The 72089-nt window shown below is 37.6% G+C and overlaps 2 protein-coding genes and 2 non-coding genes across 4 annotated transcripts; 2 read left to right on the top strand and 2 right to left on the bottom strand.

Moving 5' to 3' along the window:
• Positions 1–10172: 10172 nt before the first annotated feature.
• On the bottom strand, positions 10173–10279 carry LOC144999034 (small nucleolar RNA R71). Its single transcript, XR_013660561.1, has one exon. It is a non-coding gene; the product is annotated as a small nucleolar RNA R71 (small nucleolar RNA).
• A 21039-nt stretch (positions 10280–31318) lies between these two features.
• LOC144999178 (small nucleolar RNA R71) lies at positions 31319–31425 on the bottom strand. Its single transcript, XR_013660699.1, has one exon. It is a non-coding gene; the product is annotated as a small nucleolar RNA R71 (small nucleolar RNA).
• A 9676-nt stretch (positions 31426–41101) lies between these two features.
• Positions 41102–41554, top strand: LOC145045789 (uncharacterized). Its single transcript, XM_078994104.1, has one exon. It carries the CDS (start codon positions 41102–41104, stop codon positions 41552–41554), a length of 453 nt encoding a protein of 150 aa, XP_078850230.1.
• A 9166-nt stretch (positions 41555–50720) lies between these two features.
• LOC144997033 (large ribosomal subunit protein eL6-like) lies at positions 50721–52381 on the top strand. The gene is made up of 4 exons (XM_078956851.1): positions 50721–51083; positions 51181–51287; positions 51384–51565; positions 52062–52381. The coding sequence occupies exons 1-4, from the start codon at positions 50827–50829 to the stop codon at positions 52215–52217; spliced, it is 702 nt and encodes a 233-aa protein (XP_078812977.1). The 5' UTR covers positions 50721–50826; the 3' UTR covers positions 52218–52381.
• The last annotated feature ends 19708 nt before the right edge of the window (positions 52382–72089 follow it).

Here is a 72089-nt window from a genome sequence, read left to right as displayed (position 1 = left end):
TCCGAGGGTTGACTAGCATGTGCCTAAGTTTAAGTGTGTGGTTGCAACAATGCTAAAATCTTACCAACCCTACCACAATGAGAACAATAGAACATAACATAAAAATTTAAATAGTATAGGTGTATTTGGTGTTACTATAAGTACTTTATACTTGAGAATTAAAACGGGATCTTCATTACTAAGTTGATAGTTGCTAAGTGGATACACTAAGGCTACATGTAATTAGGATGTTATAGACTTAGAATCAGTGATAATTTTGCCTTACCCCTATTCTGTGTGAATTTGGAATTAAGGTCACTTATTCGAAGGTCTATCCTGTTTAGATTACACCTAGCTGGTATGCACTTCACAAATAGCGATGTAACTAATGAAGATTTTCTAAATAATTATCTAGATAGTTTGTCTAATAATTATTCTCTTACCTTAAATTCTCGCAAAGAAATCATAACTGGACTCCATCCCCTTGACAACCAGTATCTTCCGAATGAAGTCATAGCTGGTTGGTTTGGAGAATTACCAGAGAATGATCATCCTGTTCCCCTTGAATGATCACCATGACGAAGACCTTTCGTATGATGCTAACTCCGAACCAGAGTTTGAAAACCTACCCCGAGCAGCTCCCTTTCCCATTTCCTAACCCTCGTCCGGCTTTTCATGGCCCGACCCTGAGTGAGTGGAATGCTTGGAAACATGGAGCCAAGAACAAGATCAGGATATGCTATTTGATGGCGACTGAAGCTTTTACGACTTGAGCAATGAGGGCTTAACAGATATAGTCTTGCCAATCTTGGTCCGTAGAGAGGCCCGAAATGAGATTCAAGGCAGGACAGCCCTACATCAGATTTCAGAAATAGTCGCCTACGCTAGAATGCATACCCTCCACACCATTCATCTAGGAGATGCACACGAGAGATCAGAGAGAAGCCATGAAACCCTGCTACAAGCACTGGCCGAATCACGAGCCGAAGTCATAGAGCTCCGGGTACGCCATATGGTGAGCGAAAGACACCTACTTGACATGGAACGTCAATTGGTTGAACTACGAGTTCACCAGAGGGATGACCGTCGCCAGTAGTAGACGCTTTACTTTATTTCCTTTATACAAAGGAATCGTATTTTTCTGTCTATGCCGGATGTGGCATTTTCTATGAAATTATCTTGTACCGTAAGTACTTTAGTTAGGTCTTTATGCTGTCAAGACTATCTTCTCTGGATATGATGTAAGACCTTCATAAGGTCATTTTCCAGAATCTTTACATCGTGAATATCACAGATATTGACAGCCGGCTAACTTCTGTGTCATTCTTCATTCAAGTACTCTTGTCATTCATTCATAAGAGTCTATCTGAATCATGCTTTAGTCAAATCATTAGACTATAGCGATTTATCTCCGGAGACACTTCCAAGTCTCTTTCAGTGGTTGGATCTTGTTATTCACCAACTCACAATACCTCAGCTCGAACGACAAACATCTTGAGACCATTCTACGAACTTACTTCCACCCGTGACTAGGACTGCATCATGGGGATGTAGGTCCAACTTTCGAGAACATACTTCTACTCTTTACATGAACAATCTAAGTACATCAGGGTCAACCCAAGGTCGCTCACAAATCCTTATCTTTCGTATTACAGAATCATGTCGTCATCCGGAAACAACCAGCCAAGCAACGAGACCTCTACTTTTTCGATGGACGCCGCTACCTTTCAAACGACATTAACAGCTACTGTAGTGGCTGCCGTAACCGCGGTCATTGCGCACCGTAGCGCTAGCAGCACAGTCGATACTGCTGATGGGAATGAAGTTCCCAATCGTGATATCCATCCAGGAAGTCACCAAATAGTAACAGTCACAGGCTTGCAAAGCCAGAAAGCAGAGAACAAGAAACGAAAGCGTCAAGCCCGGAAGGAACGCAAGAGAGCCCAAAAGCTGGCTATACAACAGCAGCAAGTGGAAACCCCTTCCGTTCCCGTACCGAGCAGGCCATATGAGGGAAAACTCCCTAAGTGTGATAAATGTAGTTTCCATCATCATGGGACTTGCCATGAGATGCAATGTTGCAATTGCCTAAACATAGGGCATCATGCTCGTGACTGTGGAGCACCGAAACGACCCATCACTCAAGTCCCTTTGATATTGCCATATTTATACTTATTTTTAGGCAGTATTTAAGTACATTTTTATTAATAAATTGATAATATGTGCAGAATAGTGATATTTATGAGTTTAAATTGTTATTTTCAGTCAATACAAAGGATTTTCGAAGAGAGGGACCAGAGGTGACAAAATGGGGAACATGGGAGGCTTGGAAGACAAGAAAATAATAATTTCATAATAAGAGCTTAATTCACAATGTGGTGGTGCATCCCACGACGTGGCATGGGTGTTCTAGTAGATAAACATCGCGACGCGGAGGATTTCCTTGAAGGATACGTTTTACTTGAAGCCCACGACGTGGCGCATATAGCCACGACGTGGCGCAGGTTTTTGAGGATTATATAAGTTCTCCTATTATTACGAATAAAGGGACTTTTTGGAGAAGAAAAGGAGTTCCAGGAGACATTTCAGAAGAGAAGAAAGGTCCTGGAAGAGGGATTTCAACACCAAAAGAAGTAAAGTTTTATATTTAGTTGATTATAAACATGTTTTTCATTAGTTTTAGCTGTGCTAGTTTAATTACTATGATGAGCAGCTAAATCTAGCTACTTTTGCTTAGATAGATGAAGCTTTGAACTTATAAATAGTTATATGTTTATGGATTAATTTGAGTTGGTAAGAGTTGTTTGTGTTTGATTTGTATAACCTAGCATGTTATTATTTGCTTATCTAATTGCTAGATTGCATGTTCTGTGTAGCTTAGTGACTATGAAACTACATGAACTTGTTTACCTAATAATTTAGTGAACATTAAATTGTTAGAGCTAGGATTGACCAATCTTAGTTAGTAATTAGGCTAAATAAATCTTAGCTGTGCTAGAGAACGTAAATTGTGACCATAATTGCGTTTATACAACAAATCTTACATAGCATATTCACATTCATAATTAGTTCTGTGTTTAATTATGTGTCAACATACATGGTTTAACATGAATTAGTTACTTATTGGTAAGATAGAACTAAATTACTAATATAACTAAACCCAACTTAATAACCCATAATCATTAGCTAGCCATAAGGAAGAAGTGGATTCAACTAAGCAAGAGTGTGTTTTTTTTATTAATTTGATTAAGTTCATTTGATCTTGCAAAATCAGATAAAACCCCCTTATTAAATTTGTTAATAAATTAGGTTAATTTATTAGTAATTAGGTTAATTAGTAACACCGTTCCCTGTGATCGACACCCGACTTACCTAAGCTATACTGTAATCTGACTAGGTACACTGCCTATAAGTGCATAGTTAGTATAAGTTTGTTAGGTTATAAATATTAAAATTAGTGGGTACTTTCGTGCACATCACCTTTTCATCAAGACTGACCCTGCGCGCAAGACGAGTTATAGCGCAGAACGATTTAAGAAGCAATTTTCAAAGTGGAGTAACGAGGAGGGCACTCGTGTCCACATAACACTAGCTAAGCACCGTAATTCCGTCACCAAAGCTAGTACTAGCCAGACATGCCACCAGTGTGGTGAGACAGGGCACTTCAAGAAAGATTGCCCGATAATGCAGAATTCTGGTGCATATGGGAAGATTCTCAGGATCACAGCTACAGGAGAGCCTGCTCAGGAACCACGTTAATGTAATTAAGGCGTTTCGTTGTAACAGACTTAAAAACTATCTAGAACTAGTGCAACTAGAGTCTTACCTTTTGCGAGATCCTGTCTGTATAGGGACTCTCGTGCTGCGTATACTTGTCTTTTGTAGTATACCTTATTCGCAACAATAGTCTTGTGGTAAACCTAAAGTACTATAACTCTGTTCATGGTTGCACGGTTGTGTTTTGTCTGTAAACGTCTTATGTTCAAATCTAATGTCTTTAAGTTTCGGTATGATTTCGACATTATCATACGACTCGATTCAATTTGATCCTCACGAAAATAGCTTCATACGTACACCCCTTTCTTCTAGATCACTTTTCCAGCGAAACCGTCACATCAGAACGCCGAGGTACTCATGCCAGGAGTACCTATTAGTTATTTTCTTTCCGAAGAAATCCCCAAAGTACCACTCGTGCAGTACGTCAAGTTTAATCTAGGGATTCATGCGGTTGATCTATCACTGAAGAATGTATGCATAAGAGTGATATATAATCAAGGTTCTACAGGTTTAGAATTGATGATTCCACTTTAAATTCTTTTTCCCCGATGGGATGTGAACTTAAAGAAGAACCAGTTATTTGACTACCTTTTCAACCTTAATTATATATGACTCGTATACACGAAAGGGTGACTGTGAAACTAGGTATGAATTCTAATATGAACTTCAGGACGAAAAACTGCCTAAGTACGAGTAATCACATCGTCATGAGAACAAGCATAGAACCCAGTACGACTCCCGAAAACAGGTCGCCCTATAGTTTAAACACCCACGGAGATACAAGAACAGTTTGGACAACTTAGCGAACTACACATAAATAGAATTAGAAGACTAGGTTTCTCACCCTAGAGAACCTCGGTCATATTCTTCCAGAGATCGACGGATCGCATTGCATGTACCTCGGTTATTGAGGACTCCATCGAGATTTTTCATTAGAAATCGTTATCTCTGCCGCGCGTAGACAAAATGGTTGAGCAAATGCAAAGAAAGCAACTACTTCCAGGAATGGATCCGGGATCCGTATATCACCAGTTCGAGTGTTAGGGAAAGATGTCCGGAAGACTATCTCCTGAACTCGATACGGACACTTCAAGTCCGTAGTGATACCCTTCGGATTGGACCAATGCGCCCATAGCTTTTATGAGCTAAACGAGTAGGGTACGTCTTTCTTACCTGGATCAGTTTGTCATTTCTCCAGGTAATGACTTACTTGTCTACCCTTGTAGTAAAAAGGAACCCATGGGAGAACATCTCCTCCAGAGAAAGTTTTAACGATGTTCTCAAAGCACGAGTTTTGAAATTGAAGAGTCAAATTTCTAAGACCCACTATTAGTAGTGTGGGAAATTTTGAGTACTCTTTCGATTTGTCAAAACCGCTGAGCATGTATCGACATCAGAGACGCCGACATTCCTTCGCCAAACTCTAGGTCTTACTGACCTACCGCCTTAGTTCATTCAGAACTCCTCGCAAACTACAGAAACTCGTACGACTTTGACCTAGCAAGGGGTGGCCTTGACTGGGAAGTTACTCAAGAAAAGGAACCTTTGAGATTCCAAGTGAGTGACCAAGTTCTTTAGAATAACTCACTCTAGGAATGGCTTTATACGCTTCGTAAAGCGTGGAAAGCTAAATCCAAGTTAGACAGGACCTCCGAGATTCTTATTAGAATCGGTCATGTGCCTCGCACAAACTAGATCTACTCCGCGAACTCAGTACCATACTTTCTACTCTTCGCATCTCGATCGTGAAACTATACCTTTCAGTTAGGACTCTTGCAAGTCCACTCGTCGAGATCCTCGCCTTCGTATTAGAACCGTGGTGACCCTCGACCGAGAGGTCAAGCGGACAAAGCAACATCGTCGCCAGTTAGTGAAGGTTCGTTGGAATGCCAACCGAGAGCCCGATTTCACTTAAGTGCGCTAGAACCCATCAATTAGGAAGTTTTCTCCTCACGAGTCGATCATTCGTGCATACTTCCTTGCCTAAATTCTAATTTCGGGACGAAATTCCATTTAACAGGGGGATGATGTGACAACCTGAAATTTCCATTCTAAATCAAACCATTTCAATCCAATAGTAGTAGAGCAGTTACAGTGAAAATTCAAACTTTTGGAATAAGTTTGGCAGTTTTAGGGTTTTACACCAAAAAGGGGTATTAGGAGAGTGGTTGCACTAGGATTTTGTGCAACACTGTAAATTTCATTATCCTAGAATCATTAGAATCCATTCCGAGATTAGAAATATTTTCTACCAAAAATCTCAGGACTATAAATAGAATTCTGAACCAAATTGGTTCATTAGTTGAATTCCATTTAGAGAAAAGCCCATTTCTCTCTCACGGATCTTCGGGTTTTCATCCCAGATTGTGAGTCTACTTCCCTAGATGTGTTTTAATACTTGTTATATGCTTTATAACATTGTTACATGTCCAAAATCATCCAAGATCACAAGACTTTTGGAGTTTACGGCCAAGGGTTTCTTGGGCCGTAAACCCCATTTCCAAGGGATAAATGTGCCCTAACTCACCCCTTAAGCCTAAGGACTTTAACCCTCATATGCTTGTGACTATTTTAGACATCAAAACACTTCAAAATCATAAGTTTATAGGAGTTTACGGCCAAGAACATTTCTTGGGCCGTAAACCCCTTTTCCAAGGGCTAAAAGTGCCCTAATCACCCCCAAAGGCTTGGACTTCATGTTAGACAAATACCTTAAAGTGTTTAGGACCTAGAAAACTCATGAAAAGCTCAAGTGTTGAAGAGTTTACGGCCAAGAGTATTTCTTGGGCCGTAAACTCCCATAAAGGGGTCAAATGACACCCTAAACACTTCCTAAGGCCAAGGGACAGTTTTGACAAGTACCTAGATGAGTTATGGACTACCTAAAACATTTAGAACCCCATGTTTGAGGGAGTTTATGGCCCAAGATGTTCTATGGCCGTAAACTCCAAGAAATGGTACCAAATGGTGCCATAAATCCTCTTAAGGCCAAGTACAAAAGCTTAGAATTGTTCCTAGTTATTTGAGAGACTTGAAGGCACCATAATCACCCTCCCAAGGGAGTTTACAGCCGTAAACTCCAAGGGAAAAGGGTCTTTGGGCCGTAAACTCCCCAAAGGAGTCAATATGGTGCCCAAACACTTGTATATGCCTTGAAACAATTCCTACTAAGGTTGTAGTAATTGAAAGTACCATCCCAAGCCTTGGTTGGGAGTTTACGGCCAGGAACTTACTTCCTTGGGCCGTAAACTCTAATGAATATGGTCTTTTGACCTTAAAATCACATTAGGGGCATTGCACTCCTTTGTTGCAACCCTTTAGCCTCCTAGCACTTGACCAAAAGTGTTATCCTCGCGCTTAAATGTTATTACTTGTATAATTAGTGCTACAATCACTAATTATTTATATACATATGTTTTCATATGTAATTAGGATCATTGTGTGTGTCTAAGTCTCCACTTGACACCAAGCACTTGTCCGATCCTTCCATACGATAACAGTCCGTTCAATTCCAGTCACTTACCGCAGGTGAGTTCATACCCCTTAACTAATGCTTTAAACTCTTTTTAAATGTTTTATGGGGGGGGGGGGGGATACAAGTAGAATCATGCTACTTATTATGTCAATCACATGTGATTAGTAAGTAGGATTATATTACTTATTACATCAATCACATGTGATTAATATACAGCATTCAAATGATTTGGCTACTCATTAGCCGTTTTACCAAACAATTTCCTTCAAATGACTTTTTATAAACATTTTAAATGTTTTAAACCCCTTTTTACACTGTACAGCTTACTCCGTACATTTCCTTTCAAACTTATTTACGACTGTGTTTCAAACAAATGTTTCCTTATACTTAAACTGTTTTATTAAACTTATGCCTTCAAATTGTTTTATAGATTGACACCAAGTCGATCTTTTCTTAAAATAATACTTATATTTCAAATGTCTTACAAATCTTGTTTATGCTTTTATATTATAAATTGCATGCCTCTATATGTATACTTATATAAGAAATGTTTAAAAGACTTAGGAAGGCTATCCACCCTATTTCCTTTTCGCGCCTTGAGATGTGGTCTGGTGGGATTTTGGGTATTCGTCCAAAGGTCGTTTAAATATTAGTTATATATCATGTACACATATATAGTCATAAAAGGTCCTTCCAGTTCATCCTATGCCCTTGGGTAGCAAGGGTATACATCCATGTCCATACGTACACTTAGATTACTAGAAAGCTACCATACCGGTAGTTCAGGAAGATACTAGAACCATTACTAGAACGCGATATCATACAATGAGTCAGTTCATTCATGAGTCAATACTTTCTAGAACATTTCAATACAGTACATATACGACTATACTAGGATGAGAACATATACAACTATACTAGAACGATTACATTACAATACTTGCTAGATAGAGAGAACACACATTACAGCTAGCACACGTAGAACATTACAGTACACTACTGTACTATTACATGATCGCTCTTACTTGAGTACAATTACACGATCACACTTACATATACATAGAACAGACGTCATTAGGTGCTATAGCACGGAACCAGTTCAGGATCTAACTATACTGATGAATCACACCACAATTGTGATAGTTATATCGAGTATACATGATCATACGGTAATGTGGATGCTCACGGCTTGCGTTGGGTTGTGGGTAGGTCCCAAAATCCCTTTGATAGGGGAGCGTATAGTCTGGGATCTAGACATCACATTATACCTTATCCCTCAAATAAGGCAGTTGATTACCGATGTAGTTATTTTTATTAAATACTACAGTACTTGGAAGTATTACCCTAGATTTAAGGTAATAAGTACGGTTGTAGTTGGACACTACACCATAGTTCTACATTGATTTTCCATTACATATTTTTAGTGATACCCTCACTTAAACATTATTGTACAAACTATATTTTTGAATAATGATAGTTATACTTTGGAAAATACATCCTCTTACAAGAGACACATACATTCAGAACAGTTAGGTCTTGGTAGAAGACTCCTTTTGTTATTAATAGGAATCATAGGGATTCTAGGGTTTTTCAAACACTTACAGTTCATATACACTTTCAATACTTTTAAGTACATATACTTACATTTTCTCACATACAAATTAAGACACTAAATACTTATGATCTCACTAGCTTTAAAGCTTATACTCGCTTTCAAAATTACTTGTATCCTCAGGTCATCATAGATAGGTACCGATGCAAGGAGAAAGGAAGATGGAGCTTGTTCAAGGCTTATCTTTCATTTTGATTTATGCTTTAGTGTTTATCAAAATTTGACAGAACACATTTGTATAATAATTATATTATTAATGCAATGGATGATGTTGTTGCTTGTTTACTACTTTACATTGTTGTTGATATTATACATGACGTCCTCCACCCCAGAACGTTTCCGCCATTCCTGGTTTTGGGGTGTGACATATATAATATTCTAATATAGTAATATGGAAACTAAAAAGTGTCAAAGTGTCATTGCAACTCAAGTCGTTCGTGGTTTTAAGTACAAAAAGAGACGAGAAAGAGTATTTGTCATTTGTTGTTTTGTAGTTTGTAATTAATTAGATTTATTATCTGGACTTATTAAAACAAAAGTGTAGTGGACAAATTAAAAAAATACAGATTTAATATTGAAATACTCCACAATTGGTTTTTTTTCTTTGTAAAAGTAGCCCAATATGTGTGAAATTGAAAAAGCGGGTGTAGCGTCGCTATAGCGCTGATGAGATTCACGGTAAATAGCGGTAAATCGCGCCGATAATAGCATCACCGCTATTCGTAAATGCTATTTCAAAATAGAGGTTCAGTAATACCGCAAAACGCTATAGCACTGCTATAGCGCGCTATTGATAGCATAGCGTAGGAGAACCAAGCAGCATTCTGAAAAACAAAAGCACATTTGAAATCTTTGAGCAACCTCCTAACATAAATGAGGTTGTTTACAAGCCCAAAACAGAAATAGAAAAAAGTAGCGAACCCGAAAAGCGAGCCCAAAAGCAACATGATGGACATTGTTGACATGATGATGGAGGCATACAAGAAAAGAATACGAGAGGACATCGGTCCAAGACTTGTGCAACCCGCGATTACCGCTATTGTTACCTTCGAGCTTAAGGGACACATCTTTTCTGCGCTAAAGGATATCCCTTTTTCCGGAAAAGATCATGAAGACGCATACAAGCACATTGATGAAGTCAATGACATTGCTGACGATTTCAATATTCCAAATGTACCACGAGAGACTGTCTTGTTAAGAATGCTTCTGGTTACCGTCAAGGGAGTAGCAAAAGATTAGCTGAAGGCACTTCCCGCAAGAACAATCACCACTTGGGCACAGATGTGTGAAGAATTCCTCCAACAATTTTTCCCACCATCCAAGGTTGCTAAACTTAAAAAGGCTATAACTAATTTTGAGCAACAAGTGGGGGAGTCTTTATATGAGGCATGGGAGCGATATAAAGGGTTAATAAGAAATTGTCCCCAAAATGATCTAAACGAGCAAAAAGAAGTCCCGATCTTCTATGATGAGGTGAACGTAACGACAAAGCAACTCCTTGATTCTCAAGGACCTTTGACAAAGAAGAATCCTGCTGAAATTAAGGAACTAATTGAAGATTTTAAAAGCATCATGGTAATATCACAACCCTCGTAATGATGGAGCTAAGGGGATCGGAAATGGTGTTTTGGAAGACATGGCGGTGGTATTGGCAATGTTAAGTATCATGGATAGAAGAATGACGAAGATGGACCAATCCATACACGCAATACGTATGGGTTGTGAAAATTATAATGGGTGACATTTGACAAAAGATTGGCATTTGGACGAAAATGGGAATAGGAAAGCTCAGATATACTACTATAGTGGAGACCTCTATAATGAATATTGGAGAAAGAAGAAGAAATAGTGGTTGCCATAAGAGGGATACAAAAAGCAAAAAGAAGAGAAATGTAGGCAAACCGGTTGGGGCTTTTACCAAACAGAACAACCACAACCCGAGAAAAAAAATGGACTTAGAGTCAATGCTTCATAGATTCATGGAAGCTTCTGAAAAAAGTCACGATGCAACTAATGCTATCATGAGAAATCATCATGAAACATCCCAAAAATTCGGTCCAACAATTTCATTTTGATTATTTATAAAAACCATAAATATCATTTGTCATCTCATAAAAACATAAGTAATGTATCTCAAATCATCATAAAAAAATACTATATCAAAATCATGTGCCAAATATCAGAGTCTAAACATCCCAGGCTGAATCAATGGTGTGTGCACTGCAATCATCTCAAGCTCTTCCCCTTCTACCGGAAGTACCATAAACCAAAACTGAAAACTATAAGCACGAAGCTTAGTGAGTCTCCCCATACTACCCCATACCATACACATAACACATAACATGCAACTAAGGGATACGAGCCTCGCCCACACTCAAGGAGATACGGTCCTCCGCCCACACTCGGCTAATTATGAGATACGAGCCTCGCCCACACTCAGCTATCTCAGAGATATGGGCCTCGCCCACACTCTGCTAACTAAGAGATACTGGACTCGTCTACACTCTGCTGGTTAAGAGGTACAGGCTCGCCCACGCTCCACTATCCGGGAGATACGAGCCCCCGCCCACACCCCACTAACTAAACACACATACAAGTATCACACAGATAATAAGTATAACTATAATCTACCTATTCAATAACATACTCATATAATACTAAGATACGGGCCCAGCCTACACTTAGCTACTAATCATAAAAAGTCTAAGATACGGGCCAAGCCCACACTTAGCTACTAAACATAATCATTCTAAGATACGGGCTCAGTCCATACTTAGCTACTTTACACGAGTTGGTATTGGTGCCTTAGACCCGTTCCTACAGAAGGAAACTCACCTCGCAAAGCTGACTGTTGAAATCTCGAGTGAGGCATCTCGGATGGCTGCTCCAACGACTCCCCGACTATTAATATCACAATAACACTTAGTCAAAACCTAATAATCCTCCTTAGGGTAAAATGACAATTTTACCCCGTGGTCAAAGTCAACGCTTTGATCAAAGACAACATTTTGGGTTGACCAACTTGCCGAGTCGACCCATCGACTTGCCGAGTTCTTTAACTCAACTATCATGAAATCGCGACCCAACTCACCAAGTCGTCCCCCCGAATCATCGAGTTCTATCGGGATGCTCATGGTCGTGATTTAGCGAATAAACTCGTCAAGTCCTTTCACAGACTCGTCGAGTGTTATCTTAAGCTGAAACGGGACAACATGACTCAATTCATCAAGTTCCCTTATGGACTCGATGAGTTCCTCTATTTGTTTGGTCATCTTAACAAATTAAGCCTCTACTCTCAGATCCAAAGCCCAAACTTCATCTATACGCTGGAAATGACCCTTTTAGGGGTAAAGTTTCCAACTTTACCCGCTAATAACCCATCTTAATGGGTTTAGCTAACACTCGATTTCCTTAGGATATAGATCTTTGTCCAACATCCTTGTTACTCCAAACCAATGCATGAAAACCCAGATCTAGGTCCTAGATACCAGAAGAACACGTAAAGCCTCAGACTTTCCTTCCATGCATGGACTTTTGGGGCACAAAAGATCATAACAACACCTTAGAGCTTGCATGGGGGCTTCAATAGCATAAAGTTTGCACCTTTATGCCTTAATAACCCTTAATGATCCCAAATCTGAAAGGATCCTTTCTTGGGACGTCCAAACCCCAAGGGTCAGGCTTCTTGAACCAAAGCCCTTAAAAAGTGGAAATAAGTTGATCTAATGAATAAATGATCAAGTTAGAGACTTGATTACCAGAAAGTGAAGGGAATGAGATGTTACTTCTGGATTTACAATCTTCTCTTAGAGTCCTCAAGCTTCTTCTTCTTCTTCTACAAGATGCAAAACACACAAGAATATTCAAAATTGGCTCACACGCTCACACAATGCTCTAGGGTTTCGTAGATTAGGGTTTGGGACTTGGAGGCTAGAAATGAGGCCAAAAGGTGGGGATTAAGATGCTTAAATAGGGTGCAAAACCATGAAATTAGGGTTTCACTCTAGCACACCTACTCATCGAGTCGAGGATCTCGACTCGTCGAGTAGATAACTTAAAACTCGCGTCCAAGACTCATTTCTACCCGACAAGTCTGAGGCTTCCAAATCATCGAGTAGCTCTATCAAAATGAATAATTTATAAATAAATGCATACCAGAAACCAGGCATTACACATCAAGCATCCATTAAAATTATTAAAGCTCAACTGAGGCAATTAACTACATTAGTTAACGAGCGGTTACCTCCTAAAAATCTTGATAATAAACCACAACCACATGTCATGGCCATAACTACTGAAGAAGACACTATTTCTGAGTGCTTGGAGGCCTTAGAAGAAGAAACAAAGAAGCTCGAAGCACAACCAAAGCGGACGAAAATCATTGAAAAAATTATTGCTTAAACATCGTCATCATAACGTGAGGATTCAATCCCCACGACATGGTCTCATTCTGGGCTGAAAAATCTTTCTGGTGCTCAAGCTTATCAACCTCATTTACCGTTTCCTTCTAGAGTCAAAGTTCATCTATTAGAACAAGAACATAAGAAGTTTATGCAGCAAGTCCAGGGTATTCCTATCAATACTCCTTTTATTGAATCCTTAGCCAAGGTTCCCGGATATGCCAAATTTCTTCAAGATTTACTCGACACTCGCTAACAACTAGAGAAGACCTCCAAGGTAGTTCTTAGTAAGAAAAGTTCCATGGTTATTATAGAGGGGATACCAAGGAAAATGGGAGATCCTGGACGCCTTACACTTCCATGTGAATTCAGAAATAACATGAAGACATATGATTTAGCCGATTATGGAGCAAATATAAATTTGATGCCATATTCGTTCTACCAAAAGTTCCACCTTCCAGAATTGAAGGCTAATAGGATGACAATTTATATGGCTAATCGTTATGTGACTCATCCTCGAGGCATAATTGAGGATATATTGGTAAAAATTGGAAAATTTATTTTTTCAATCGACTTTCTGGTGCTAGATATGAAGGAGGATAAAGATGTCCTGATAATACTTAGACACCCTTTACTTAATATCGTGCGAGCCTTGGTGGATACTTGTGAGGCAAAGCTTACATTGTGAGTGGGAAATGAGGAGATGCCTTTTGGATTTGAAGATGGATTCAAGAAGGATATTGCTAAAATGAACTATTCTTTATGAACGAGGAAAATGAGCTTGAGGAGTTAGAAAAATTGATGGAAGAAGAAATTCAAACAAGAGAACAAGTCAAGCTTACCAAGCCAAGAGCTTTAACTCCAATAGTCTTTGAGGTTTTCGCCTTTAAAACTTCAAAGTCTCTATTGAGTGAAGAAAGTTTGGTATCAAGTGATGAAGAAGAAGAAATTACACAAGACTTGAGAAAACCATCTTTGGATAAGGAGGATGTTGAAGCTCGGGACCTACAAAAAGAAAAAGGAGAACATGGACTTGTTGCGAAGAATAAAGGGGTGAACTGGAAAATTGAGGAAGGAGATGCTAAAACAAAGAAGAAGAATTCTAAAAAAGCCTATTTAAGAAATGTGCAAGTATACAAGAAAAGGTGGAGGGAACAGAAGGTGCAAATGGAGATAACATTCCCAAATAATACCACATAGGGCGGCACGGAGACCGGCTCATGTCTCCATCAAAAGAAGTGCTTCTCAGGAGGCAACACGAGCTCGATTTGCATTTCCGTTTCTCATTTTCTTTTATGTCTTTATTTTGCATTTTAGGATAAATTCCTTTTTAATTCTCCAATTTTTTTAAATCAAGTGTGGAATCATAATCGCAAGTAAAAAAAACTATTTTTGGAAAAAATATATATTTTTAATATTGAATCTACCAAATAACTTAAAAGAAAAATATATAAATTTGGATTTGAGGACCAACAGCCCAACAACACAGCGGCCCATCATGGGCAACCCAATTGTCATGAGCCCAATACGATACCACAACGTCAGCAGTTAAGTCACAGACATAAGTCAGAACACAAATCACTTTTGTTTAAACTCTATCACTTACATTGCATCGTGCTTTTGCTTCTCGTCCCCACACCTGATTTTACACCAAATTTCTTCAAGTTTTTCCAATTACGATGGTGTTTGGCTTGTCTTTTGAAAGGGCAAAAGTCCTTTTTGGAAAAGGTAAATGGCAAAAGATGTTTGGTAAATATATTTTAAAAATGACTTTTGGATTTGAGATAGAAGGAAAAATGACTTTTTGGAAAAGTTAGGAAAACCTGACTTTTTGTAACTTTTCCAAAAGTTCTTTTGCCTCTCAAAAAGACAAGCCAAACACCCCCTACATGTATCACTTCGTTTTAGGTAACAATCTCGTGCTTCAAGCTTGTTAATTTTACTACTTGTGTGAATTTTAAAGTTAGGGTTTGTTCTTGAAGTACAATTGCCGAAATTGGGCTCGATTTCTATGAAATTATGATGCATGTATGTTTCATAGTCTTAAAATAACAGCCGAAACAAACCCCTATCATTTATTTGAGTTCGATTTGACCACAAATGGACCGATGGCAGTGTGCAGTTCGCATCGTTTTCACGACATGGTCTTCAAAACCATGACGTGAAAACTGGGCTTCCAGTTTATCTGTTTCTTTTAACTGCTTAGTGGTGGTGTTGGTTTTGCTTGTTGTTAATGTTCCAGGTACCATGGGACCGAGACGTGCATTTCCTGCAGAGCAAGAACATCTTGTTGTTCCTAGTTTACATCCACTATATCAATTCCCACAAAACATTTTGTAGTCAATGTTGAATAACTATTCAAATAAACTAGGTTGGTTATATAATCGGGAATTCGCTTTAGCACCTATGATTGATTGGTCTTGGATTAGTAGGGTTGGAATGGCGACGAAATTGGAGTGATATTGAAGAAAGTTATATGTAGGAGACGGGTTCACTTTTATATGTTTTGGGTGGCAAAATCTATTTTCGATTCAAGAGCCGGTTTATGTACAATTTTCCGTAGAGTTCTTTGCTACAATAAATTTTGAAAAACAGAAGACTGACCCAACATTCACCCGGGCTTTTACATTTAGATTGGGAGGTGTTTATCGAGAATGTAGCCTACGTGAGTTTTCTTAACGAATGGGGTTGTACACAGAAGTGGAGACACAATCACCACATTTCATCTTATTTTTACAGGGTTGTGTTCGAGACTTCATTACGGGGTTGCTTGATATACAATTTTGGAGATCCATTGCCAATCATGAGTATAGTTTGCGGAATTCTTGCGAAGGGAATATTCAGTCACCCATCCATTGGTTCTTGCATCGCTTGATCACCTTCACCATAAATCACAAACATCACGGTGACAAGGTGTCATCCCATAATCTTTTCTATCTTTGGAGAATCATCATGTCGGGAGTCTTTTGTGATCTTCCTTATATGCTAGCGAGATTTTTGGGAATGAAGGAGGTAAATTCTCGAGCCCGTAGTCCTATTACGGGTGGTCATTTGGTTACATAACTCGCTCATTCATATGGAATTTTGAGTCCAATTTTTGTTTGGAATTTGACGTATTTCAAGGACTATGATTTGATGACTCAATTTTTGGGTCTTACGCGAGTTGTGGTAAATGTAGGTGGGGGATATGTCATACCCTCCAGAAAACAAAGAAGAACCAGTAGAGCATCCCGAGGAGCAGCCTCGACCGCAAGGGAGGAGGAACGTAAGAGCACGTGGAGATATGGGTATGCCACAACAACCACCTCAACAATTTGAGGGTAGGGTACCAACTGGCCCATTTCAAAGTCGAATTAGTACTTATTTGGATAATCTTCGCAGTGGGGTTAACTATCATAACGAAGATATGTATGTCTTATTTTATCACGTTCGTATCGAGAGGCCACCCACCATTAGGGGTGTTGATTGGGTAAAATTTCCGGGTTTCGGGTAGAACGGATCGGGTAGTTCGGGTATATCCTTAAATAATAATACCCGATACCTGACCTATATTGTAATTCGGGTTCTCAGGTTTCGGGTATTCGGGTTTTAGGTTGGGTCGGGTATTTTCGGGTATACCCGAAAATTACTTAAGTGTCACTTATTGATTTTTTTTAAAATCTTTATTGTATTTCTGTTGTTTTAATAAAAAATTGGGTAACAAAATATTTCATATAATTAACAAGTACACATACGATAACAATACAAGTCATTATAATATTTTATGTGATTTTTGCATTTCATTTCAAATTTTGATTTAAAAAACAGTTTATGGAGTACATGATCAATGTTTGATCAAATTTGGATTAACCAAACATGTTACATGATTTAATGCAAAAGGTGAGTACATAAAAGTTATAAATAAATTTTTTTAGCATGTTATCTAAATTGCAATGACTAATTATATAGCTATATTTCAATTCACAAAGAAGAAACGACAAAAAAGAAACATGTGAATAGTTGAAAAAAAACATATCCGTAGTGCACAAAGAAAATGAAGGGGAATTTAACATCTTATTCATTTTCATTATATTTGTTGTAACATTCTGTTCAAACTTGATTTTATTTTCAACAATTTCTTTTGTATTTATTATATACCGTTCAAATAACAAAGTCATATAACATTTGGTTTAAACTATAAGGAACAATAATTATATAAAATAATGAAGCAACTTTAATAGTTATTATAACTAGTGTATTAATTAGTTTCTTTTTATAAATCGGGTATTCGGGTATACCCGAATTTTTTTAAACCTACCTAATACCTGACCTATTTAATTTAAATAGAGAGTTACCCGATTACCCGAATTTTCAAACCTGAAACCCGATTTACCCGATCCGATCTACTCGAATTCAAAACGGGTCGGGTCGGATAATTGGGTATTTTGTATTTTCAACAGGCCTACCCACCATGCCTCCTCAACATCCTTATATTCCAACTTGGGAGGAGCTATGGTCGCGACAGGGAGATGGCGTAGGGCTGAGTGGAGCTAGAAACGATGGAGATGATGATTATTGATTTTTATCATTTTTATTTTTATTTTTAGTTATTTTGTTTCCTTCGTTTATTTTGGTGTGTTTTTAATCTGGCGTGATTTAAGGAGATGTAACGAATGTTTGATGATTGTTTTTTATTTTCCATGAGTGGTTTGTTTTGTTGCAGATTTATTAGAGTATCAAGAGAGAAAAAAAATGAGAGACAAGAGAAAGCGATAGAAGCCACGTGTTTTTGAGAAAAGAATTGAAGCTCGTGATTTTTGATAAGTGTGCGGTGAATTTCGTATGCGAAGAGAGATTAGAGAAAGAGAAGGTTCTAGAAACATAAGGGTCTTAGAAGAGTCTTAATTCATTAAGAATTTCAACTGCATCTCGCTTGAATAGATGAATTGGTGCAAAGTTGCATTCTGTTGCACCCAGTTTTCACGACGTGACATCACGTCGTGAGGTCGTTGTCATCACGTTTTCTAGAATCGATCTGAACCACACTCACATCGTGAACTTCTCTAATCACGTCGTGAGTAGTAAAATATCACATTTTACTCTACTCTTTCAATCTTACAATGTGGCGTATATTTTCCCACATGCAGATGCTTTGTTTTGAAATTTTTATGCACCACACTTTTTAAAGATGTAAGTTTCTAATTCACATCTTGCTGGAATATTCACGTCTATCAATGAAGTCCAAGTTCCAATCACATACTCAAGATGTTAAGGTTTTCCACGCTTTCAAAATTTGATATCGCCACTACTACCCTGGGGGAGTATGTTCATTTTTCTCTCTTTTATTGCTTAAATTGTTTTATGCATACAATGAGGCTGTCAAATAAAATAAGTTTCGGGTAAGGGGTCGAAAAAGGATATTTGCTATAAATTTTAATTTTTTTATACAACTTTGAAATAATAATCTAAAAATTAAATCTAGTAAAAAAAACTTAAGCTGCTAGTGTTGTGTGGGATGATCCAATGTGAGATCAAATGTTTAATTCGACCAATATATGTTATAGTATATTTGTGGATTCCCAAGTTTTAGTAAAAATTCGTGAGACAGGAAAGATAATCTGGTAGTTTATATGGCAAAATAATTTTTGTAGCGTGTACCTAAAATCTATCCAAGAGAGCTTATGTAGTCATTGCACTTAGACTAATACTTGTAACAAATAAAGGTTGAAGTTAAGCTCCCTTGTGTAAGCATATAGGATTTGAGTGGAAAATGTGAGATATAAAACAAGAGAGAAAGTTACAAAAAAGTTGTAACAATTTTGGAGCTATCAAACTATGAAGATCAAAAGATCAAAAATTCTAAAGAATCAAAATTTGAAGATACCAAAAATCAAATAAAAAGGTGTTGAATTCAAAGAAATCAAAGAGCACATATCAAAGAAGAAATGAGTTCAAAGAGCTCCATTGTGGTATCAAAGTTGTAATTCTTTCTAGATCATATGTATGCTTGGGTAACCTAACTAAAAATATGTTAAGGTTAAGAAAGATTTCTGAGGATGGATTCGGAGGGTTGCAAAAATGAGTGTCGTGTAAAATAAGGGGTGAAGGTTCATAAAGATTGTGATTATTTAGGATTAGGAACTTTTTAGGAATCTCATACACAAATATGCGCATTGAGGTCTTGGAATAATAGTTGAGTTCAAAATGGATTGTCTTATGTGATATTGGTGATGAAAGTTTAACTTAAAATTAATTAGTTTTGCTTGGGGGCAAGCAAAAGATAAGTGTAGGGTATTTTGATATTGTTATATTTATACACATTTTAGGCAATATTTTACTACATTTTGAGTAATATTTTGTTTAATTTTAAAGATATGTGATACTTATTGGATTAATTTACATTTTACAGCCAATAAAGACACTCTTGAAGAATAGAGATTAGAATTGACAAGCATTTGAACTTTGGATGATTGGAGCTTAAAAGAAGAAGATTTCGGCTAAAAACCAAGATCATAACGTGAGATGTAAAGATCACGACGTGGGGATCTAGTTTCTAGAAGATCAGTATGCAGAAAGTCATAATCCATGTATAATATGTATATATACTGAGCTCATGATGTCAGACCCCTATCTCACGACGTGAGCCACATATTTTGGAAAATTACAAATACTCATTTGCAATCGATTTAAAAAGCTCTTGAGAGAGAGGATATTCTGAGATATTCCAATTGGGAGATTAGAAACCTGCAAAAAACATACATTAGAAGGAGAGTTTGCTTGAAGATTAAGAATGTGACGATACAATCATCACATTCAGTTTGATTTACTTAAATCATGTCAATTGCTTATGATTTTGTGTGTTTAGTTTCAGTTATGAATAGATAAACTCCTTTACTTTCGTTTAGCTAGATGAAACCTTGAATCTATGGGTTAGTTTATTAATTTATAGATTTTTTAAGTTGGTTTTGCGCTTGTGTTTGTTTATCATTACCTAACATGTTAAAGTTTGTGACTTTGTAACGGTCGAAATTATGGTATTTACTCTTTTCCCCTGGAATTAAATTTTGTTGCATAAAGGGTCCATACATACGCTAGGCGTACGTATGTGTACGCTTAGCGTACTAGGGAGTGTTGATCGCGGGTGTGTACCACATACACGAGGAGTACCGAGAGGTACGCTATTTGGACCTTACCCTAGCCAGCCTCCATTACTTTTAAACATTCTTGAAATCCTAAATCCTTTGTGAGTAATTCTTGAGCTTGAAAGTGCCTTAAATACCTTTTTTTTGGTGAGCTAGAAAAAAGAATGAAGTGGAAGCAAGCCTTGAATGTGGGAAAAGCTTTTGGATATTGCATTTGAAGCATCTTGGGAAGCTTGTGCAGGTAAAAAGCTCATACCTTTCTCTTGGTTACGATTAGTTGAGTGCGGGTTTGATTTTGAGTCCTTTCTTGAACCATGAATCTTCTCTTGTGATTTTGGACAACTCCAGAGGTTAAGGGTGTTAGATCTAGGTTCCCTTATTTGGTTTGAAGCATAAAAAAGATAGCTTGATGGTTGTGGTGACTTCTTGAATGAGCTTAGAGCTTAAAACGAGACTTAATGGATTAAATGAGGTATTAGGTTCTCTCATGACATGCAAGGGCATAAAGTTTCCAACTTTATGCCCTAGGACCTTAGAAACGACCTAGATCTAGATTTGGAACGTGGAGTCTTTATGTATTAAGCACTTAATGGTTATTATGCATTACCCGCTTGTACGTTGCGCGTACTGACTTGTACGTTGCGCGTACAACCGAAGAACCCAGTACACTAGGCATACTTCTGAGGTACGTTGGGCGTACGCTCTCCTATAGGTGTTGGGCTTTCAGTGGACTTTTAGGCCAATTGAACTCAACTTAGCCTTGGGTCTAGACCGATTAGGGTAGATGGGCCTTGAAAATTAATTTTGGGCTATTGATGTCATTATTGGGCCTTATTGGGCCATATGGTCTGATATTGCCATATTTTACACATTTTATGCAATATTTTAATACATTTTGTTTAATATTTTTTTTATTTGCAAATATATATGGTACTTATGAGATTGAATTATATTTTGTAGCCAAAAGGAACATTCTTGACGATAAATGACCAAAAGCGACAAGAATTGGAACTTTGGAGGTTTGGAGCTTAAAAGGAGAAGATTCTAGCTGAAAAGTCAAGCTCACGACGTGAGGAATCAGTGCTCACGATGTGAGACTGAATTTTCTAGAAGATAGACATTTGGAGGACAGAGTCCTTGTTCGATACGGATTACAACTAAGCTCACAACATGAGATGCCTTATCTCACGACGTGAGTAGAGCTTTTCTGAAAACTATATATAGACCTTGGCACTTACGATTTTAAAAGAGTTTTTTTTTGGAGACTTGAGGGTTTAGAGAACGATTTTTGGATGAAATTTAATCCAGAAAACCAAGTCCAAGCATTGAAGGAAGGAGAATTGACTAATGGTTTAGAGATTGAAGATTATAACCATCACTTTAGTTTGGTACATTTAATTATGTTCTTATTCATTGAATTTGAGTGAGTGATTTTAGCCATGAGTAGTTGAATCTAGATGCTTTTGTTTAGCTTGATGAAGCTTCAAACTTATGGATTAGTTTAATTAATTATGGATTTTTAGTGGTTGTTTATATGTTTGTGTTCGATTGTTAATACCTAGCATGTTAATATTTGATACTTAAATTGCTTTAATTCATGTTCTGTGTAGCTTAATGACTATTAAATTTCATGAACTTGACACCTAGTAATTTAGTGACCATTGAATTGCTAGAGCTAGGATCGACCCAATCTTAGATAAGTAATTGAAGTAATTAGATTTGGATGTCCTGGAGAACATAAATTATGACCATAATTGTGTTTATTTAATAAATCTTACATAGCTATTCATAATCTACACATGATTCGGTGTTTGATTGAGTGTGACCATGCATAGTTTTACATGAATTAGTGAAACATTAGTAAATTTGGACTCAAATTGTAACATCCTGTTTCAGGTTGTCCGTGATTAGTGTTGGTGGGCCACGAGTCGGGCGCGAGAAGGTTTCGGGTTGAGGCAAGTTGCTTGAAACGTAAGGGATCTCATTACCTTTCGATATGTATGAGGATTGTGGATTCAAAGTTTTATCTTTGAAGCTATGAAAGTTTGGAGGGTTGACAAGTTAAGTCCTTAAAGTCAAGAAGTTGGCAGTGAAGTACGTTGGGCGTACATATGCATACGCTTAGCGTACAGATGTGCGTGTTTCTTAAGCAAGAGCCACCTAGTACGTTGGGCGTACCAGGGGGTACGTTGGGCGTACTAGGTACAGAAGAAAACCCTAATTAAGTGAAGTGTCCCTGTAAAAAGAAAGAGATGGTCTCATTTCTGGCCACCTTCCTCAGTTATTAAACCCTCTCAAACCCTAATATTCGTTCTTGAAGTTTGTAGTGGCCATGATGAGCTTGTTTCTATTCTTGTGGACTTTTAAGAGTTGAGAAGGAGCATGGAAGGGAGTGACGTCGAAGAGCAAGTTATGGATCTGAGTTTCCTTGGGGCTAGAGCACCATTTGAAGGTATAAAGCTCCAAGCTTTCCCTCTCTTTTTGTTTTGTGCATTTTAGGGTCCATTTTAGGGTTTTTGGTCCCAAGCTTGAGACTTTATGAGTTGATGCACTCCAAAGCTTAATAACCTGTCCTTTTAAGTGTATCTAGTGATGAAGAACCATAAAAATGAGATCTTGATCGTGTGAATCTACCCATGCATGAGTTATGAGCATTTTGGGTTAAGAAAGTAAGAGTTTTTATGTGTTGTGACCTCATCAGCCATGCAAAGGCTTAAAATCAATAACTTTATGGAGTAAGAGATGTTAGGAAGTCCAAATCCAAGAGATAAGTCAAGGTCTTAACGGGTTAAGACCCATAAATTTATTTAAGCAAAACTGAGAGTACGCCCAGCGTAATCCTAGTACGCCCCACGTACTGGGCTGAGGTCCCCGATCAGACTTGTGCATGCTTGAGTACGCTAAGCGTACCAAGAGAGGTACGCCCCGCGTAACCCCTCTGTGGGTTTTTGGGCTAGGTGATCTTTTGGGCTTTAAGTGTTGGGCTGGAATCCTTGGGCCTGCTTAGTGGAGCCTGTGATCAGAGAATTAAATTGATGTCTTGGGCCTCATGTTGGGCTTGTCTTGTAGGATGAGGTTGGGCCTTGGGGAAAACTCAATTATTATTGGGCCTTGGTGGGCCTAATGGGTTAGGACCGTAATGGACTGGTAGATGGTCTATCTTTAGACCTGGTAATTGAGAAATTGGACTTAGTTCCTGATTGGGTTAATTTTGGGATTTGACACAGAGTTAGTGGTCGGTGTTTGGCAAGCAGCATGATTGGAGGTTGATTCTTAGTGCCAGGTGAGTTTTCTCACTATACTGTACCCGGAAGGGTTTTTTTGTGTGACCGGAAGGTCGGATATGTTATGAGTTGTATGCATTGTATATGATAAGTTACCGTTGTATGTGCTATGTATGTTATGTTTGATATGGGCCGGAAGGCATTATGTTATGGGCCGGAAGGCATATATGTTATTGGTCGGAAGGCGTTGTGATGTGGACCGTAAGGTTGACGCGGGTAGGACCGGAAGGTTTACCGGGTCGGGACGGAAGTCCCCTGAGACACATGGACCGGAAGGTCAGGGCCTGTAAAGGCGTATGTGCGTAAGTAGTATCTTGGGGAACTTACTAAGCATTTATGCTTACAATGTTATGTGTTATGTGTTTCAGGTACCAGTGATGAGCGCGGGAAGGTGCCGGCTTGATCAGTACACACACAGGATTTTTATGCTATGAGATCTTGGGATTGATATATGTTATGAATTGAGTTTCAAACAATGATGTTTTATGAATAATAAATGAATTATGTTCTTTATAAAATCTGAAAATTATTTTGAAAATTTACGGTGTTACAAGTTGGTATCAGAGCCTTGGTTTGAGGGATTCGGATGCACCTTCGGGCATATTTGAACTTAAACCGAGGATTTGAGAAATTTTCAAATAAAACTAAACTTTTATAAAAAGAAAAAGAGGTTTTGGAAGCAAACAGAGTGGAAGGTGTGTACGGTCAGCCAGCGCCCGAACAGTGAATCCCCAAAATACTCTTACATTATGTGTTATGAGTTATGATATGATATAAAATGCATGTTAGAGTAGGCTAGGTAATCATATTAGGACTAGAGTGGCCTGATTTGTGATGCCTTAGCTTAGGAGATTTCTGCTGCTATGAGATACTTGAGAGTGAGAAGGTAGCAGTGAGGAGCTTACGTGAGGTCTGCGGGAGATTAGACTATGCATAGGGAGATCAGAGTGCTTGTGATCTGGGATCCTAGGAGGACTTGGGGTGAATACTGATGCGTTGTGAGCGTTAGTATAGGGCCCGTACTACCGAAGACACCGGATCAGTGAGCAATCCAAGTAAGAATCCTTAGGGTACTAGGGAAACAAATGGGGATGAGAGCTCAAGGAGTAGTGTCATGGTTTGAATACCATGCGTCGTAGCAGATTGAGAATAGATGTCATGGTCTGGGTACCATGGTTCGTAGTGAATGATGCTTGTGGTTCTCCGGTTATTTGGTCATGGTTGAGTATGCGGAGATTGGGCACGATGAGGTTTTAGGCCTGAGGGCCATGGTTGAGTCAGAAGAGGCATCCCTTGAGAGGGAGGTCGAGAGCATTTCAAATATTTTTGGTAAGATGTCAGATGTAGTCGCAAGACTCAAGGATGAGTAGATATGGTTTTTATGGAGGATTACGGCTTGAGAGGAGAAATCAACCGAGAGAAAGGGGACACTTTATGTGACCTGAGTGGTGCTATTTCCGCTTCCTGTGGGGAAACATAAGAGGTATGAGACTTTGGTTTTGGGGTTAGGAGTAAACCCTGCGGGATGACATTGATGGCGATCTTCCACCAGAGTTTTTGGCAGCGTGTCTGCCACGAGAAATGATATACCATGAGCAGGTTGTTAGTTGGGACTGAGATGGGCAGGGACCAGGATGCACCCTACTTGAGTATAGTAGGACGTATGCTAACTGTAGCAATGGGTGATCCAGAAGAGTATATCGGGGCGGTGACCCTTATGTCTATGTTGGGTATTGAGTATGGGAGTGGAGTCCCTACTCATGTGATGATTCACGCGTTGGTTGGGAATACGAGGATGAGGAGTATGATGATTCAGAATTTCCAGGTTGATAGTCAGGATTATTACTGGACAATTGAGATGTTCGGTAGTGGATGGTATGAGATTTTGGAGGGACTAGAGACAGTTGTGACGGGAAGTTCTTGGGGATTTCATCGGAGATTTAGGGAATTTTGGGGTTACTTGATCCCTATGTAGGGAGATCATGGGGCGTCGTGTAGTGCCTTCCAAGAGTAGGTGCGATGTTCTGGTAGAAACTGTCTGTGGTATAGTTGTTAGTGCGTCAATTGGTGATGGTTCGAACCCTAAGTGGGGGAGAACCGAACTTTATGGAGGATACCAGAGATTTGCTAAAGGGCGGTTAGAAATCTGGATATAGAGACCTGTGGTTCGGAATCATGAGACCAGGGCTATTATTGGACAAGGCGAAGTGCAGAGTGAGTTTAGGCATGAGGTACGTTATGAGTACGGACATGTGTCTCCACGGAAGGTGGCCATTGGTCACGAATCTGGCGGTGGTTAGGGATGTTAAAGGTGGTAAGCTCATAGGGAGGGTATTGGCAACTGAGGACTTATGGTTCGGTGTATGGATTGTTACATGCCCTTTTAAGGTGTTTAGGAGATAATCGGGCGGCCAACTCCCGGGTCGATATGTGTATTCTTGTATGGGTTTTGAGCAGTAAAGGAAAGAACTTCGGATGGTCATCAACGCGTTCTGACACATTAGCGATTCCTTCGTGTTCTAATGGAGTGTTTGAATACACCGAGGTTGCGAGTTAGGTAAAATGAAGGATTATTTACGAGATTCGGAGAGAATGTATTGTTGTACCTGCAGGATGCTGAAAATCGAAGATAGTGAGAGCCTTCGGGTAGTGTCATCAAGAGGGATTATTTAGAAGAGATGGTGTTATGATGCTACGGGGAGCCGTAGTACTCATTATTCAGAGGAGGGTGTGGTGATGCTATGGGGAGTCGTGGTACTCACTAGCCAAAGGATGTTTTGATGCTACGAGGAGTCGTAGTATTCTCTAGTCAGCAAGAGGTGGTTATGAGGGAATACTCTTTTATTAGAGCACGATACATGAGGATCTTGGGCTTGAGTAGCTCTAGTATTGAGTTTTTGGGAGTCTGGTGGTTGAAACAGGGGCGAGACTGGGTTCTCCGTCCTTGACGGGAATCACTATATTTGAGTTGAGTGGTGATTGTCGCATCATAAGGGAATTGGAAAGGTGGTATTTGCGTTGGGCGCAAGTTGAGTCATAGGATAAACGTTTCATTGGGACATGAGGTTCCAATGTTGGTACGAACCAAACTCTTGAGTTGAGTTTGGCATTAATGGTGTGTGGGTACACGAAGTGCGATTCTAGAATTCTGAGACGAGTCCCATGCTAAGAGGAAGGATTATTGCTATCACCCGATATCTAAGAGGAAGGATTATTGCTATCACTCGATATCTTAGACCTGGGTAGGGTCGGTTCGCGGATACGGGAAATGCCATGGGGAACATGAGACGATTCTATCGGGAGTATAGTATCCAGTTGGAGTAAAGAGAACCTTGTGAATTATGTATCACTGGGCAAAGAGAGCTGATACAAGAGGGAATTCAGGGAGAGTTTTTCTGATGAGAGACTGGTGGAATTGTTCGAGAGAGAGGTGGTATGGTGGCATGGAGTGCCAGATCCGATTGCTTCAGATCGAGATGTGCGTTTCTCTTCCAGGTTCTGGAAGAGATTTCATGAGGAGTTGGGACACGTTTTTTGCCCTTGACTGAGTTTTCTTACAACAACAGCCATCACTCGAGCATCGGTATGCCACCCTATGAATTGTTGTGCAGAAGGAAGTGTCGGACCCCCTTTCGTTGGGGAGAGGTAGGGTAACGGTTGATGGGTAGTACATAGATAGTGCTTCAGACAACAGAGCAGATTCAGCAGGTCAGACAGAGGTTGTTGACCGTTCATAGTCGCCAGAAGAGTTATGCGGATAAGAGACGATCTGAGCTCGAATTCCAGGTCGGTGATTTTGTACTCTTGAAGGTATCTCCTTGGAAAGGAGTGATTCGATTCAGGAAGAGGGGCAAGTAGGGGCCCCGATATATCGGGCTGTTTAGAGTGATCGCGAGGGTGGGCAGGGTAGCATATCGCTTGGAGCTACCTGCAGAGTTAGATCTGATTCATGATACCTTCCACGTGTCACAACTGAGGAAGTGTGTAGCCGATGCGTCGGCAATGGTTCCACTGGATTATATCCAAGTGGATGCGATTCTGATTGTGTCGAAAGACCAGTCGCGATGGTGGATCAGAGGATCAGTGAGTTATCGGGGTTTGACATTCGAGGAGCGAATATCATGGTGATCGTTTGAGTAGGCGGTTTGGCGGTGGGTCAGGCCACAAGCGTTTCCAGATTTTGGGCTTAAGTGTATCAGCGTCGGAGTGGTTGGATTAGTTTTGATATTGGGGGTTATATGTGGGTTCAGTTGTCCATGGAAGAAGATTTCGGTATGGTATGAGATTCAGTCGGTGGTACCCTTCAGAGATATTATAAATTCATATATTGCTAAGGGGGATTTCGAGGGCGAAATCTAATTCAAGTGGGGGAGAATTGTAACATCCTATTTCAGATTGTCCGTGATTAGTGTTGGTGGGCCACGAGTCGGGCGCGAGAAGGTTTCGGGTTGAGGCGAGTTGCTTGAAACGTAAGGGATCTCATTACCTTTCGATATGTATAAGGATTGTGGATTCAAAGTTTTATCTTTGAAGTTATGAAAGTTTGGAGGGTTCACAAGTTAATTCCTTAAAGTCAAGAAGTTGGCAGCAAAGTACGTTGGGCGTACGTATGCGTACGCTTAGCGTACAGATGCGTGTGTTTCTTAAGCAAGAGCCACCTAGTACGCTGGGCGTACCAGGGGGCACGCTGTGCGTACTAGGCACAAAAGAAAACGCAAATTAAGTGAAGTGTCCCTATAAAAAGAAAGAGATGGTCTCATTTCTGGCCACCTTCCTCAGTTATTAAACGCTCTCAAACCCTAATATCCGTTCTTGAAGTTTGTGGTGGTCATGATGAGCTTGTTTGTGTTCTTGTAGACTTTTGAGAGTTAAGAAGGAGCATGGAAGGGAGTGAAGTCGAAGAGCAAGTTGTGGATCTGAGTTTCCTTGGGGCTAGAGCACCATTTGAAGGTATAAAGCTCCAAGCTTTCCCTCTCTTTTTGTTTTGTGCATTTTAGGGTCCATTTTAGGGTTTTTGGTCCCAAGCTTGAGACTTTATGAGTTGATGCACTCTAAAGCTTAATAACCTGTCCTTTTAAGTGTATCTAGTGATGAAGAACCATAAAAATGAGATCTTGATCGTGTGAATCTACCCATGCATGAGTTATGAGCATTTTGGGTTAAGAAAGTAAGAGTTTTTATGTGTTGTGACCTCATTATCCATGCAAAGGCTTAAAATCAATAACTTTATGGAGTAAGAGATGTTAGGAAGTCCAGATCCAAGAGATAAGTCAAGGTCTTAACAGGTTAAGACCCATAAACGTATTTAAGCAAAACTGAGAGTACGCCCAGCGTAATCCTAGTACGCCCCCCGTACTGGGCTGAGGTCCCCGATCAGACTTATGCATGCTTGAGTACGCTAAGCGTACCAAGAGAGGTACGCCTCGCGTAACCCCTCTGTGGGCTTTTGGGCTAGGTGATCTTTTAGGGTTTAAGTGTTGGGCCGGAATCCTTGGGCCTGCCTAGTGGAGCCTGTGATCAGAGAATTAAATTGTTGTCTTGGGCCTCATGTTGGGCTTGTCTTGTAGGATGAGGTTGGGCCTTGGGGAAAACTCAATTATTATTGGGTCTTGGTGGGCCCAATGGGTTAGGACCGTAATAGACTGGTAGATGGTCTATCTTTAGACCTGGTAATTGAGAAATTGGACTTAGTTCCTGATTAGGTTAATTGTGGGATTTGACACAGAGTTAGAGGTTGGTGTTTGGCAAGCAGCATGATTGGAGGTTGATTCTTAGTGTCAGGTGAGTTTTCTCACTATACTGTACCCAGAAGGGTTTTATTGTGTGACCGGAAGGTCAGATATGTTATGAGTTGTATGCATTGTATATGATAAGTTACCGTTGTATGTGTTATGTATGTTATGCTTGATATGGGCCGGAAGGCATTATGTTATGGGCCGGAAGGCATATATGTTATGGGCTGGAAGGCGTTGTGATATGGACCGTAAGGTTGATGCGGGTAGGACCGGAAGGTTTACCGGGTCGGGACGGAAGTCCCCTGAGACACATGGACTGGAAGGTCAGGGCCTGTAAAGGCGTATGTGCGTAAGTAGTATCTTGGGGAACTCACTAAGCATTTATGCTTACAGTGTTATGTGTTATGTGTTTCAGGTACCAGTGATGATCACGGGAAGGCGCCGGCTTGATCAGTACACACACGGGATTTTTATGCTATGAGATCTTGGGATTGATATATGTTATGAATTGAGTTTCAAATAGTGATGTTTTTATGAATAATAAATGAATTATGTTCTTTATAAAATCTGAAAATTATTTTGAAAATTTACGGTGTTACACAAATTACTTATAATATAATATTTGGTAACCAACTTTAATAATCCATAATTAGTAGTTAACAATAGAGGAGAAGTGAGTTCAAACTAAATAGACGTGTTTTTAATAATTGATTGAATTTGATAGTTAAGTACTTAAGTTTGTCTGAACTTGCAAAATCAAATAAAAACACAATTAACTTTTGCTTGTTTTAGATTAATCTTTAGTAGTTAGATTAGTTAATTAAATATGTTTCCTATGTTCGAAACCCAACTGTTAGTGGTATATTATTTGCAAAAAGGTACACTTCCTTAAGTCGTAATAGTAAGCAAATAGTTAGTAAAACTAATAAGTGTAGCAATATTTCGACATCAAGTTTTTGGCGGCGTTGCTGGGGAACGGATAATTTGGTTCTTAATTTAATTTCTTTAGTTTAATCGATCCTTATTGTGGGGTTAAACCTACAAAAAGTTAATTTTTTAGTATTAGTTGATTTTTATGAACAACCAAACTCACGACGTGAGCTTAGTAATTATGTATTTTTCTTTCATTTTTGTTGCGACAACACGAGGTGGTTTTCTTTACCACGTCATGGTGAACAGTCAGTAGGCAATTTTATATTGTTTTTGTTCAATTTTACATTTTTATTTTTGTTTTTGTTGCAGTATTACATGACCCGTGGATCTAGCACACCTTTGATACCACCTCTTGAAGATCCAGAGTCATCCATTCGTAAAAAGACGGATAAGAACGTAGGAGAAACCAACCCACCAAAGAAATCACCTTTCAAGGATCTTAAATCAGTTTTTGGAAAGAAGAAAGGGAAGAACATAGGTGAATCGAGGAATTCCTCAAAAGACGAAAGCAAGGTTGAAAGCTTTGAGCAAAATCCTAATACTCAAGAAACCGAATACGAGTCTGAAACTGAATTACAAAAAGAAGAGAGCGAACCCGAAGATGATCTAAAAGACGAGATGGCAAATATTGGCAACATGTCCATAGAGGCATAAAAGAAAAGAATTTGAGAGGACACCGGTCCCGGTCTAGTGCAACTTGCAATTCTTGCTACCGCAACATTTGAGCTAAAGGGACATATTATTTCCGCGGTTAAGGAAGTCCCATTTTACAGGAAAGTTCATGAGGATGATTACAAGAATCATGATGAAGTCAATAACATAGCTGATTACTTCAACATCTCGAATGTTCCAAGAGAGACGTTGTTATTGCAAATGCTTCCAATCACTTTTAAATGAGCTGCTAAGGATTGGATGAAGGCGCTTCCACCTGATGCAATTACTACTTGGGCGCAAATGAGTGAACAACTTTTAGAACATTTTTGCCCACCTTCTAAAGTTGCTAAACTCAAGAAGGCCATAGCAAACTTTGAGCAACAATCGGATGAGTCACTTTATGAGGCATGGGAGAGATATAAGGGATTAATAAGAAATTGTCCCTAAAACGATTTGAATGAGAAGCAAGAAGTGTCAATCTTCTATGATAGGGTAAATGTGATTACAACGCAACTCCTTGATTATCAAGGACGTTTAACAAATAAAAATCCCGATGAGATTAAGGAATTGATTAAAGAGTTTTCTAAGCATTTGCGTTAATACCATAATCCTAGACATGATGGAGCAAAAGGCATTGGGAGTGGCACTTCTGAGAATATGGCAGCTATTTTAGCCATGCTGAATATTATGGACCGAAGAATGACCAAGATGGACTAGTCAATACATGCTATTCGTGTAGGTTGTGAAAGATGCAATGATCCACATTTGGCTAAAGATTGTCACTTGGACGAGAACAGGATTAAGAATGCTCAATTATGCTACTCTAGTGGAAACAAATAAGATGAAGCTTAAAGGAAGCCAAAGAAAGAGTGTTTGCCATATGATGAATATAAAAAAATAATAAAAAAAAAAAGAAGATTTTAGGCAGATTGTCCTCGGTTTTTATCAAAAAGAGCAACCACCACCTGAAAATAAGGTCGATTTAGAGTCCATTCTAACTAGATTCATGGAGGCTTCAGAGAAACAAAATGATGATATCGATGTGGTAATAAGAGACCAACAAATTCTCATGAGGGACCAACAAACGTTTTTAAGGAATCATCAAGCATCGATGCAAAACATCGAAGCTCAACTTGGTAAATTAATTACATTTGTTAATGAGCGACTTTCTCCACAAATTCCTGATAAGAAGCCACAACCACATGTCATGGTCATCAAGACTGAAGAAGATATTATCTTTGAGTTCTTAGAAGCCCTAGAAGTAGAGCCACATCAATACGGACCACAACCGAAGAAGTCGAAGATCGAAGAAAAAATTTGTGTTGAACCATCGAACTCACATCGTGAGGATCCCATTGTCACGATGTTGGGCCAGTCTGAACCAAAATTTTTGGCTGATGTTCAAGCTTATTTCCCTCCGCTGCCAGTTTCCTTCTCAAGCCAAGATTCATCCACTGGAGCAAGAACATTTAAAATTCATGAAGCAAGTCAAGGGTATCCCTATAAATATTGAATCTTTGGCGCAAGTACCAGAATATGTGAGGTTTCTTCAAGACTTACTCGATACTCTCCAACAACTAGTGAAGACTTGCAAAGTGATCCTTAGTGAGCAGAGTTCCAGGTGATATTTAGAGAAATACCAAAGAAGATGGGAGATCTTGGATGCCTTACACTTCCTTGTGAATTCGGGAATAATATGAAGACTTATGCTTTAGCCGATTTTGGAGCAAGCATAAATGTAATGCCTTATTCGTTCTACTAGAAGCTAAATCTTCCAGATTTGAAGGTTGCAAGAATAATGATTCACATGGTCAATCCTTCAGTAACTCATCCTCAAGGAATAGTGGAAAACATATTAGTAAAAATTGGGAAATTTGTTTTTCCAATTCATTTTGTCGTATTGGATATGAAAGAAGATAAAAAAAATCCTTAGACGCCCTGTATTAAATACTGCTCGAGCCTTGGTGGATATACGGGAGTCAAAACTTACATTGTGAGTGGGAGATAAAGAAATGACGTTGGAGTGGAAGATGGATTTAAAGAATACGATGCTCCAAATGAAGTGTTAAACAAGGATGATGAAAATGAGCTTGAGGAATTAGAGATATTGATGGAAGAAGAGATTCAAGTCATTCAAAAAGTTAAGTGTACAAAGCCAAGATCATCCATTCCGATGGTTTTCAAAGTATTTGCTTACATAAATCCAACATCTTTAGAAAGCGGGGAAAGTGACAAAGATTTGGCATCGAGTGATGAGGAAGAAGTTACCCAAGTTTTGGACCACCAGCCTTTGCTACTATGGAACTAAAAAGTGAAGAAAAAGAAGATAACAAATGTGAGCTTATCGTGAAATATAAAGGGGTGAAAAGAAAGCTTGAAGAAGGTGATGCTAAAGGAAAAAAGAGAATTCTAAAAAGGCTTATCTTAAATGAGTGCAAGCGTACAAAAAACGATGGAATGATCAAAAGGTGCAAATGGTGATTGAAACTCATAAATATTCAATGTGAAGCGGCACGGAGTTCAGCTCACGACTCCATGAAAAAATAAGAGCTTCTCGGGAGGCAACCAGAGCTCGGTTTGCGATTTTTCCTTTTGTTTTTTCATTTTTAGTTGAGATTTAGGGTAAACATCATCCAAGTCATCTTACTTTTTAAAACAAGGCAAAAATCAAGTGTGGGTTCATAAATATAGAGTGGTTAAATTTTATTTAGAAAAAATAGAAGTTTTAAGAAAAAATGAAATTTTTGACAAAAAATTCTCGATAACACGTCGTGGTCTATAGCCCACTTTGTGATCATTTAATTTGGCCCGATTTTTTAGCCCATTTTTGAACTCACAGCTTGAGCTTTAAAAGTCACGGGAGGGGACCAGTTTATATGACTTCAGCCTTTGACCAAAACATAAACTACTCACTTACACACGGACGAACACAGTAGGAGCAGCCCCCACGTTGGGTTTTTGCATCAAATTTCTTCCATAATTTCTTGATTTCTGGGTTAATATTCCCTTTTGGTAAGTTCTCCATCCCTTGTTCTTGTTAATTTCTTAAATTTTATGAAGTAGAGTTAGAGTTTGTGCTTGCACCTATAATTTTTGAAATCGAGTCAATAATATACATATTATCGGCTGCATGTAGAATATTTAAACTTAGAATCAATGCCTAGGTAAACCCCATGTATGAAATTGTTCGATTGGTACAAATTTTTTGCTCGGTCTCGTCTGATGAATACGAACTCACGACGTGAGCTTAAGGCTCACGACATGAGGCCTGGGTTCATGAATTTTTTGTTTTGTTATTGGTCTATTTAATTGTTGGTATTTATTTTAGGTTTGTTTATTTTACAAGAAATGGATTCAAGAAGAGAAAATGTGCAGTTCCAAGGGAATGTTTTTGACCTCCACTCGTTGTACAATTTACCGGTTAACATGTCCTAAAATATGGTGATGAACTTTTCAAAAAAGTTGGGTTGGCTACATAGCAGGGAATTCGCTATCTCTCGTAGAGTTGATTGGTGAAACTAGCAGAAGTGGGGCTTACGAAAAGAATGGCTCCTTATTTGACAAAAACGTTTACTATGGATGGTTTTTCTTTCACTTGTAACGGGTGGAAGAATTTATTTGAAATAAGCGAGCCGAGTTTTCAAGAGCTATGTGTGGAATTTTTTGCATCTGTATCATTCGAGGATGCTACTGTTGATCCATACTTTTCACGGGATTTACTCTTTCGCCTCAGGGGTGAATACATGGAGTGCAGTTTGGCGGAGTTTTCTTGGTGCGTGGAGATTTATGATGAAAGTGAAATGGGCTCCCTAGCTTTTGATATCTTATTTAGGACAGTTGTTCGGGTATATTTATCGGGAGTTAGTGGATATGTTTTTTGAGCAACCATAGCAAACGGGGCATTCCATTCGGGGTCTTGCAAGAAAGTCATATTCGGTCCCCGATACATAGATTCCTTCATCGTTTGGTGACTTTTTCTATCAACCACAAGAAGCATGGAGACAAGGTGATGAGTTTAAATTTATTCTTCTTGTCGAAAATTGTAGCACTGGCGGTTTTTTGTAATACCCCTTATCATCTTGCTAGCTACTTGGGTAATAAGGCATCCATCTCTTGAGCAGTAAGCCCTATCAATGGGGGACACTTTGTAACTCACCTGGCGAGATCTTATGGTCTTTTGACACCTCGGTTGACTAGCACACTAACATGCAAGGCAGCGGATGATCTTTCTATGGGATACTTGGAGTCTTAGTATGTTGTTGTCAATATAGGTTCGCACTGGAACATTTTTGCTGATAATGATGTGGAACAACATGATCATCCCAAGCATCAGTCGCGTCCGAGGGGTAAAAGAAATATCCGTGGGCGTGGTGAGAGAGGACAGCCAGTGCACCAGACTGCATCTATGGGAGTCGCACCTTTTGGTGAGGATACTATGGCTGGTTATTTTGATCAAATGACCTTGAGCATGAATTGGATTAGAGGGACGATGAAGAATATAATCCACCACTTCAATGTTTTGCAACCACCTCATTTAGGACATCACTATCCAGTTTATCCAACATGGAGTGACTATAGGACGAGGCACAGAGTTGGAGTTGGGCCGATTGGGACTCACAGCGAAGAAGATGATGATTGATATTTATCCTTTTCTTTTTAGTTTTTTTTTATTTCTTAGTTTTCTTGTGATTGTTTTGCTTGTTTTTATTTGTTTTGTTTAGATTGTGTAACAAAACATTTTGATGACTATGTTGCTTCCTTCCACATTTTGGTTGCTTGATTGTAGAAAATTGTGAGAGAAAATAGAGATATAAAGATAAGAGAGTATACGAGTTAATCCGTGTCGTTTAGAGACAAGAGTCAAGACCTATAATTTTTTTTATAAGTGTGGGGTTAATTTCGTAAGAGAAACAAGATTAGAAATGAGAGAAAAAAAAGTCAAGCAAAGATAGGCTTTTAAAAGGGTCTTAATGTACTAAGACATTCAGTTGCATTGCACTTGTTAACATAATTATTACAAAAATGAAATCTATGAAGACCCGGTTCTCACGACGTGAGCCTTTACTCATCACATCATGAGCTCGATGCCATCGTGATTCAAAAGTTAATTTATATCGACACCACGACGTGATTTCTCCTACCACGTCGTGAGCAGTAAAATATGGTATTTTTATTCAATTATTTCAAACTTAAAATGTGGCGTATGCTTTCCCACATTGATATGTTATGCTTTGAAGATCTTATACACCACACATGTTGAATATGCGAGTTTTTGCTTCACATTTTGCCGGCACATTCACATATCTCAAAAGATCCAAGTTTCATTCACAAATTCAAGATGTTCAAGTTATCCACACGTTCAGAAGTCGATCTCACCGCTACTACCCCATGGGAGTATGTTCTTTTTTCTCCATTTTATTACTTTTAAATTATTTTATGCATAAAATGAGGGCATTGTATGTAATAAGTGTGGAGTAGGGGTCGAAAAGGTAAATTGCTAGAAATTTTTAAATTTTTAAATTTAAAATCTTTAAAAATTTAGAAAAAGATTTGAAATAATAATCTAACAATTGAATCTAGTAATAATTTAAACTTAAGTTGTTAAGTGTTATGTGGGATGAGCCAATGTGAGCTCAAATGTTTAACTAAGCCAACATATGTTATAGTATATTTGTGGTTTCCTAAGTCTTAGTGAAAAGCTATGAGATATGAAAGGTAATCTGGTAATTTATATGACATAATAAGTTTTACAGCTTGTACCTGAAATCTATCCATGAGAGCTTATGTATTCATTGCACTTAGACTAATACCTCTAACCAATAAAGGTTGAAGTTAATCTCCCTTGCTTAAGCATGTAGGAATTGAGCGAAAAAAGTGAGATATATAAAAAAAGAAAATACAAAAAACAAAGTTGTAAGAATTTTGGAGCTATCAAAGTATGAAGATCAAAAGATCAAAATTCTGAAGAAATTCAAAAGTTCAAGATACCAAAAATGTAACGCCCTATTTCGAATCAATTACTAATTCGAGGTTGTGGCCTGAAGATCGGTCATCATAAGGATTAGGGATTTAAAAAGGTAAGATTTAGACCCATTTGGATGTGGTTAATATAGATATGTGATCCAATAGTTCGATTTACACTTTGGATTCAAATGGTAAAATGGGAATGTAGTGTCTTCTTCTATGAATTATGGATTTTAGTTCGATGTGTTTTAAGTCAAAAGTCATTAGATAGGTTTGTAGAGATCCTCAATACGTTTTCGTGGATATAAAGAACGTCGAAAATGCAGTTAGAACGAAGAAGTTATGACCGTTTGAAGTATGGGTGGTTTAGGGCAAAGATGAGTACGCTCGACGTACAAAAAGGTGTACACTGGGCATGCTAATGGAATCCTAAGTATGTTGGGCGTACGCAATTAGTGCCCAAACCCTATTTTCATGGTTTAAGCCCTATTTAAGCTCCTTAACTCCCCCAAACCCACTCCATTCTCAGCCTCCACCCCTCCAACACCCCTTTCATGAAACACTAACCTTATATGAACCTTTTGAGCTAAAAGAAGGTGATTTTGAGTGTTTTAGAGTATGCATGGTGCACCTTGGAGAAGAAGGAACTTCTTGTAGAAGTTTTGGTTGCATTGGAGCTTGTAGATCTGGACTTTGTTCACCTTGATCTATCTTCTAGAAGTATAAATTCTAAATCTTGATGATGCATTTATTAGATCTAGCTAGTTTTGGATGTTATGAGCTTTTGGACATTTTAGTGCAAAAAGTTTAGATCTTGAAAGTTTGTGACCGTGTTATGGATAAGGTTGGAAACTTTATCCATCTAAACATCATTGTGATTCAGATCTAAAGGTTGGAGACTTTGACTTAATGGATTAAGTTGAAAAAGATGCACTTTTGGTCCCATTTGATGCTTAAAGGCTAGATCTTAGTGGTTTAGACCATTGTAATGGATAAAGTTGGAAACTTTATCCATTATGGAGCTTCTAGGATCCTAAAAAAATGTAATCTTGATCCTTTTATACCTTCCATGAGAGTGTCATGATGTCTTAATAGATTGATAAGTTAAGGTTTTAGCTTTTGGACCTTTTCTATACATGGAAAGTCATAAAGGTGGAAACTTTATAACTTAGAATGATGTTGTGGAACTAGATCTGAGTGTTGGATGAAAGGACTTAATAGATTAAGCACTTAATAGAAAAGTGTCATTTGGTCGGGTACACATGGAGTACCTTTGAGTACGTTGTGCGTACTCATGTGGGGTCCCGATTCTGGTTATTAAGTACGCCATGCGTACGAGCTGAATACGCTGGGCGTACTCAACCTGAAGTTTGACTTGTTGACTTTGACTTATGTTGACCGTTGACTTTTGACCAAGTTTGACCTTAGGCCAAACTTTTTTTCATAACTTTTTTTTTATCTTTTATTTATTTATTTATTTGCACTTTCAGTATTTCAACCTTCAATAAATAAATAGACAAGCAAATAACACTAACTTTGTTTCTAATACTATTTTGTGTGATTTTCTACGAAATTCATTGGAGTAATCAAAATTTTCAAGGCCACTAATAGAACACATAACTTTTGATGAAACTCATGTAACAATTTTCTTCCCATCCATCAAAGCTTTTATAATTAGGTGGGAAAATGTAAACATTCCTGGGGGAATACTCACAATGTCTCAAATGCCACAGATTGGTTATACTCCTGAAATGTTACTTATCTAATATATGTAACTATAGTCAAAGTACATAAATTAAAACAAATAATACTTAGAACATGACTCACTCTATTTTAACATAAAGGACTCAAAAGATAAATCGTCGACCAATAGACTTTTTATTGGGTCTAGATATTCACAATGCAAAACAAATTATATCCCCCAAATTACAAATTATGTCCCTCAAATTACACAAATTTGGTTTTGCCTTTTGATTTTAGTAAGACTGGAAAACCAAAAATATATTATAACAAATTAGTTTAACTAGATCTTAGAGTTCTCATCAAATCGTCTCATACGGTAACAATCAAGCAAAAATACTTAGCGAGACAGCCAGGTCTGTATCGTTTTGAAACAACATCATCCGTCCAAAATATAGTTAAAGCGAGTTTTAAGTGAACTGTGTATTAAAATTTGGTGTCATTCCTAGCAAATAGATTTAGATCTCTTTAAAACCATAAAAAACTTCAAAACATACCTCATTTTCTTTCCCTTGGAAGCCATTCATTGGCTCATGAATACGGTAATATGTCTTGTTTCATAGAAGGTAAGGATAATGGTTGTTGTAATTAGATTTGTGTTTGATTGAAAAGGAGAATTAGACCTATAATTAGTTATCAAAAGGGATGAAACACTTTCATGGTTGCAAACACTAGTTGTATACTATAATCGAAGATTAAATAAATAATTATTTAAATAAATTTTGGATTAATAAAACCATGGAAAATTATTAAATAAATCATTTACTTAGCTAAAATACCAATTACCCTCCACATATTCATTTATGTTAACATTTCCTTAGGGAATCAAAATTATCTCGGAGTATCGTGTATACAACAATACATCCCAGTTTTCTCGCATCCCTTCTCGAAACAAATCGACAATCACACTTTAAGGTGAGTATTACGGCCCCTCTTTTGTATTTATTTATTTTGGGGGAGAATACATGTACTAAGTATTATAAATTATACAAAAATATTATTACACTGCCTTTTTAATTGCTTAGGAGAATCTGGTTTGAAAAGTTGTTTGGGTTGCTGGATTTCAGAACAACTTAATTGTTAAAATGATCACGCCCTCCGGTGTTTTATGTTTGGCCCTCATATATACATAATAGTTACAAAACATTGTTTAACACTTATATATTATAAGTAAACAATATCGTTTCAAACTTCAATATCATGGTATGTTATGTTGTTAGAATAATCTTACTATTAAAATCACATATGCCTTTTTACTATGGAGTTTATGAAAGAGACATACTTTGTTATAAAAGTTAGCGACTTATACTTTACATACATGTCAAACATACTCGACTTTTATAAACTTGATACCATGAAATTTATTATGTCTAGAACTTATCCATATTTAAGTTAGGATTGAGAGTTATTCAAAAACGTTTTATAAATTTTATCAATATTATTTAAAAAAAATAAGTTTATTAAAATTTGTATAAAAAATTGGCATTTATTTGTAAGGGTTTTCCCAGGGTAGGTTTTGTACATTTTAAAAGAAGTTTCATTGATTTGGACTAGATTTGTAAAATAATTTTGAAAGTGGTGTCAAAATAATTAATTCCGTATGTAAGTTTCTTTTACCTGGTTTCATAACAGGAGGTGTATCCCTCCTTTTCTTCGTCAATTTGCACCATCGAAGAAAGAAAGCAGAAAAAATCGAATGGTCCTGTGATTATGATCGATCGAAGAAGGGATACTAATGATTAAAGGGGTGTTTAGAGATGATTACTGCAACAATGGGTGGCAGAAGGCGGTGGGGGCAGCCGGTAGTGGTGGTGTGGTGTGTTAAAGTTCATCACTAGCCCAATAAGAACAAATATTATCTAGAAGAATTTAGCTTGTTATAAAATGCTCTAGAAGATTCTAGAACATTATGGAAGACTATGGAAGACTCTGGAATATACCGGAAGAGTCTAGAATACTCAAGAATGACATGGAAGACCCTGGAAGGTTATGTATCATTCTAGAAGACACTGGAGCATCCTAGACCTCTCCAAAACATGGTAGAATATTCTAGAAACATATGGAAGCATATAGAGTATGTTAGATAGTTCTAGAGTTATCTAGTATGTAGTAAGTGTATACTAGTATCTAGAACCTTCCTAAGAGGCCTATAAATAGGTGTGGAGCTCATTTGCTCCAAACCATCCTAGAAAGCCTCAAAGAAAGCAAAACGTGTAGTAGTCTCACAAAGTGTAAGTTCTTCTTAAGTGTCATAATAAAAGTCTTGTTGTTTCCCACACAAAGAGTCGTGTTCAACAATCTGGTATCAGAGCAAGGTTTCTTGATAGTGAGAACGAGGGATTCTCTTTGTATCGTGAGTAGTATGTGACTCTGTAAGTTTAGTGCTGAAACTAGCTTGTTTGGTATTACCGAGGTACTGCCAACACGATGAGTGATCTCCAAGTCGTCGGAGGAATCAAGAAACTCAACAACAACAACTACAAAACGTGGGAAACATGTATGAAGTCCTACTTACAAGGACAAGATCTATGGGAGGTCGTTGGTGGAAGCGAAACTACGCCACCAGAGGAAGACGTTAATGGTGCTTTACGTAAATGGAAAATCAAAGCAGGCAAAGCAATGTTTGCCTTGAAGACCACAATCGAAGAAGAGATGTTGGATCATATTCAGGATGAGAACACCCCGAAAGAAGCTTGGGACACGTTTGTGATGCTTTTCTCAAAGAAGAATGATACGAAACTACAACTTTTGGAGAACGAGCTATTATCAATCTCACAATGTGACATGACGATTGCTCAATATTTCCACAAGGTCAAGTTGATATGTTGGGAGATTACTGAACTAGATCCGCAATCCGTCATTGCAGAAGCTCGAATGTAGAGGATCATTATCCATGGACTGAGGCCGGAATATAGAAGCTTTGTTACTGTTGTACAAGGATGGCTCGTTCAACCATCACTTGTAGAGTTTGAGAATTTGTTGGCCAGCCAAGAAGCTATGGCTAAGCAAATGGGAGGCATCACGTTGAAGAGTGAAGAAGAAGCACTCTACACAAGTAAAAATCGGAGGAATTTCAAGCCACCTTCTAAAGAAGGATACAAAAATGCTGACAAAGGGAAGAGTCAACCAGGAACCTCACAACCATGGAGATCTCAAAAGACCGACAATAAGAGTTCTCGGGGGAGGAGTTCAAAGGCAACTGCAACAACTATGGAAAGTGGGGCCACATGTCCAAGGATTGTTGGTCAAAGAAAAAGTCTGTGGAAAGCAATGTCGTAACTTCAAAAAAGGAAATAAAGGATGAATGGGATGCTGAGGCATTATGTGCCCTAGAAGAAAACGATTTGGCACTCATGACAATGATGGGGAGCGTATCAACTATGAGAATGACTGGATCATTGATTCAGGATGCTCCAATCACATGACTGGTGATCAGAACAAACCACAAGACGTGAAGGAGTACAAAGGGAGTCGCATGTACTTACAGCCAACAATGCACGACTTCCAATTGCTCAGATTGGAAAAACAACGATCATGCCTGGTAATAAATCTGACATGGTGTCACTACATAATGTCTATCACGTGCCAGGTATGAGGAAGAACTTGTTGTCGGTATCGCAACTAACATTGTCAGGCAACTACGTCTTGTTTGGCCCACAAGATGTGAAAGTCTATCGAGATCTTAAAATATCAGAAATGCCAACAATGGAAGGACGGAGAGTGGAGTCCGTCTATGTGCTCTCAGCGGAGTCTGCATATGTAGAGAAGACTCGAAAGAACGAGACATCTGATCTACGGTATGCACGATTGGGACATGTTGGCTATCACAAGTTGAAGGTAATAATAGAGAAATCCATGATTAAATTCTTACCTCAACTTGAAGTCAAAACAGATATTGTTTGTGTTGGATGCCAGTATGGTAAAGCTCATCAATTACCATACAAGGAGTCAAATTTTGGAGCAAAGAAGCCACTAGATTTAATTCAATCGGATGTGTTCGGTCTAGTCAAGCAGACATCAGTTAGTGGGATGCGGTACATGGTGACGTTCATTGATGATTATTCGAGATATGTGTGGGTTTTCTTCATGAAAGAAAAATATGAAACATTCTCAAAGTTTCTAGAATTCAAGACAACGGTCGAAGGAGAAGTGAGAAAGAAGATTCGGTGTCTACGCTCAGACAATGGAGGAGAATACACATCGGAAGAATTCAATCGCTATCTGAAAGAATATGGTATACATCACCAATTCACATGTGCCAACACACCTCAACAAAATGGTGTAGCTGAGAGAAAGAATCGACATCTTGCAGAAATTTTTCGAAGCATGCTACACGCGAAGAATGTCCCCGGAAGATTTTGGGCTGAAGCAATGCGAACTGCTGCCCATGTGATCAATAAGCTTCCCCAACCAAGGTTAGGTTTCATCTCACCATTTGAGACACTATGGAACATGAAACCTACTGTTAGCTACTTTCGAGTATTTGGTTGCGTCTGCTACGTATTTGTACCTATCCATTTACGTAGCAAGTTTGACAAGAAAGCAGTCAGGTGTATATTTGTTGGATATGACAATCAAAGAAAAGGATGGAGGTGTTGTGATCCAACAAGCGGAAGATGCTACACTTCAAGAGATGTAGTGTTCGATGAAGCATCTTCATGGTGGTCCTCAGAGAAGAAAGTATTACCAGACTCGGAAAATATTGAAGAAGTTTTAAAACAAAAGATGGGGGAGCAAACTGCACACATTTGGTCAAGTGTTGATACACCTGAAGATCTGAGGGACACTGATGTCATTGAGCAAGAAGTAACTCAAGCAAGTGATGTCGGTGAAAGGGAGACGCCGCCTCCACAACTTCGAAGGACGGAAAGAATCCGAAAGCCTAATCCCAAGTATGCTAATACGACCATTTTAGAAGACGGTGATAAAGAGCCGGAGACATATAAAGAAGCAATTAAGAATAAAGCTTAGCAGAAGGCAATGGAAGAAGAAGTTACAGCCTTAAAGCAGAATCAAACGTGGGAACTGGTACCAAGACCAAGAGATATAAAACCTATTTCTTGCAAGTGGGTTTATAAATTAAAGAGACGCACAGATTGATCAATTGAAAGATACAAGGCTCGTTTGGTGGCTCGAGGGTTCTCACAACAATATGGACTGGACTATGATGAAACATTTAGTCCAGTGGTGAAGATAACTACTGTACGGGTGCTGCTAGCTCTTGCAGCTAGTAATGACTGGAAATTATGGCAGATGGATGTGAAAAATGCTTTCTTACATAGAGAATTAGACCGAGAGATCTACATGAACCAACCAAAGGGATTTGAGGATGAAGTTAATCCCAATCATGTGTGCAAGCTGAGAAAAGCTCTTTACGGATTGAAGCAGGCACCAAGAGCCTGGTATGGTAAGATTGCTGAATTTCTTACCCGAAGTGGTTATTCAGTTGCACATGCAGACTCAAGCCTATTTGTCAAAGAAAAAGAAGGGAAGTTGGCAATTGTGTTGGTTTATGTGGATGATTTGATCATTATCGGGGATGACGAAAGAGAAATCCATCAAACAAGAGAAAATCTATCGGTGCGATTCCAAATGAAAGAGCTGGGAGAGCTTAAACACTTCTTGGGGCTAGAAATTGATCGTACAAAGGAAGGGTTGTTCCTCTGCCAACAAAAGTATACAAGAGATATACTTCAAAAGTTTGGCATGTTGGAGTGTAAGCCAGTATCAACACCAATAGAGCCAAATGCCAAGATATGTGCTCATGAAGGAAAAGAGTTGGACGATGGAACGATGTATCGACAACTAGTAGGTAGTCTTATCTACCTAACTTTATCTCGGCCTGACATTGCTTAGGCAGTTGGAGTTATTAGTCGATACATGCAAAGTCCGAAGAAACCTCATTTGGAAGCTGCTCGACGAATCTTAAGATATGTCAAAGGTACAATTGACTATGGTATCTTGTATAAAAGAAGAGAAGACTGCAAGTTGGTTGGATATTGTGATGTTGACTATGCAGGAGACCATGATACCCGAAGATCAACCACTGGGTATGTGTTCAAGCTTGGGTCGGGGCCAATATCATGGTGTAGTAAAAGACAACCAACAATATCATTGTCAACCACGGAAGCGGAGTACAAAGCAGCGGTCGTAACACCTCAAGAAAGTACATGGTTGGTACTCCTAATGGAGGACTTACATCAAAAAGTTGACTATGCAGTACCACTTCACTGCGATAACCAATCTGCAATTCGGCTGGCAGAAAATCTAGTATTTCATGCTAGAACAAAGCATGTGGAAGTGCATTATCACTTTATCAGAGAGAAAGTATTGATGGAAGAAATTGAGATGCGACATATCAAGACCGATGACCAAGTAGCTGACTTGTTCACCAAAGGGCTGAGTACTGGAAAATGTGAAGGTTTTCGCTATCAGCTTAACATGGTACGAAGAATGGGGGCTAGTGCTGAGGGGGAGTGTTAAAGTTCATCACTAGCCCAATAAGAACAAATATTATCTAGAAGAATTTAGCTTGTTCTAAAATGCTCTAGAAGATTCTAGAACATTATGGAAGACTATGGAAGACTCTGGAATATACCGGAAAAGTCTAGAATACTCAAGAATGACATGGAAGACCCTGGAAGGTTATGTATCATTCTAGAAGACACTGGAGCATCCTAGACCTCTCCAAAACATGGTAGAATATTCTAGAAACATATGGAAGCATATAGAGTATGTTAGATAGTTCTAGAGTTATCTAGTATGTAGCAAGTGTATACTAGTATCTAGAACCTTCCTAAGAGGCCTATAAATAGGTGTGGAGCTCATTTGCTCCAAACGATCCTAGAAATCCTCAAAGAAAGCAAAACGTGTAGTAGTCTCACAAAGTGTAAGTTCTTCTTAAGTGTCATAATAAAAGTCTTGTTGTTTCCCACACAAAGAGTCGTGTTCAACATGGTGATGATGTATGAAGTCTGGCAGCCTCATGCTACCATTTTTTTTGTTCTCCATTGAAGATGATATTAGAGGGATGGTGGAGGATGTCTCAAGGCAACAACATAGTAGCAATGGAGGGTGATGGAGGGTTGTTTTGGTGGTGGCAATCGGTGGTGACGAGATGACAGGGGGGATATCGGTTTCTCCTCCTATTTTGAGTTGGATTCGAATGGAAGGAAGTTTAGGATGATGTTGGTGTTTAATGGGGGTTACAAGGGAGGTGTAGGGTGGGTTTAGGGTGGTAGAGTGGTGATTTGGGTGGTGTATGTATGTTTGTAATTTAGAGTGGTAGAGTTGGTATAAAGAGGGAAAGATCGAGATTTGAGAGAGAGGAAAAGAAGAGTAGTTGGTGATTGAGATTTGAAGCTCTTTAGTCTTCAATTTATAGTAAAATGACACACACACATACGATCTCTTTGAAGCCATACTTCAAACCTCCATACTTGTACTATTTTGGTGTTATGTACAAGCAATAGGGTAAAGTAATGGAAGGGTGAGCAGATGGGGTCATAATGAGAAGAAGAAATGTGATTTTCTAGTCTTGTGACCCCACATTTGGGTTATACCCTCATTAAATGCTCAAACACATTCAAAATCAGGTGCATCGGGATCCGAACTTCGAGATTTTTTTTTCCCGAAAGTGCCGATATTTAGAATTTAATTCAAAGATTTTAAAAACTCAAACGGATTAATTTTTCGAGTTACGAAACTCCAGGAAAACGCGTTTAAAGTTTCGCGTCTAAATAGCCCGTAACGCTCGATTTTTCGCAAATATTCTTGCTAAAAATATTTTGAGTATGAAATTAAATATTAAGCTATAGCTTGTGTCCAAAAACACTCTCGAAATTTCCATCAGACGTGTGTAAGTAACTTAACGGATCGATTCAGTTTTACGCGATTAGAGAAAACTAGTGTTTTATTGTCTGTTTTTTAAAATTGTCGTATCTTTTGCATACGAACTTTGTTTTAGATGTTCTTTATATTTTCGAAAACAGGGGAACATGTACTATAAGACTTTTAATATTTTCTTTGCTTAAAACTGCTTAATACGAAATTTTAGTTTTTCAGACACATTAATTAGCGTTACGATTTGAGATGTTTGATTTGTTTGACAGTTTGCACATTTGGAAGTAAGGTATCATCTGATATTTTTTAATATTTGAAGTAAACTCATTTATATTATATTAGTTGCACTAAAACTGAATGAGTTAAATTACTAACAAATTTATTGTAATTTAGTCGTTCGTAGTTTATGTCCTAAATTTCGTAATGTCACAACTACCGTTAAGAATATGCATAACTATATTTGATCTAGGACATTAAAAGGATAAATGTATTTGATTAGCATGTAACTTTAACTTGGAAGCAACCAACGCAAGTAACCCACTAAAGTTGATATCACTGCTTATATATACACAAAAGCATGTGTAGTATTGTAACATCCATAAAAATCAGGCCAAATTTAAAACTTTTTAAAACATTTAGAAACCAACAGTTATTACCAATTTGTTTTCAAAACATTTCTATATCAGTGTATCCCAGAAACATATTCATAAAAGGTGAGGAGCTGTACGATCACACCTTTGCCTTCATGCGATCATCTGATGTACCTAAAACAATAAACTAAAACTGTAAGCCCGAGGCTTAATGAGTTGCCCCCAAAATATTGATACACATACAATCCACGTAACAATATCAACAATATCATAACATAACAAACTAAACAGAACAACACGAAACAGTTCCACAACTTCACAGACTAGAATACCCCTCGGCCCACAGTGTGAGTCTGGAATGCCTACCAGGCCCTCAGCTCACATGGATTGCCATTGAGCCCTCAATACGAGTCTGGAAGGCCTATCGATCCGTCAGCTCGTATCTGGAATGCTCCCAATTCCTCAGTATGAGTCTGGAATGCCTACCGTACGGAGCAGTACCACCTCAACCCATCCCACATAACTGTCGACATGTAACATAACTAATACACATATAGATAATCATACAATATCACAGGTAATCCTATAGATCTACCATACTAACATATCAATTGGTATACATCACTAACTCATACTTAACATATCAATAACTACTAGAGTATAAAATCCAATAGGTCGACCTTGGTGCCTTAGACCCCTTAGTATAATGCGGATAACTCACCTCAAAATGTTGAAGTCCCGTAGACACAATCCCAGGTGATGGATGACAGATTCCCGAACTGTCAATATCAAAACATCACCCAATTAATAATTAGGTTCCAAGCCCAAGGTCCAACTCATACTACAAAAGCCCAAAAGCCAAGTAATGGGATAAAGCCCAACATATGGCCTAATTTTCCAAATTAGGCTCAAATCTTTACAATATCATAATTAAAGGCCCAACTACTTAGTACAACCCAAACATTTGGAATTTCCAATGACCCAATATCATATAATCATCCATGCCCAAACTATGGCCCATCCATGACTCAATTTTCCAAATTGGGCCCACACCCTCATATGGGCCTTACCCCAAGCCCATCAACATATTCTAGTCCATATGATTGTTCTTGGATGGCCCATTAATAATGCAATTACCAAAGCCCAAATGAAAGGCCCAACACAAAGCCCAAGTGAAATTATAGTTTCACATAGAATGACAATTAGGGTTAAGTCTTTCTCACTTAACCCATTAAGGACTTAATCCATTAAGTCCCTTACTCTACTAAATAAGTCATATGGTGTGATGGGACTTAATACACAATTCTATTCCAATAACCCAAATGTGGGTCCCGATAAGTCCAAGCCCATAATCCCAAAATTAGGGTTTTCACATGAAATAATGATTAGAGTTAAGTGTTTCTTACTTAACCCATGAAGGACTTAATCCATTAAGTCCATTATTGCCTTAAGTTAGTTTGCCACTGATTATTATTTAATATTTCAAGTTTATTAAATAATTACCGTGTGTGTGTCCCGATCAATTTCCACAAGTTAGGGTTTCATGCCCTTAGGGTTTTCCAAACCCTAATTAGGGTTTTCCAACCCAATACTAGTTCATTAGTCCATTGCTTGGGCTTTTAGGTCACATCGGGCCTTATTGGCCCATTAGGGTTCCATTAGGCCCACTAGGGTTTCTTTAGGCCCATTAGGGTTTCATTGGTCCCATATTGTCCAAACATCCCCCAAACGAGGCCCAAACGCAATCAAAGCACACTGCCACCCGACACGACAGTCGATGGCGGCAGGAGGCGGCAACCACCACCCTACGGTGATGGTTTGAGCTTTTCTTTTCATTATACCTACTCTATTATAGTTTTACAATGCAAATCTCAAACACACACACACACACACTAAGCTACATACAACAATAAGATTACACACACACACACACAACCACCCTTGTGGTGGACGGTGGTGGTATATGGTTGCAGAAGAGTAACATCCAACCTACAGCCACCATGGTTGGCTGGCATGGTGGTTCCAATCGTTTTCCTGCCAGCCTAAAAATGCATACACACGTCGACGTGAACAGAACCACGCACACACACGTGCAAAAACACCCACCGCAACTCCACTAATTATTATCTAATTTTGAACTATAACAACATATAATAATAATAATAATAATAATAATAATAATAATAATAATAATAATAATAAAATTGCTTCTCGGGGTTCCAGGTTTATTATTTAATTATTACATTTTAAATGGGATGTTACAAGTATAGAGCAATATACTACATAGATCCCTTTATTTGCTATTATTGCCCTCCATTAGAGACTAGCACTCGAAAAAAAAATCCTTATATAAACTCATTTTTTAGTATCTGAAAGCTAATTAGGGTTTATGCAATAATAAACACAATAAACAGATAAAGACAAATGTATATGTTATTTATAGAGGAACAATACTCTGGAATGACTGTACATTCCAAAGTGATGTCCGAAATACGTTTTTCCATAACGGACGAGTTTTAGATTCCGAATTCGAATCGTAACAACCTCCTCCAACTCCAAAATGACGATAAGTACTTCACAATATGGTATCCAGAATAAATGGTCATTTTATAAATTTTATAAAAAGTTAGAATTATTATTTTCAAAAATTTCATTTATATTGATTCGTCGAATGAAATTCTCTAACTTAAATACTAGATTGCTATAATTAAATACTTTTTATTAAGATAATCTATTTATTTATTTATTTATATTTTATTTTAGAATGGCTAAGATAATCTATTAGGGGTGAGCGCAATGCGGTTCGGTGCGATTATTAGCTAAAACCTCACCACTAACCGCAAATGCGGTTAATCCATTTTCAAAACCGCTTGGTTCGGTTATTTTTGCGGTGCAGTTAGACGGTTATTTTTGCAGTGCGGTTTTTTTTTTTTTTTTTTTTTTTTTTTTTTTTTTTTTGTGTTGCGGTTATTAACCGTATGGATTTGGTGTGGTAATTTTGTGTGGTTTTTAACTACAGTTTAAAGCTCAAACGGTTTTAAGAGTTCTAATATATTATTTGTAATAATAAAAAAACCATAAGGTATAAGAAAATAAACTTAAATCACAAACAACTAATATTTTAAAAACATCAAATCAATAGTATATAACCATAAATATGTTAAAATTGTTTAATTTCATCATTTTTCAAAGGTAAATATAACAAAAAAACCAACACTTTTATCTTTTAGTATTTATCTATATTTCATCTATGAAACCTGTCTTATTTTTAATATTTAATATATTAATAATTAATAAAAAAAATGTATAAAACATATACGGTGCGGTGTGGTTTTTTTGCGGTGTTTGAAAACTAAAAACAACAACGCACTGCAAGTTTGCGGTTTTTGGAAAACAGAAAACTTCATCATCAATTTTTAGTACGGTTACGGTTTATCAATTGCAGTTTATACAATTAATTTAATTACGGTGCGGTTTTTGTTCTTCCCTATAAACCTATCATCTTTATCAAATGGGATGTATTTAGAAAAAGGCAAAACAGGCAAACAAATAAGCCCAACTTTGATTCGTCCAATCCGAAAAGAAGAGAAGCCCAAAGACCACCCAACTAGGGTTTCAGCAAAAGTATTAGAATCACCAATTTTCTTCAAAACCCCTTCTTCTTCGTCGCCTCATTTCCACACCGCCGGAGCAAGCGAAGCATCAGAAGGTCATCCATCAATGGCGCCAAAGCAGAGAACTCCTCATACATGCCGGAACCCAGATCTCATCAGGGGTGTCGGGAAATACTCCCGCTCCCAGATGTACCACAAGAGAGGACTCTGGGCCATCAAGGCCAAAAACGGCGGCAAATTCCCTACCCACGAGAAGAAGCCCGCTGACGCCCCCGTCGCCGTCAAGCCGCCGAAGTTCTACCCTGCCGACGATATCAAGAAACCCCTTGTCAACAAGCGCAAAGCCAGGCCCACTAAGCTCAGGTTGATTTACACGATAACTCTTCAGTTCTTCTCGATTGTTTTTCTAATTTTAATGCGTGTTCATTTTGATTTGATGTATGCGTTTCATGTTATATAGGGCTAGTATCACTCCAGGAACTGTGTTGATCATATTGGCTGGAAGGTTTAAGGGGAAGAGAGTTGTGTTCTTGAAACAACTTACATCTGGATTGCTTCTCGTCACTGGTGAGCTTTTCTATACCATTGAACTTACAGATTTTGTGCTTTGTTTTTAGCAGCGCCATTAGTGCTTCAGTTGCTAAACAATCTAGGGTTTTTCAGGTCCATTCAAGATCAATGGTGTTCCATTGAGAAGGGTGAACCAATCTTACGTTATTGCCACTTCAACCAAGGTCGACATTAATGGAGTAAACGTGGAGAAGTTTGATGACAAATATTTCTCCAAGAAAGTCGAGAAGAAGAATAAGAAGGGTGAAGGAGAGTTCTTTGAAGCTGAAAAGGAGGTAACTGAGTCTTTTGCGGGTTTATGCATTAAAATTTCTATTCTTTTTGATAAAAAATTATCTCAACGTTAATTCATCCTAAATACACAGTTAATTACAAGCAAAACCACATACTTTCACTAGATTACTTAGATTTCGTTGCAAGAAATATCAATTTACTTCCCATTGGTTCAATGTGATAGCATCTTACTTTTATTTCTTTTGAATTAGTATTTTATTTTTTAATTTCTTTTTCTTGTAAGTTATTGTCCTATGGAATATCTACCCAATTATAACATATCAACTACAATTATTTTACTTCGTATAGGAATAAATAAAAGTAAGACACTCCATTAAAATTAAAAGTAGGAATAAATAAAAGTAGGATACTCCATTAAACAATCAATCAAAGTACATTGGTGTAATAGAAACATTTAAAAGGTAAGATTACATAAAGATTAATCAAATAATAACGTTCTAATTTTGATTTGTTGTTTTGAATTTGAAATTTATATAGGAGAAGAGTCAGCTGCCACAAGAGAAAAAAGATGATCAAAAAACAGTTGACGGGGCTTTGATTAAATCAATTGAGGGTGTTCCCGAATTGAAGAGTTATTTGGGTGCAAGATTTTCTCTTAAGGCAGGGATGAAACCACATGAGCTTGTATTTTAGATATGATATGATTATGCATTTCAACACATTTGTTAGCATCGAGTTTCGTTTGTTTGAGTTCATCTTTGAATTGGTAGTTTTGTTTTTTTGTTGTCGTGATATTGTTATTATATACAATGTTTGGACTAAATTTAAGATTTTGAATGATGGTTTTTTGCTGTTTATTTGTGTCACATGGGATTTAAAGTATATTCTAATCTTAATTATGTAAATATAAATAAAATAAAAAAATAAAGCAAAAAATTTCAAGCAAAAATCATTTGATTTTTCAATAACACTTGGTGATGTGTGTTCTAAACTGGTGATTGATTAACGAAGTATTTTGTTGTTGAATTGAATTCCAATGCTTTTGATTTGTGAAATGGTTATAAACTAGGGTTTGCACCCGGGGTTGTTGGAATATTTGTTTAAAAAATAAAGTCATGGAAATGAATATGTAAAAAACAAAATTTTTAAGAAATATAATATGAAACAATAGAAAGTTTGGTCAAAATTTATAAAGACAACAAAATTTACTAAAACAAAATCATAAAAATTTAACTATAAAAAAGAGAAATCTTTTGTAAGTTGTAAACTAACTTCTAAAGTAGTAAAAAAAACTTAATAAAAACAGATGGGATTTATTATTATTATTATTATATAATGACTTAAGATGACATTTTCTAGAACTATTGCCAAATCTAAGGTGGTTTCATTGATTGTGTATCTGAAGGAAAGTTTGGTCAAAAGATAGTAAATGAAATTCAGGTGGTTTGCTTGATTCAGATTATTTCGAAAATGCTTAAGATTTTTTACAATATGAATTCTCTAATTCGATATACGGAATATTCAAAGAAACAATATTTTGTTCACGCACGTACTTTCCGATGAAGCTTGGTGTACTATTCATAAATGATGTTGTTGTCCAGTTTGAAGCTTGATCATTATTGCTTCAGACCTTCAATATCTTAATAAAATATCTGAAAGGGAAAAGCTTGGGTCAAAATTGTGTTGATTCCAAAGATAAATGGGGTTGTTATAATGCTTAATTATTATGATTCCTAAGCTTCTCGTATATTGAAATTTGGATTTTTGTTTGTAAACCACAACTTAAATCATACAATCAGTTGCTTCTTTCCACTCCAACTACTGGGTGATGATGTTAATCCGATTATGTCAGTGCAATTCTCAAATCATACAAGCAAGTTTCTTTCGTTTATTTCATTAAAGACCTTCACCACTTTAATGTCATTTTAACCCAACAAACTTTTAGTGTTTGTTTTGAAACATCATTGATGTTTTTTTTTAATCTAAGTTACTAAACTTTTGTTTTACCTATTAAAAAGATGAACCATCATATTTGATTCGGTTCCACTAGTTATAACTAGTTAATATCCGTTCAATGAACGGGTTTATCCATAAATTAATAATCATTAATTGTTTGTATAATATAATTGATTATGCATTACATGGTGTCAAATATATAATAGTTACTGTAAAAATAATGAATCTGTTTTACTTTATTTTTTTTTTATTTCTTCATATGATAACATTTTACTATGACAAATCAATCAGATTAAATAATATTTTTTAAATTTCCTAAGGCTTTTTGCCCAAACTTTTTAAAGATTTTTTACAATATTTTTTTTTTTCTAAAAATTTCTTTTACAGTCGTTTTTACAAATTATTTCACAGCCTTGCCAAAAAAAATTCAATTTTTTAAAAACTTTTTATACAACCTTTTTAACTATTTTCAGACTTATTTTACACCATTTTTACATTTGTTTACAACTTTTATTTTATTTTATACCTTTTTAACTAATATTTTAAAACTAATTTACATTTCTTTTTAAACTTCTTTTACAATCTATGAATGTTGAAAAATAATAAGTAAAAAAGTTTAAAATGTTTGAAATTTAAACCTTTTTTTAAAACCTCTAAGAGGAATTCATCCTTTTTAACCATTTTTACTCCTGTTTCAAACTTTTTAAATCTTTTTCTTACGTTTTTTTTCATTCTTCTTAGGTGGTAAAAAGAAAGTTCAAAAATTCTTATAAAAAAGTTTAAATATGTTGTAAAGAAATATTTTAAATTTCTTTTAAAAAACTAGTAATAGAAGTTTAAAAACTTATAAAAAAAGTTAAAAATAAAATAAATCATTAAAATACTGATATATTGAGTTGGTTTTTATGGGAATGGAATAAACTTTCAAATTAAAATAGATTCTTTTTATACATAAAGATTTGAACACTATAAAAGCAAACAAAAACCCATATAAGATTTTATAATTTAAAAAATATATACAAATTCTAGTTTTTTAAAAAAAAAATAAGATTACAGTTTAATAAAAACAACAGAGAAAGATAAAGTTTTAGAGGCTATTTAGTAGGACCTGAACTTTGAAGATTTGGATTTTTAAATTAACTCTGATTTTTTTAATCTAGATTTTTAAGAGGTCCATGAGGGTTCGGAGGGAAAAACATTTGCTTGAAAAGTAAGATATTTTCGAAAACGATGTTATTTGTTTTATTCAAATAGCTCATTCTCTTAAAAATGAAGAGGTTGCTTAACAATTAGACGCTATCAAACGTGATAATCTGAAAAACTAAGACTGTCTATTAGTTTAAGAATTGAGAGGCTACCCAACCACCAATACGTTAATATGTATGAGGCAAAATTTAATATTTTTAAGCATAGCAATGAAAGAGGAAAGACTTAAGTAATGGACAAAAAGTGCATGTAGATTGGAAAAATACACAACACGCCATCTCCATGCTACACCAACACCAACCCTCTTTTTACAGACACAATACATGGATTAAGAAAAATATGGTATTAGTGTAACACTCAGAATCTAGAAGATTATTTGCGGAATAAATCTTATTTTTTAAGGATTAGGGATGTGTATGGGACGGTTTGGTTCGGTTATTGATAAAAACCGAACCATAACCATTACAATTGGTTAATGCATTTCAATAACCATTGGGTAATAGTTAATATTGGTTTTGGATAATAGTTTTAGTTGGTTAATGGTTATGGTTAATGTTTAATATCGGTTAACCATAATGGACCAAAATGATATAAAAATAAAAATAATTTTCTATAAAAATTGGAAAATATAATTCCATTGTTATAAAAAGTAAATAATTGTGTATATATAACTATATTGATAGAAGATTACTTATCATATGTAATTCAAAGTAATTTCCCTTTAAAATTTCAATTCTCAATTTAATTGCATCAAATATACTCCATTTGTCCCATATTTATTGTCTATTTTTTACTTTTGAAGTATTTATTATTTAAATTTGGCTTTAAATATTTTATTTATGTTATAAATTACATGATAAAACTTATAACAATGAAAAGACATTTAAAACACAATTTATTCATATATTTTGCATCAAGTATTATATATCAAAAAGAAAAATATTTAAGATCAAAGTTGAAAAATAAAGACTTCAAAAGTTAAAAGTGGACAATAAATACGGAATGAGGGGGAGTATTTAATATCATATTATATTAAAAAATATTTATTAGTATTATTGGTTCGGTTCGGTTAATAGTGGTTAGTTTTAGATAAAAACCATAACTGAACCATATGTATTCGGTTAATCAAAATTAGAAACCACATCATATCTTTTAGTAATGGTTCGGTTAAAATGGTCCAGTTATATTGATTAATTTGGTTATGGTTCGATTTTTCGGTTAATATGCTCACCCCTACTAAGAACCAACTCGTCGAGTTAATGGTGGGCAACTCGACGTGTTGGAGGCTTTTGGGTCGCGAGTTTTTATGAACAAACTCATTGAGTTGGTGAAGGGAACTCAGCGAGTTGGACGCTAATTGAGAAACCCTAATTTTTAGGGTTTTTCACCCTATTTAAACACCTTAAGTCTCATGTGTTGACCTCATTCCCAACCTCTATAGCCCCTAACCCTAATCTCGAAACCCTAGAGCCTCCTTGAGTGTTATGAGCTCATTGTGGGTGTGTTTTGGTGTGTTTGAAGCTCATTGAAGGAAGAGAAGCTTGGTGCAAGGTTGTGGTTCAAGTAGGATCTTTCAGATCTTGATTCTCTACTCCATTTCTAGCACATTTCGGGTATAAAGTTCTAACCTTGCTTAATGATTGCTTAGATCTGTTATTGGGTTAGTTGTATGCTTTTAGCCATGGATGGGTGGTTGTTGGGAAAATAGAAGTCTCAAATGATTAATCTTTCAGATCTAAGGTCTACATGAGCTCTTTTGGCATAAAGGTGTCAATTTTATGGATTTAAGGGCTCATGCATTCATTAAGTCTTTCATTTAGCCCTTTTTGATATTTTGAGCTTCCCTTACTCATACTCCAGAGTAAAGTTGGAACTTTACGTGGCAATCTAGCTTTATGGGGTCAGATATGCATTTTGGGGTTTTGTCATTGATGATTAAGTGCTTAATGGTTAAGCGCTCACTCTTTTAAGTCTAGGGTTTAGGTTTGGACCCTTTTAGGTGGTTTCTAGGGGTAAAGTTGGAAACTTTACCCTTCTTGATCTCATATTGGTCAAGATCTGAGTTGTGGAGTCCTTGGAGTTGATAATGTCAACTTAATGTATTAAGATGTGGGTTTCTGGCGAACTCGACGAGTTTATGGATAAACTCAGTGAGTTGGGTCAACTCAGGTTGTTGACTTTAACTTTTGACCTTCGCCTTTGACCAAGTTTTTGTAAGGGGGTATTTGAGGTAATCAGTTTTGTAATCAATAAAATTATGAGCTTAGGATAAGACCCATATGGGGTTGGACCTAATTTGGAAAATTGGGCCATTAGTGAGCTTTGTGGATCTTTAGATTTGGGCCTTAGTTTTGGTTCATGATGAATCAGGGGTAAAATGGTCATTTTACCCCAAGTAAGGATAATAGATTATAGGTTGGACTCGATTGCTAATTAGGTGTGTTGTTGGTATTGATAGCTTGGGAAGCCTGTAGGGTAGCAACTAAAGATTTCTTTCAGCGAGCTTCTGCATTTGAGGCGAGTCTCCTCACTGTTCTATGGGCCGAAGGCACCATTACCGACCCATTTGGTTTATGTTTGGGAGGAAGACCCGGGGGTAACCCTTGGCATTTTGTATGAAAGACCAGGAGGTGGCTCTTGGCAATTTGTATGAAAGACCAGAGTCTGAACTCTGAAAAATGTTAGCTATGTAGCTGTAGATTGTATACTAGTTGTCTTTGTGATGATTGCATGGAAGACCCGAAGGTGGCTCCTAGCACTTGTTTGTAAGCCCCTGGCCTGAAAAGGAAGACCATGAGGCGCCTCGTGACATAATGGAAAGACTATGGATGACACATAACACCTTTACTGATTATGGTACATGTATGCTAAGTATGGCTCATTGATATGAATGTTATTTATGGTTCGATTGGTAGGTGTGGTATGTGGTATTTGGGGAACTCACTAAGATTTGTGCTTACAATTATGGTTTATGGTTTCAGGTACTTCCGTTTTGAAAGGAAAGGGCCCAACTTGATCGCAGTGTATACACTCGTATTTTCCACAATGTGCGATATTTAGGAATTAACTCTGATAATTGTCTTAATTGAAATACTTTTAAATGTTTGGATAAAGTTACAATGGTGCTTTTCTTATAATAAAAATGAAAATTTTACGCTTGATTTTCAGGATGTTTCAAGTTGGTATAATAGCCTTGGTTTGAGGGATTTGGACATACTCTCGGGTGTGTCTGAACTCAAACTGAGGGTTTGGTGAAACTTCTATAAAATAAATATTTATTTAAAAATGATTTTCCAATCGAAGAAAGGGGTGTGGTGCATGAAACCAGCCAAGCTCAAGTAAGTGGTTCCCAGAATAACAATACACGTTTATTATGATATATGTTATGATTATGAGAATTGCATGCTAGATTATGGCTAAGGATCCGCTCAGTATTTCATGATAGAGAGATACCTTTATATGTATGATTGTATGAGCTTTAGCATCGCGTGCTAGTATGTATATCTGATAAGTGGATAGAATGGCTTGATTAGTGTATGTTGGTTATATTTTCCGTTGCCTGAATGTTGCTTGCTTTGTGCTTTGTGGGACTCTTAGTGACATGAACTGGCTGCTAAGTGAATATGCTAAGTAACATGTGACACAGGTTAAATAATCTTAGAGTGATGGATTTGACCCTATTGCACAGCTCTTGTCTGAGTCCAACCGTTCTAGGGTTGAGTATTTTACTCGAAGGATTATTTGATCTCTGTTGCACGTGACTATATTTATGAGGAAGTTAGTTCAAATTGGTGAGAGTCCTTCAGCAGCTGAGGGTTGGGTGAGGTCAGGAACCTAAGAAAGCCTAGGATATGCTTCAGTACGTTTATTGAGTTTTGGTGCATTGGTTTGCGGAAGTGACTTAGAAGATTCGGGATGATTGCTGAGGAAAGTATGGATAGGTGTGGAAGGTAGTATTGGGCCCGTACTATTGAAAGCACATGATTCATATTGCAATCAGTGAAAGTCTTGGAGAATCTAAGAAGCTGATGGGAGGAGGATTCTTAGGTATGTTCTGATTGTTGGCTTGTTGTATTTCAGTTTGGAGATGAGCACTCAGGGAGGTGGTTCAGGTTATAGATCTGGTTCTGATTCGGGTTCGTACTCTGGTGCTGGTGTTGAGCCAATTAAAGAGCAGTTGTGGGAGTTCATTTCATCGGATATTTCTTGCAGTATTTCGGATATCTTGGATGAGTGCTTGGGCGCATTCCGTGCTGAGATTATGGCTGTTTTTGGATCCCAAACTCTTTCTTTCTCGGAGTTCCGTGCTTTTGGAGCTCTTACGTTCCAGGAGGAGAGGGACCCCATTGTCAGTAGGAGATGGTTAGCGGATATGGCTAACTGTCACACCCCAAAACCGAAACAACGGAAACGTTCGAGGGTGGAGGGCGTTATGTTTAGTATCACAAGACATGCATCATAGTAAGCAAAGTAATGAACAACCATTTCATTAGAAAGAAAGTGTTTACAATGTGTGTGCTCACAAAACATAGAGTACATAAGCAAAATAACAAAACAAGACTTGGAGCTATACTGCTCCATCTTCTGAATTCCCCGCGCGAGTACCTGTCTACTGGTTTCCTGAGAATACAAGTTATTTAAAAGAGATTGTAAGCAATTAAACTGGCGAGTTCATAAGATTTTAGTGATGTATGTAAGTTGTAGAAAGTTCTTGAAAAATGTAGTTGAAATGAAGTAAGTTATAAGTTCTGTTTTTAGAAAAGTTCGCCTATTCCTCTAGAAAATCCTATATTTCCTACTTAGATAAAAGATACGTAAAAATGATTCTAAAATCCTTTCTATGAGTACTAAATGAATACAAGTTATATAAAACTCGGAGTAAACAAACAATCGACTATGCGCTTCTGCCCTAATTCCACGACCAAACAAGGAACAGGAAGTAAAGTGGATAGCACATATCCCATTGTTTGTTAGGTCCTTGTTGTATATAACTCTGGTGTATTCGCTTGTTACTCATGGATTTAATTGTAATAGTTCCTTTATATTTTATGAAAAGATTCTTTAAGAAAACCCTTATTTCTTATAGTAAAATAGTGACCACAGTGATTACTTCTATAATTACTTAGTTTATACTGGCTATATATAATCCAATATCGAATAGATAGTTAATTTGGGTGAATCTTCCCTAAGCCCACAACCAAACAAGGAACAGGAAATAAGGCGGAAAGCACACATCCAACTACCAGTTGGGTATTAATGATATATAACCATGATGTATAAACTAAGGTATTATATAGTGAATCACATAATGTCCTTTAAGTCTACACCGGTTTAATAAAATGGATTAAACCCTTTACTGGGAAGTTTCTATTTTTGTATACAGAAAGGTATGATTTGAAAAGTATGCATTGTACTAGAAGACTGTGCATTGAATTAGTGTCCTATGACCTGACCCATACCTGGTACCTCTTATGATGACTTGATGTGTACAAAACATATATATAACTAAAATCGAATAGATAATAGGTTGGGTGAATCTGCTCTAAGCCCACAACCAAACAAGGAATAGGAAATAAAGTGGAGGGCACACATCCTCTTACCTGTCGGATACTATATATATATATATATATATATATATATATATATATATATATATATCCCTTAATGTATACATGAAGGAATCATAAGGTTAGCATTATAATCCTTTTCTACTGAATGTACTAGACCTGACTGTTCTGTTTGTCATTTGTAAAGTGTAAGTACTGTAGTATTGTATAAAGTGACTACTATTGTACTGATTGCCTTAAATTGAGTATTAAGGTATAATGTGATGGCTAGATCCCATACTATACGCTCTACCTGTCAAGAGATTATGGAAACCAAACGCGACCTCTACAATAATTGCAAGCCGTGAACATCCACATTAAAATTATATGATCATGTATACCCAATATAACTATCACCTTTTGCTTAGAACAATGCGTTAGTGATTCATTGGTATAGTTAGATCCTGTACATGTTCCATGCTATAACACCTTGTTATGTTTGTTCTGTTATCGTGTATTGTATCTTCCACCCTGTTTCTCTTTATCGTGTGTTCTCTTATGTTATCGTGTATTGTATCGAGTATGAACTGACTCTCTAAACTATACCCATTATAGTTTACTAGTGTTTAACTTGAACTGTTGTTGAAAAGACTCGTTTTACAACTAAGTTATGCTCGTACTTTAAAAATGGAGTTTTGCTAAACTAAAAAGTAACATAAATTTTAAAAGAGCTTTTGAAATGTTTTGATCACTTATAAAGACATAAACAAACCTTTTGAAAGATGTTTATAACATATAATTACACAATTATCAATTGTGTTCAACTTGTATCCCCCCTTAAAAGTATTTAAAACAGTTTAAAACATTCATTACGGGGTATGAACTCACTTGATGTGGGTGATGCAAATGGGTATGCGTATAAGGATGAGAAGTTCCATCAATGAAGTCCCGAGACACAACAAGTCCTAAATGACATATAATGACACATATTGGCATGAATATAGTGTTTATATGCAACTATATGAAAGAAAACACCTTCTGGGACTAGGAAACACTTTGATCAAGTGTTGGAATCACATGTGATTAATCAAAGGAGGATAGAATGAAACCAACATGAGTTTACAACCATGGGTTTATGGCCCAAGGGAGTTTACGGCCGTAAAATCATGGTCACTCATGTATAAGTGTTAGTTTGAAAGCTTGGGAAGCTTTAGGGTCCTTAGCTCTACACTAGGATGAGAAAGGCCACCTTCATTGAGGCTTTTGGTGAGTTTACAGCCCTAAGGAGTTTACAGCTGTAAACTCATGACAATTTATGGATTTCAGTGAAGTTTAAGGTCTTACAAACATCAAGGAAGGGTTCTGGTCACTAGCTTCTCATCTTATAGGGTTTAGGGCTCAAACATGCCCTAACATTGAGTTTACGGCCAAGGAAGATCTTGGGCCGTAAACTCATGGTGTTCTTGGGGACAATGTGTGTTTCAAGTCTCTAAGCATGAGTACTAACTGGAGATGAAGTATAGGAAAGAGTACTTACGATCTAAAAGCTTGAAATGGTTGATATTGGCCAAGAGCACTAGTGTGTGTTCTTGGTGAAACTTGAAGATCTAAGAAAAGAGTGATCTCCATGGATGAAATCATGTAAGGATACTAGTTTAAGAGATGTATCAAAAAATCTAGGAAGAATACTTACATCTTTTGAAGATCTAGGAAGGAAATTGAATGATAGTTGAGAGAGATTGAAGAAAATCCGACCAAGGAACTAAGAAATGAGAAGAAATGATCAAATGCATTATATATGCACTTGAGTTTACGGCCACATGAGTTTACGACCATAAATTCATGGTCTTGTGGCCATGAACTCATTTAGATGGGGTTAAGGTTCGATTTGCTACACTGTGTTCCTAGCAGGTACTTCCTAACACTTATTCCTTAAGTGTATTACACTCAAAACTCCTTAGAATGACCTTTAACCGGGCTAGAACTCCATACTAATGAGTTTGACACTCAGTTGAGTTGATTGACTGTGTCTTCAAAGAAAAAAAATTTCGGGTTGCCACATCATCCCCCCGTTAGAGAGAATTTCGTCCCGAAATTAGCCTTCTTACAGTACTACTGGGGTTGCGCTCCGTTAATTCGTAGAATACCCAGTCGTAGACCTGGAAATTTTTCCCTAGTCTTCATGATAGGATTTCAGACTCAATCCATCTATGATTACCTTGTGTATACAAGTCGTATATGATTAGGATCAGTAAGACGGTCGGTTGTGCGACTCTGACCCAGGTCCACAACCAAACAAGGAACAAGAGTTAGGGCGGAAATACACATACTCGATCTGCATAATTATAATCATAAACCACCCTCGCATATACACTGAGTAGTGATAGGTGAGCTGTATTTTTCCGTAGCCTCTGTGCTCGAACTTGGTCTGTTGGACGAGTGGTATTTCATGACGGTCTGCCGACATCTGATGATAGGGCTTCGGAGGACAAAGTACTCTTTGCACAAGTACTTCGGGGTTTAGAATATGAAAGATAAAACTGAGGTTTAGGTCGGACAGTCGATACTAATGATGAAGGTTTCGAGAACTTGACGGTCGAGGTGATAGAAACATATGAACTTAGTATGGTGAGGACCACACCAATTCATGACGAATGAAAGTAACATACTCTTTACTGAACAAAGTTTTGGTCAATTTGAAAGAAATGTCTGTTTCACGGTGATGTATCCCTAGTGTGTTCGATAATGTACTCCTAGTGTGTTCGATAATGTACTCTTTGCAAATGTTCTTGCGCTTTCTACTTTCCCTTTGATGTTAACACTCCTATGTATCGTACCACTATGTGCGCATACATACAAATGAAAGTGCTTTGATAACTGGTGATGATACTCAATATCATGATTCTCCTTGGTACCACTATGATCGCCTGTCATATACAAGTTATGAATAATTAAGATGAATAAGACAGTCGACTGAGTAGCTCTGCCTCAAATCCACAACCAAACAAGGAACATGAATTAAGGCAGAATCACTCACTCTAAGTCTGCAACATCTTAGTTATGCACAACACTGATGTATATGCTAAACGATCGTAGCTTCTCTAAACGGATCTTTTAGTTCTCTTGAATACCGTTACCTATTTCTATATGTGAGTGATTAAGATTACTTTTAAGTGTATTCCAGCTTGGTTTTAATCTTATATAAATATAAATTACTTTTTAAACAATTTACTAGATTGAAGACATAACACTGCTCGTTGACGACTTTGGGGTTGATTCTCCTGTGGTGATCATCAGGATTTGTCTGTTCGCGCCTGAGTTCTTTGTTATCCGGCAGTCCCTGTGGTTGTGTCCAGCCTCGCCACAGCCATAGCAGGCTTGGTTCTCTTTAACACCGGGGACTTGGGAGATCGGTTGAGTCGGTGCCCTGTAGAAACGGACTGTGTGTCCCTTCCTGTGGCAGTTCAGACACTGCATTTCCCGGCATACTCCGGTGTGGTGGTAGTTGCACTTTCCACACTTCAGGAGGGTTCCAGCACATCGATTGGCAAGTGTTGGATCAGCAGGTGTTGTAGCGGTGTACATAATACTTGCTTGTTTTTCTTGCGGGGTTTCCTGGGTTGTTCGCTTCTTCTTCTTCTTCTTGTTCCCCGACATCTGATTATATTCCTTTACCTTTGATGGCTCGGGAACGAGGACTCCTACACCATGGCAGACTCCATGGTCAATGAGTCGCTGGGCCAGAAATTTTGTGCTATCGAATGTGGCTGGGTTAGAAGATAGTACATCTCCTTGGATTGGGGAAGTCAGACCCCAGATGTACCTTTCTATCTTCTTACTCTCTGGAGTAACCATTTCAGGGCATAGTGCTACGATGTCACAAAACCTGTCAGTGTAGGTCACTATGTTTGAGCCAACCATGGTATGTTCCCATAGTTCTTGTTCCAACATTTGTACCTCACCCTGTGGGAAGTACTCTTCCAGCATTAACTCTTTCAGGCTTTCCCAACCTATTGAGTTAGCCACTGATAGGGTCGGTGACTTATCATGGCTGTTCCACCATGTCAGGGCTTTGTTGGAGAAGGTACAGGCAGCAAACTTCACGTTGCTCCCTTTTGGGCATGAACAGATTTCGAAGACCGAATTTTTTTTCTCGAACCATCACATCAGAGCGATGACTCCACCATTTCCGTTAAAGGAAAGGGGTTTGCAGTTGGTAAATTCCTTGTAGGAGCACTCCTTTAAGCGCACAGGGACCTCACTTTGAGTAGAATGAACAGGCGTTCCACCTCCACTGGAACTAGCAGGATGATACTGAGCCATGGCTGTTGCCATAGCCGTCGCTACTGCAACATTCAGAGTTGCCGCATCAGTTTGTGGAGAAGGTGTTGGAGTTATCGACGTGGCGTGTCTAGCTGATCGTCGTGGATGCATCTTGCTAAAAAGGATACAAGATGAAAGGAAACGAGTCTATAGCAGTGGATAAAAGCCGAAAACTGAAAGACTGGATGTATCATGTCCTGACTTCTACATGGTTCTAGAAAGAATTCATAAAAGAATCTATACCTAATAAACTCTATGAACTTGAAATAACTATCCTCGAATGAATATCTGTTTCCTGAATAACTGTTACCAGCTGTAAGTAAGAAAATAATCCTAACACATAATGTGAGCAATGTCTCCACTCGCTCATTAATTTAACAAGATTATTATTTATTAGTGTGACGTGTCAGATGTTTTGGCTACTTCGGTTGATCCTTCTTTAAAAAAAAACTTCTCATGAGCTTGCTCTTGTTCCTCCTTGACTCTTCTGTTGTCTACAATGAGGAAGTGGTTACATCTATCTGGGTTTTACGTGCGAGAATGAATGTGACTAAAGAATCTATGGGATTTAAGGTAACTTTTTGGGGTGATCCTTACAGAGTCATGCTATAATTGTACAATGTATACAAGTTGTATATAATATAAGATTAGATAGACCTTCGAATAAATGATCCTAGTCCAAAACCGCAACCTAATAAGGAATGGTAGTGAAGCGTAGATCACAAATTCTAAGTCTATCTGAATTATATAAAACCTTGGGAGTATACATTGTAAGATTATAGACCTATCCATAAGGGTCTTTTAAGTTATCATGTAAGTTGTTTATATAGTGCCTAAAATACTCCTAAAGTATTTTAACGTAATGTACTTAATCTAGAATTCTCTAGACTGGTGTGAGGTAAGTTTTAAGACTGTTGCAACACCACATCACCCTCAAACATATGTCGGTAACATATCGAATGAATATAGTTGATCAGGCTATATTGATCCTAGCTATGATTACATAACTGTTCAGTTTTGACGATAGTGTTCAACTTTTAAATAGTTTAGTTCTGTTCTCCTTGTGATACTCGTTCTAGTATGCATACATGTATAATCAAGTAGGTATATTTTTATAACTTATCGTTATACTCTTTTAAAAATATATCATTATCTAGAGCACTTCAGCCCCATTGTATTTATAGTTGTATATCTTTTATCGATTGATATACTTAGTTCAATATAAACAATGCTCTGATACCAATCCGTCACACCCCAAAACCGGAACAACGGAAACGTTCGAGGGTGGAGGACGTTATGTTTAGTATCACAAGACATACATCATAGTAAGCAATGTAATGAACAACCATTTAATTAGAAAGAAAGTGTTTACAATGTGTGTGTTCAAAAAACATAGAGTACATAAGCAAAATAACAAAACAAGACTTGGAGCTATACTGCTCCATCTTCTGAATTCCCAGCGCGAGTACCTGTCTACTGGTTTCCTGAGAATACAAGTTATTTAAAAGAGCTTGTAAGCAATTAAACTGGCGAGTTCATAAGATTTTAGTGATGTATGTCAGTTGTAGAAAGTTCTTGAAAAATGTAGTTGAAATGAAGTAAGTTATAAGTTCTGTTTTTAGAAAATTTCGCCTATTCCTCTAGAAAATCCTATATTTCCTACTTAGATGAAAGATACGTAAAAATGATTCTACAATCCTTTCTATGAGTACTAAATGAATACAAGTTATATAAAACTCGGAGTAAACAAACAATCGACTATGCGCTTCTGCCCTAATTCCACGACCAAACAAGGAACAGGAAGTAAAGTGGATAGCACATATCCCATTGTTTGTTAGGTCCTTGTTGTATATAACTCTGGTGTATTCGCTTGTTACTCATGGAGTTAATTGTAATAGTTCCTTTATATTTTATGAAAAGATTCTTTAAGAAAACCCTTATTTCTTATAGTACAATAGTTACCATAGTGATTACTTCTATAATTACTTAGTTTATACTGGCTATATATAATCCAATATCGAATAGATAGTTAATTTGGGTGAATCTTCCCTAAGCCCACAACCAAACAAGGAACAGGAAATAAGGCGGAAAGCACACATCCAACTACCAGTTGGGTATTAACGATATATAACCATGATGTATAAACTAAGGTAGTATATAGTGAATCACATAATGTCCTTTAAGTCTACACCGGTTTAATAAAATGGATTAAACCCTTTACTGGGAAGTTTCTAGTTTTGTATACAGAAAGGTATGATTTGAAAAGTATGCTTTGTACTAGAAGACTATGCATTGAATTAGTGTCCTATGACCTGATACATACCTGGTACCCCTTATGATGACTTAATGTGTACAAAACATATATATAACTAAAATCGAATAGATAATAGGTTGGGTGAATCTGCTCTAAGCCCACAACCAAACAAGGAATAGGAAATGAAGTGGAGGGCACACATCCTCTTACCTGTCGGATACTATTTATATATATATATATATATATATATATATATATATATATATATATATCCCTTAATGTATACATGAAGGAATCATAAGGTTAGCATTATAATCCTTTTCTACTGAATGTACTAGACTTGACTGTTCTGTTTGTCATTTGTAAAGTGTAACTACTATAGTATTGTATAAAGTGACTACTATTGTATTGATTGCCTTAAATTGAGTATTAAGGTATAATGTGATGGCTAGATCCCATACTATACGCTCTACCTGTCAAGAGATTATGGGAACCAAACGCGACCTTTGCAATAATTGCAAGCCGTGAACATCCACATTAAAATTATATGATCATGTATACCCAATATAACTATCACCTTTTGTTTAGAACAATGCGTTAGTGATTCATTGGTATAGTTAGATCCTGTACGTGTTCCATGATATTATACCTTGTTATGTTTGTTCTGTTATCGTGTATTGTATCTTCCTCCCTGTTTCTCTTTATCGTGTGTTCTCTTATGTTATCGTGTATTGTATCTAGTATGAACTGACTCTCTAAACTATACCCATTCTAGTTTACTAGTGTTTAACTTGAACTGTTGTTGAAAAGACTCGTTTTACAACTAAGTTATGCTCGTACTTTAAAAATGGAGTTTTGCTAAACTAAAAAGTAAAATATATTTAAAAGAGCTTTAGAAATGTTTTGATCACTTATAAAGACATAAGCAACCTTTTGAAAGATGTTTATAACATATAATTACACAATTATCAATTGTGTTCAACTTGTATACCCACTTAAAAGTATTTAAAATAGTTTAAAACATTCATTACGTGGTATGAACTCACTTGATGTGGGTAATGCAAATGGGTATGCGTGTAAGGATGAGAAGTTCCATCAATGAAGTCCCGAGACACAACAAGTCCTAAATGACATATAATGACACATATTGGCATGAATATAGTGTTTATACGCAACTATATGAAAGAAAACACCTTCCGGGACTAGGAAACACTTTGACCAAGTGTTGGAATCACATGTGATTAATCAAAGGAGGATAGAATGACACCAACATGAGTTTACGGCCCAAGGGAGTTTACGGTCGTAAAATCAGGGTCATTCATGTATAAGTGTTAGTTTGAAAGCTTGGGAAGCTTTAGGGACTTTAGCTCTACACTAGGATGAGAAAGGCCACCTTCATTGAGGCTTTTGGTGAGTTTACGACCCTAAGGAGTTTACAGCCGTAAACTCATGACAATTTATGGATTTGAGTGAAGTTTAAGGTCTTACAAACATCAAGGAAGGGTTCTGGGTCACTAGATTCTCATCTTATAGGGTTTAGGGCTCAAACATGCCCTAACATTGAGTTTACGGCCAAGGAAGATCTTGGGCCGTAAACTCATGGTGTTCTTGCGGAAAATGTGTGTTTCAAGTCTCTAAGCATGATTCCTAACTAGATATGAAGTATCAGAAAGAGTACTTATGATCTAGAAGCTTGAAATGGTTGATATTGGCCAAGAGCACTATTGTGTGTTCTTGGTGAAACTTGAAGATTTAAGAAAAGAGTGATTTCCATGGATGAAATCATGTAAGGATACTAGGTTAAGAGATGTATCAAAAAATATAGGAAGAATACTCACATCTTTTGAAGATCTAGGAAGGAAATTTGATGATAGTTGAGAGAGAATGAAGAAAATCCAACCAAGGAATGAAGAAATGAGAAGAAATGACCAAATGCCTTATATATGCACTGGAGTTTTTGGCCACATGAGTTTACGGCCGTAAACTCATGGTCTTGTGGCTGTGAACTCATTTAGATGGGGTTAAGGTTCGATTTGCTACACCGTGGTCCTAGCAGGTACTTCCTAACACTTATTCCTTAAGTGTATTTGGCTCAAAACTCCTTAGAATGACCTTTAACCAGGCTAGAACTCCGTACTAATGAGTTTGACACTCAGTTGAGTTGATTGAATGTGTCTTCAAAGCAAAAAAAATTTAGGTTGTCACACTAACACATTCAGGAAAAGTTTCTGCCCTGAGGAGGCGAAGGTTAGATATGCTTCCTGCTTGTTGAAGGACAAGGCACAAGCTTGGTGGGAGGAGGTTGGTAGTGAGTTGGGTGATGATATGTCATGGGATGATTTATCGACTAGGTTCCGAGCTGAGTTTTTCCTGTGATTGAGGTGTAGTAGTTGGCGCGAGAGTTTCTGGATCTCTACCAGACTACTAAGACTGTGGCAGAGATCACTGCCAAGTTCCGGGAGAGGGCTTTATTAGTACTGCAGTATATAGCAAATTAGGTAATGAAGAAGGTGAGGTATCATGATATGTCACGGGATGACTTCAGGGAGTTTGTGAGTATTTCAGGGTGCGAGACCCTGAATGATATAGTTTCTAGAGCCCGAGAGCAGGAGATCAATTTGGAGCACCTCAGGAAGAGGGGATCAGATCAGGTGTATATAGTGGAGGGTCCCACGAAGATACCCAAGACATTTGATTAGTATTTGAGAGGCTAGTAGGGCCGGGGTCAGTGCAACACATGTAGGAAACTACATGATGGAGTTTATCATTCCAGGGGTTTGGGCTGCTACAAGTGTAGCATGGTTGGTCACATCAGCAGGGGTTGTCCTCAAGGGGCAAGCCGGTTATGTTTTCACTGTGATCAAGTGGGCCAGAAGAAGGCTGAATGTCCAATGCTTAGAGAAGGAGGAGTGAGTACGCCTGCTCCGATTACTATGAGGATTACCGATGGGCGAGAGGGTAGAGCAGGAGCCCCAACAGAGAGGAGTCAAGCTTTGCAGTGTCAGTCAGGGGAGGCCAGGACTCCAGCAGGCAATGTTATAGATATGTATCTTTTGCTTTCTTTTTCATTTTTATCTAAATTTTTTGTTGGAATCTTGCATCGGTTTTGGGTAAGCATATCTTTGGTTTATTTCTCTGCTTATGTTTGGGTTATATTTTCAAGAAATGTTATATGCTATTTGCATGCTATGAATCGGTAGTGGTTTAGTGAAGGGTTGTTTCTCTTGTAGCGGGTTTGGAGTGTTCTGTGTTATCTTGGTTGTAGTCGATATGGATTTGGGGGCATTGTGTGGAAGGTTTATGGTCAGGATTCAGCGATATAGTTGTCTAGTATCGCCTGGATTTAGTGGTTTTAGAAATTATGCTTGGATTGGATTTTGGAGGTGTCGAGGGAATTGGTTTGTTGTTGAGGTTTTGTCGGATTATTTTTTCTTTGGACTACATGAATTAAGTGTGGTATCATTTTATAGTATTCAGAGTTATCAGTGTTGCTGGTTTTCAGGGAGTATTCAGCTAGTCTTCAGGGGTTGTGCGGTCTTTTGAGTTTGGCTAGTAATGGATCACTAGCACTGGGAAGCACAGATTGTCCACATTTTGATCATCAGAAGGTTATAGAGATTGGGAATCCTTCTAATCTTGGGTGCCATCATAGCTTAGTCGAATCAAAGTGGGGGAGGGGGGGGGGTTTGTTCGAGTATCCAGAATCAGAAGTAGTTGTGGTAAGATGGAAGTGTTGTAAGACCGCGAGGTGACCCGTAGCATTCACTAGTAGTCAAGTAGTGTAGGAGTGTTGCAAGACTGCAGGGTGGCCTGTAGCATTCACTAGCGTTCAGATAGTGTAGGAGTGTTTTAAGAATGCGGGGTGGCCCGTAGCATTCACAAGTTCGCAGATTGAGTAGTTGTGTTGTAAGACTACGTGGTGGCCCGTAGCATTCACCAGTCCTTGTGCAACGGTGAGACTGCGACAAGTCTATGAATTGATCACGAATTTCTTCAGATGGTTTAGACCAAGGTGGGTCTATTCGCAAGGTTATGGGAGGGTCACAACATGTTGGTAGGTCATAGGACACCAAATATGAGACAAGACCACAGTTGGTCATGTAACGTTCAGTTTGGCATCGGGTCGGTGTCGTGATGGTTCAGGTAATTATTGTCAGTTGAAGTTTTCTTTTGGAAGTCATGTGGGGTGACCGTGGGGGTGCATTTTAGCCCATAAGTCGAGCAGGAATTCGGTATTTCAGATAGTTGACAAGAGTTGGGACTAGGGAGGTGTCGGTTGTTTGTGGAAAGCATCCAGGGGGCAGTGTAGTGCTTCGGGAAGTAATTTTGATTTGAGATTTTGTGTGAGAGTGGGGTAACTGGTTTATTGGGAAATGATAAGTCACTCTCAGTCAGATTGAATAATCTAAGAGTAATTGATTTGACCTTATAGCATAACTCTCGTCGGATTCTAACCGTTGCAGGGATAAATCTTCTACTCGAAGGATTATCTGAGCCTCTTGTCGAGTATAAGTGTTCTGTAGTTGTACATGGTCAGTGACTTTGTTCCCTTTAAAGCATTTTGTATGGTATGAAACTCTATAGGGTTGGCATGGTGGCGGTTAGGTGTGGAAGGTTTGACAGGGAGTCAGACCATTAAGACTTTAGGTTTCGGAATTCAAGTGAGATAGGATTGGTTTTATTCAAGGAATTGTGGTTTTGTTCTTCATCGGGCTCGAAGAACTATTCTAAGGATGGTTTCAATAGATTTGGATAGGTCGTTGTATGATCAGGGTGGGAGGTGTTATGTTTGGCCTGTTACTTGTCGAAAGTTTGGCATGGAGTTGTTTCAGCACGGGCAATTTGTCAGGGAGTCGGATCACTATGGATTTTAAATCTCAGTAAAGTAGAAGCGGTTTGCCAAGGCTAGGGGTTTGATTGTTGTCCTTGGGATGGAAGTTTTGGTTTAGATTTCGGTTGTCTAGGGAAGATTATCTTTTGCATGCAGTTTTCATTTGTGTTCCTCAGGTTGTTTGTTTTGATATGAGTGTTAGTAAGAGCGATTTCAAGGACGAGATCTAATTTAAGTGGGGGAGAGTTGTAACACCTGAAATATAGAAGATTATTTGTGGAATAAATTCCCTTTTCTAAGGACCAACTCGTTGAGTTGATGGTGGGAAACTCGACGTGTTGGAGGCATTTGGGTCGCGGGTTTTTATGAACCAACTCGACGAGTTGGAAAAGGTAACTCGGTGAGTTGGATGCTGATTGAGAAACCCTAATTTTTTGGGTTTTGCACCC

This window comes from Lactuca saligna, chromosome 5 (genome assembly GCF_052625555.1).
Source record: "Lactuca saligna cultivar CGN05327 chromosome 5, ASM5262555v1, whole genome shotgun sequence".
Lineage (NCBI taxonomy): Eukaryota > Viridiplantae > Streptophyta > Magnoliopsida > Asterales > Asteraceae > Lactuca > Lactuca saligna.
The sequence above is the reverse complement of the archived record's forward strand: the minus strand, read 5'-3'. Positions and strand labels throughout refer to the sequence as shown.

What these genes read in the sequence shown, in the direction of transcription:
- LOC145045789 (XM_078994104.1), top strand. Translation starts at nt 41,102, where the DNA reads ATGAGTGATCTCCAAGTCGTCGGAGGAATCAAGAAACTCAACAACAAC.
- LOC144997033 (XM_078956851.1), top strand. Translation starts at nt 50,827, where the DNA reads ATGGCGCCAAAGCAGAGAACTCCTCATACATGCCGGAACCCAGATCTC. An exon ending in GCCAGGCCCACTAAGCTCAG is followed by an intron (nt 51,084 to 51,180) that starts GTTGATTTACAC and finishes CATGTTATATAG; the next exon opens with GGCTAGTATCACTCCAGGAA. An exon ending in TCTTTGAAGCTGAAAAGGAG is followed by an intron (nt 51,566 to 52,061) that starts GTAACTGAGTCT and finishes AAATTTATATAG; the next exon opens with GAGAAGAGTCAGCTGCCACA.